The sequence below is a fragment of the Agrilus planipennis genome, unplaced genomic scaffold (genome assembly GCF_000699045.2).
Source record: "Agrilus planipennis isolate EAB-ADULT unplaced genomic scaffold, Apla_2.0 scaffold43, whole genome shotgun sequence".
NCBI classification, from domain to species: Eukaryota; Metazoa; Arthropoda; class Insecta; order Coleoptera; family Buprestidae; genus Agrilus; species Agrilus planipennis.
Window position 1 is genome coordinate 1,549,791 of NW_020438914.1, and position 51,122 is coordinate 1,600,912.

General features: G+C 38.2%; 2 protein-coding genes across 2 annotated transcripts; both read left to right on the top strand.

Annotated features, from left to right (window-relative positions):
• Positions 1-10,523: 10,523 nt before the first annotated feature.
• On the top strand, positions 10,524-36,592 carry LOC112904172. Its single transcript, XM_025973581.1, has 3 exons — positions 10,524-10,661; positions 35,771-35,853; positions 36,060-36,592. Exons 1-3 carry the CDS (start codon positions 10,524-10,526, stop codon positions 36,451-36,453), a joined length of 615 nt encoding a protein of 204 aa, XP_025829366.1. The 3' UTR covers positions 36,454-36,592.
• A 10,273-nt stretch (positions 36,593-46,865) lies between these two features.
• LOC112904173 lies at positions 46,866-48,652 on the top strand. The gene is made up of 2 exons (XM_025973582.1): positions 46,866-48,440; positions 48,609-48,652. The coding sequence occupies exons 1-2, from the start codon at positions 46,985-46,987 to the stop codon at positions 48,650-48,652; spliced, it is 1,500 nt and encodes a 499-aa protein (XP_025829367.1). The 5' UTR covers positions 46,866-46,984.
• The last annotated feature ends 2,470 nt before the right edge of the window (positions 48,653-51,122 follow it).

Sequence of the window (51,122 nt, forward strand, 5' to 3'; positions counted from 1 at the left end):
GGCGCCTTTCTTCATGTGCGCCGTATTTGTAAATGTGTGTCGTACCTGCGTTCCGGGAAAGCAGTTAAACAGTTCAAAGAAAAAATAATCTATCCGGATGTTTCCAGAAAGTAAAGAAAACAGTATTTAAAGGAAGAAAAGAAATAAATTGACAGTGATAGCAGTGAAATAAATAGCGCGGTGAATAGTGATATATCAACAGTACTGTAAATGAGTGTAAATAAATATTTTTTTGTCGTTATCAGTCTAAGAAGTTAGTTTTGCTAAACCCACGAACATTACAATACTATTAGTGATTGTTAAAGTTTATAATATTCTAGTATTATTAATGTAACCCTACTTTTGTTCGAATTATTTTAAACAGTATTGATGACTATTATTTAGTGTTAAAAACATATAAAAGAAATAGATTTGAAAATAATTAAAAAATAGACAATTTATGATTATGTACGTAAATTGTTTTCCTTTCCATTTTATTGCGAGTTTTTCACACAAATATAACAAAAAATAGTATACGTATCTCTGTCTGAAAAGTAGATACTTCAGATTATGTGTTAAGGCAACTCACACGTAGTCTTAAATATCTGCTCTTCAGACCTCGATACGTAATGTGCTATTTCGAACTTCAAAAAAATTTCAATTTTTTCTGGAAAACTGTGAAGAGATAAAATTCGAAACATTATATATGTTGAATTTCGCATAAAATTTTATCATTTAGTGTGGGCCATTCCATTTGACAAAAAAATATTAGTCTTGTAGGATTGTCAAAAGTTGATTTCTCTTTCAAAGAGTTGAAATTGTCTCTCTGCGGCAGGTGTGCAAAAAACCTTTGCTCCTCGAGTTGTAAAAAAAGAGTAATATATTGAATAGCCCGGTAGACACTAGAGAGCAAACCTCTATCAAACCACGTAGAACAAAGAAAATGCGATTACGAGAAACGCCTAATATTACTTATACATAATCAACTAAGCAAAGGAAGCATTCAAAGAACTAATAAACCCTTTTCAAAACAACCGATTGACTTAGTTCTGAAACAAACGACTAACACAGATGCAGCCAGGAGACTGACAGGTATAATACATTTCACCAATTCTATCTCAGCACGTCAACGATGGGCTCTCAGCCACGATATAAGATCAACAATTATTAGTTATGTCGTTATCTGTGTAAATATTTAGTTGTACAAAAAGAACAAGATGTAACAGCTGAATTAACTAATCACAATATGAAAAATAATAGTCAGCAATTATAGACGTTTATTGATACCTTTGATCAATTTATCAATCCATTTGACGCTAAAGTACCTAAAGATCTGTTAATAAATATTTCATCTTGTAAAGCAGCCTCTGAAATGGTTAAAAAATTCCTTCTTGATGTTGAAAAAGATGGTGAGATGAAACGTAAAACATTTATCGCAGAATGTGAGCAAAATGATAGTAGGTTTGAGAAAAGTATTAAAAAAACACCGATGGACATCCTTTCTATTGAATATGACAAGAAAAAAAAAACGATAATCGGCGGTAAAGTGCAGAGGGATGTATTTGGGCGTATACTTGGTACATCTACAAAGTCGATATAGCCAAAATTTTTTCGTATCCCATAACTCCAGTTCCATTATCAATGTGCCATTTTGATGATGGCATTTGTAAGAATACATTTTAATGAAAACCTTGGAAAAAGGAGTCTCACATAGATATTGTAGTAATTGATGGATTCTTCCTACTTCAATAATATAAGTCTTGTCTAGTAAAGGGAGCGTTTTTTGAGACTGCGGTGTATGCAATTTTTTTCATTAAAAAGGTGTGTGTTGTGATAATATTTTTTCGAGGAGAACGATGGCTTCAAGAAAGTAAGTAAATTCAACGGTATTTATATTTTGTAGTTAAGTTAGTGTACTTATAAATTTAATTTCTGTTATGTTGATTTTATTGTTTACTTTTTAGTATTACTCAACGTAACCTTACTGTCCCTGTATTGGAACAATGAGCATGATAGGGTTCAAATTTTTTTTCATTTAGAAAATGTAACCAGTTTTTTTAGATGTAGTTGCAATGTAATTATCAATAAAGGATGTTTTGTGTTAAAACGTTAATTTTGTTAAATATATACGTTCATCATCATTTTTTTTCGCCGCGCTCCATGTATTACGCGCGCCCTGTAATTAATGCCCTCTAGATAAAACAACAGATACGATGACTAGCAGCTTTTGAGGATTGGAGAATAATACGTCAAGAGAAAAATCAGAGGCAGAATAACTAAGAAGGAGATACAGATTACATCAGTNAGAGTTTGAAAATGAGTCGTAGGAGTAGATATAGTGCTAGCAACAACTTTAAAGGTTTAGAAGAAGCCATCCATTCCATCATTGAAGATAGTGACGGTTTGGAGTATGATTTTGCTATTATTCCACCAGAACCCAGTGTTGTTACAGATGAATAAGAGGGTTTTGATGACGATTTACCACCTAATTTGCCGAACGATGTTCCTGGAAATGTTGAAGTATTTGTTCGCAATGTTGGTGTTCTTTTGGATTCAGAAAATAGCAGCGACGACGACCATTAGCTGCCAAAAAAGCCCGAATTAGATCCAATGTACCTCAAGCGAATAATCATCACTCAATTGGATCAAGTTCCTCCACATCCAATACTCCAGTTTGGCGTAAGTGTGCCCCAAATTATACAAACTCCTATACAGAAACTGACAGGCAAAAACAAAACGAGAGCCGCATAAAAGTAGAAGTGAAAGATCTTTCTTCTGTTCAAATATTTGAATTGTTTTTGACGATGAAGTATTTACTATGATTGTCGAGTATAGTAACTTATATGCTAATATCAAAATAATAGACACAATTTTACCGTTACTGCTGGAGAGCTAAAGATTTTCTTTGGAATACTTATATTATCTGGTTATCATAAATTGCCTAGAGAACGTATGTATTGGTCATCAGATGAGGATATTGGGGTCAATGCAGTGTCAAACTCCATGTCTAGTAACAGATTTCGAGAAATAAAAAGAAATTTACATCTTGTCGATAACAACGATGCTCCAAACACTAACGACAAAATGTTCAAGGTACGAAAACTCGGGGATATGCTTATGAAAAAGTTCAACCAGTGATCTGTGTTCTATCCTCTTCTCAGCTTTGTGGAAGGAGGGAGGGCCGCCCCGAAAAAGTTCCCTTGGTCTTAGCTTATTAGTTAATCTTAAAAGTGTCTTATACACTTTTCGCGAGTCTACTCTAGCGTTACTTCCTTTCAGACAGGGTACAGTGGGTTATCTGCAATAGGCGACTACCCAGCTTGCCTTGGCGAAGTATGTCCAATCTTTTCTAGCACAGCTATTGGTATTTATCGTTAGTCCTTGTAATTGCACTAACCGCTTTCAGGTCACCGAAGAAGACTGAAGACATCGTATAGTTTGCTTTTTATTGTATTTTCTGTGAAATTTCATTTATTGTCGTTTTTTACAAATATTATTGTTTTCTCTTATAGGTATTTTACTTATTTTCATGCCTTTCTTTTACAGGTATCTTGTTTATTACTTTATGAACTGTTATATTATCTAATTGTAACTTACAATGATAGTTAAAATGTTTCTAAATTGATCTTTTGGCATAATTGTTAAAATTAAATTAAATATTAGTTAAGGCTTTCACAATTGAAATTCCTTTGGGTGATAGTGTGGCTATAAGAGGAGATGCGGAGGCCACAGAGGGTTAGAGGGACCTGTTCTCCTTAATCTTGTGTTTGAATGGTAATATAACAGTTTGTAAGTAATATAAGATTTTTAATTGTATATAAATGTGGGAACCCATTTATTTTTGTACAATATTTTATCACTTTTTTGTTCAGTACTGTACATAAGTATTTAACTAATCGAAAGGCGGATACTTGAGTTAGGAAACGCGTGAGGACGTGAAGGCGGTCCGCATTTTGCGACGGGAATCAAATGTATTAAGACGCATAAGAAAAACCAAAGATGCGAATTACGAAAGAAGCCTAATAATTGACGTTAAGATAGCATAACATTAATTAATGCGTCGATGTGTCGTTAATATTGATTGTGTTCGTAAATCCATTATTGTATTCAAAATCTACATCTTCATAACATTTATACTTACTAATGGTTATTAATTCTGAAAATATATTCTTTTCCTTCGAAAATACCCGGTACGGCTTTTATTTCAATATCCTAGACAACAACCATTTATAAAAATCCTACATAAATGTGGTTCGTTTTCTTTCTCTTACAGGTATTTTTCCTTTGACTCTACAAACTGTTAATTAATTTCCTGGCTTTGTATTTGAATTATTACTGTGCATTATTACTCTATTATCTATATTATATCTTATATTTGAATTACTCCACAGTATGATCTAATTCCTTATTAAATGTATTTGAGTTATTACTATACGGTGTAATATCTACAATATTAAAATTGTAATGAAACTGGAATATTTTTAATCAATATTGTATCGTGCATTTTAATATCGATTTCCTTTAACAACATACTGTTCGTTTTCAATCACCAACGTTCCAAACATTTGACCTCCATTATATTATAAGTTGTTTAAATGTTAAAGACCTACCGTCGTATTAAGAATTTTCCATCAATTATACATTTTCAATCCGTAACGCCACTGTCCTATCTGTATTAATACAATAGTTTACGCCTACTGAAAACTTTGTGTATCGATTCTGAGTGATTTACCCAAATACGCCATAAATGGGTAAGTACCTGTGCGACCGCCTGCCAGTTTCGCTCGTCCGACTTGTACCTACTCCTGTGTGACAGAATCAGTTATCTTATGCTACTCAGGAATATAATAATATTAACAATAGGAACAGAAACACTAACTATAACCAGTAGCAGGCAACGAAAACCAAAATCGCAGCAGTAAACCTCTGCCAATCACAGAGGACCATCTGAAATGTGAATTAAAGGAGAGTAGGGAGAGAAGGAATAACAAAGTTATCAGAAATATTAACACACGAGAGACCATCGAAATGAAGGAATTTATCCACACAGTGGAAAATAGTTTACAGCTGGATCCGAATAAATAGAGATACGTTTGGAAGATACAACGTGGCGGTATGTGAAGTCGATAGCTTAGAGATGAAATTGGAAAAAAATAAAAATATTAAGATTTTCAGATATATACATAGACGATGACCATACAAAAAGAGAAGTAGATATCCAAAAGTGGATGAAAAGAATAACGTGGCAAGAAAAAAAGGAGTACATATGGTGAAAATTCGATATTTGAAATTAATAGTAGATGACAACGCGTTCAAATCAAAAGTTTCAGTTGTTTGTTCCGGAGTTGTAAACATTGTGTCGGATTTAGTGAGCTTATCAAAAATGATAATAATATTGTATCTAAAGAGAAACATTATTATATCGATGACAGGAATAAAGGTGTATGTTTAGAGCACGGCGTTGTATGGGACGTGAATGTGCAAAAACACCAGTAGCGACATTGTTGTATAACGACGAGATAAAAATGTTTACATATCTCATCGATAGTGGTGCTGATATATCGCTCCTTAGTAAATTTGCTGTAACTCGTCTTGGTGCTAAAATAGACCCTCAAAATCGCAGCGTTGATTGTATTAAGACAACAGGAATGGACGAGCAAAATATTGAAAGGGTGAAAAGAATTTTACTACAAGTGCAATCTAAAACCCCTAAGAGCATTACGACAGGGAAATTAACAATTAAATTAAAAAACGACATTCCTATAGCATATCAACTCAGACGACTGGCTTACTCCGAAAGAGTTCAATTACGTCAAATTATCAGGGAATTATTACAAGATGGAATAATCAGAGAAAGTAAATCGGCTTATGCCAGCCCCATTGTCCTTGTGCGAAAGAAAAACGGAAGTTTGCGACTTTGCGTTGACTACAGAGACCTTAACAAACTAGCTTTTAAGCAACGTTACCCGCTACCTCTTATTCAAGACCAAATTGATGCCTTGTGCCATGCACGTTACTTCACTACTCTGGACATGAAGTCTGGCATTTACCAGATGGAAATCGAGGAAAATTCTAAGCAGTACACACCATTCATAACTCCTGACGGGTTGGATGAGTACAACCGAATGCCATTTGGTTTTGTGAATTCACCAATAGTGTACCAACGAGCTATTAATAAGGCCCTTGGAGAATTAAAGGGAACTTAGGCCCATGTGTACATAGATGATGTATTAATTCCGTCGGAAAGTTTAGAAGAGGGTATGCAAAAATTGGAAAATGTGTTAAACGCATTATCAGTAGCCGGATTCCAGTTAAACTATGAGAAATGTACGGAAACTGAATATCTTGGAATCACCATTAGCAAACGGCAAATACGTCCTAGTGATCGTAAGATAAAAGCCTTAATAGAAGCTCCGCCGCCCACAGACGTAAAAAGTGTTAGACAGTTCATGGGATTAGCGAGTTACTTCAGACGGTTCATCAAAGGGTTTTCTTCACTAACCGCACCTCTAACTGCCTTACTAAAGAAGAACAACGTCTTCGAATGGTCTGACGAGTGTGAAAAAGTGAGACGATCTATCATAAAAAAATTAACCGAAAACCCAGCGCTAAAAATCTTCAATCCTAAATTAGAGTGCGAATTACATACAGACGCGAGTTCGGTAGGCATCGGCGCAACACTCTTACAAAGAGAAAATGGAGTGACTCACCCGATTGCTTATTACAGTAGAAGAACTACCGAAAGTGAAGCAAAGTATCATTCATATGATTTAGAAACATTGGCTATAGTGGATGCTGTTGAGTATTTCCGAGCATAGCTTGTACGGTGTACATTTTGTGATTTATACTGACTGCAATTCAGTACGAGCAACTGCGCTTAAGAAAAACTTACACCCACGAGTAGCGAGATGGTGGGTTAAGGTTCAGACTACGATTTTACCATAGAATATCGCCCGGCAAGCAGAATGGCTCATGTGGATTACCTTAGCCGAAATCCGATCAAAAATGTTTGCGTCCTGAGAGAAGAATACGACGAGTGTAAAACGTTGCGAGACTTTCAAAAACTAGATGAGTTTTGCAAAAAAATAATTGACTGTTGCGTGATGTGACGATGTAAAAAAATACTACAATCGTCGGTGTACTGCTGTACCACATAGAAAAACTTCTCGAAGGACCAGTGCACTCGATGGTAAACAAACACACACAAAAAATAAAAATAACTATTACAAATGCTTCAAGTGCACACTAAATTGAATGTTTATGAAGAACTCGCCTAAATATATGTTATGATGGTAAAATATGTTAAATAGATCTAAATGTTGGCGATGATTGCAATCGATTTGTGTCGATTGATTGATGTGTTCTCTGTGTTGAATAATGAAATTCTATCTCGATTTACTAAAATTCTTAATTTATAAATTGTCATCCCTACTACAAAATGAGCCAGCCGAAACTGGTTCAAGCTGTACAACTATTGTTAGGGTGGTGAACCTTACCAACCCTGGAAATACTGAATAGTAATGATTTCGGAACAGAAAATACATAATGCACGTTTCTTTGGTACCTGCACAACAATAGAGCAGGAATTGAACATAATTTGGAAATGTTGCTGAAGGCAGATTCTTGAAATTACAAATGATAATGTTAAACTGATATAATTGATAGAAATAACCCAAGAAATAAATGTGCAAATAACCAAATATACCTACAAATATACAAATAAACATATATACCTACAAATAAATAAATATACAATTATTACTAAGGTATAAAAAATATGTTTCAAACGCGTAAACATTGACCTTCCTAGTGATTACGGTGATTATCAAATACAAAACTAAGGACAATTCCCCCAAGTGTTTCGTTCCCGCGGCTGCCCGTCTAAAAACCGTGCAACTTTATCATCACAGCTCGTCACACATTGGTTGGGAAAAACGCATCGCAAAAATGCTTGAAGACCTCTTTTGGCCGAAAATGGGCAAATGTTTTAAAAAATACATCAGAAATTGTCAAGCTTGTATATTGAGGGAAACGTGCCGGATTGTGGCAAAAAGGAGAAAAGCCATCCGATATACTTGAAACTTGGCATATCGACCATGCAGGGCCATTAGTAAAATCAGGAGGTTGTACACAAATTTTGGTGGTAATGGATGCGTTTTCTAAATATTGCTGTTTGAGAGCTATTCCAAAAGAATCTACTGAAGATACAATTATAGCATTATACGATATTTTTTAAAGTTTGGGTACCTTGAAACGTATCATTACTGACAGGGCTGCAGCTTTTACATCAATAGTGTTCAAGAATTTTCTAAGTGAGAAAGGGGTATCACTTCATTGCATTGCCACGGGAATGCCAAGGGGAAATAGACAAGTGGAACGAATGATGCGCACCGTGTTCAATTTATTGCGTGCAACTTTGACCGCGGAAGACGAAAAATTCTTGGGTAAAAGCATTAAAGGAAATTGAAGATAATATTAATTCCACAACACATTCCACTCCTGGCTATGCCCCTACAGTACTGCACCTTGGCACTAACCCACGGCTATCAGCAACCAATCAGTTCTTAGGTGATTTAGCACAACGCGAGCACTATATTGACCACGAGAATGCTATTAAAGACGCTTTTAGACGAATCTCAGACAAGGAGGTTAAACAAGCTCAGAAATTCAACGGCGACTCGCTTTGCTGCCAAACTATTTGGAGAAGGCGACATAGTTGCTATAGAGAATTCCCAACTAGCCGAAGAAGAAAAATTAAAACAAAAATATCATGGCCCATATACAATTCTCAGATTACTACCCAATGAACGTTACGTTCTTGGTAAGAAAGGAAAACATCAGACGGTAGCGGCTCATGAGCAATGGCGACCATGGCCCTCTACGACTGATTGTGAGTAAATAGTACATTACTGTAAGTAATTTGAAATTCAAAAAAAAAAAACAAAACAAAAAAAAAACGTTTAATAACCTGTATTAATCTAATTGTTAACGATTTTCAAACATCACAATGAATCACAGAGCCGTATTAGAATATTTTTAATAATTGTGGGAGTACCACGATATCAAATAAATTTGCGGGAGGACCCTAGCAATTGCAGTAATTGTGGGAGTACTACAATATCAAACAGTACCGTAGCAACTGTAGTAATCATGGGAGTAACACAATATCAAACAGAACCGTAGCAACTGTAGTAATTGTGGGAGTACCACAATAATAATAATAAAAAAACCAGAACAAAATATTGTATTATGAAGGTGGGAGCACCGCACACACATCATATTGGCAAAATGGCAATCATCATTATTCAGTCTCATAAACATTTTCTATTTACATTTTAGGATATAACTAATAGGAGGTGCGAAGACGCAACCCTTGCAGAATGGCCGTGTTATCGCGATGCTGATCCGACGTCTCTCGCGCATAATTCTCTTGCCTCTAATTCCCCGAGTCGACGACATCCGAGGATTGCCGAAAGACCCGCCTTATTATTATGATTATTATGATGAATATAATTAGTACACTGTCCTAGTATAGATCGTTAAAAAGTGAAGTGAGGGTGTTTTCTTTAAATTCCGCCCCTTTAAAGAAAATTAGTTTACATATATACATAAATGAAGACTACACAAAAGAGAAAAGTGAAATTCAACAACACATTATATCAATGGCAGAAGAGAAGAGGAAGATTGAGAAGAAAGTCAGAATAGGATATAAAAAACTGTATGTAGAAGACGAGATATGGATCTGGGACAAAAAAAGCAACTCAATACAAAAAGAAGAGGATCGCTACAGAATGAGGAACCAAACATGCGACAACTCACAGGAAGCGTGACAAACAGAAGAATAGGAACGTGTAGAGAATGAGATACGGTTGTCAAGAAGAACACAATCACAACAGCAAACAAAGCAAGAGTCCCATACTAATGGACTTTTTCGACACCAATGCAACTAATATGACAGATGAGTCGAACGTCGAGGAACCAAGCATTCTTCTTTGGAAAATACACGGATGGGAAAGACTCTTTAATATAACAAATGTAGAATTTAACGATCTTAGGGAATGCAGTAACATAGCTGTCAGCGAAACAGAAAATAAGAAAACTTCCAGAAATTTTCAAACACATGAGCTAGGTAGAAAAAACAGCCACGCAGGAAAAAGATATGGGAAGCCAGCGGAGGACTAGGCATTTTGTGCGATCCCACAGTAATCACGGAGGTGCAGATATTACAACAATGTGACATATGAACTAGTCTTCCCTGTCGAATAAATGGAACAAAATTTATAATAGTCAGCGTATATATGTAGAATAAATTCTATGAAGACAGATTAAGTACGCTGGAAGACGGCCTGAATGAATGGACAAACAAAAACAGAAATACACCTATAATAATCGGTGGAGACTTCAACTCAAGGATAGGGACGAAAAACCAAATAGACATGGAAGTGTGCGAAGGCTATAATATAAATCCAAACAGGCAAGCAGAAGTTAAAACGCTCAACAGAAATGTAGTACAAATCCTCGAAACACTAGAACAGATAGGACTAATGGCGCTTAACGGAAGAACAGCTTCAGACGCTGTAAGGGCTCCAACGTTCGTGGAAACTCAGGGGCTAAGCACTATCGACTACGCATGGGTGAACCTACAGGGCTTAGAGTTTATAAACGATTTTAAATTTCTGAAGGTAGGCCTATCGGATCATCTATCTATCAATGTAACGCTCAGTATTGGAAACCCGCCTTCAAAGACAAGAAAAACACATACCATAAAATGGGAGAGGATCGTCAAGTGGATACCAGAGCAGAGAAATAATTACAGACGAAAACTAGAAACCGATGAAACACAGGACCTACACATGGACAACACCAACATCCTCAATAAGAATATTACGATAAAAATGCAAGAAGCAGATAGACAAACTGGAATGACCTCCAAAAGGCCACTGGACCTCGCAATCTGGAGCAAGAATCGCCCCTAGTTCAATAAAGAATGTAGGGAAGCCAAAAGACAGTAATCAAACTACAAAGAAAGTATCTAAAAGACAAGGACACCACCGAAAAAGAAGATATCGCCAACGCCAGAAGGAACTACTTAAAGATCGTAAAAAAGGTAAAGGAGGAATATAACAAAGATAGGGAGAATATGATAAGACAAGCCAAAGACAATGGAAAATTATTGGAAAACATAAAAAAAGATCAACAATGTAGTCTCCGACCTCGGTAGAAGACTGGTATACATTTTACACAACCAGAATGCCTGTAAAGTCGCAACAAAATCCAATACTGTACTACAAATACCCGACGCTGGATGTGAAGATAACAACGGATGAAATCACAAACGCAATTACTATTTGAAACCCAACAAAACCCTGGGTCCGGACGAGTTGTCGGCAGACTTCTGTAAAAACATGACACCAAGCTGGTTGAGTATATTAGCAAAATTATTCGACAGAGTGTTAACCACAGCTGAAGTTCCAGAGGATTGGAGCCGCTACGAGACAATCATGTTCTACTTAATTATAGAGGTATCGCACTAGCGAATGTAGTAGCAAAAATTTTCACGTCAATTCTTGCAAGAAGGCTGGCCGAATGGAAAACGAAAGAATCCTTCCGGAATGCCAAGCGGAATTCCGGATGGGAAGAGGGTGCGAGGATAACATTTTTATCCTAAATGCCAAGGTTACTATTGCGGTTACTAAAGAAAAAGGCAAATTGTATGCGGTTTTCGTGGACTTTCAAAGGGCATTTGACTCCGTGGTACATGAAGTGCTATGGAAAAAATTAAACGACTTAGGGGAAGTCCTCAAATCATCAGAGTGTTACAAGTATACTACTCCAAACCCTGGACAAAAATAAAAATAGCACCAGGATGTAAAACCTAAGAAACCACGATAATAGAGGGAGTATTACAAGGAGACTCGCTAAGTACGCTCCTATTCATACTACTATTAGCAGATATCACAGACTACTTCAAAGCAAAAGGACATATAAACATCGAAGGAAGAATTGAACTCCTGTTGTTTGCCGACGATCTGGTAATACTAGCAAACGACATCGTAGACCTTCAACAGAAACTAACTACCCTACAAGACTATACCGAAGGAAACGGACTCACGGTCAACACCACGAGATCGAAATGGTCAAAAATTTCACATACCTAGGAATACAGTTTACAACATCAGGATTATTCACAGAAGCGGTCCAATTCTCTAAAGCGAGAACCAGAATAGCCTGCTGCGTTGTTTGGAACTACGTGACAAAATCAAGAATAACAAAATGGGAACAAAAAATGACACTCTTTGACGCTATAGTATCATCAGCGCTACTATATGGTGCAGGGATATGGGGCCTAAACTTCATTGACGAATTAGACATAATACAAAGAAATTTCATAAGAAACATCCCAAGCATCCCGAGAACTACACCCTGCTACGCGATAAGATGCGAAACCGGGACCACATCCTTAGAGCAGAGAGTATCCAAACGGGCATTTAATTATTGGACAAAGATATTAACAATGCCAGAAGAAAGATATCCAAGAAGATGCTACGTTTGGCTACGCAACCTGGACAGAACATCCCTAAATATATAACGAAGGAACTGGTGCTCAGCAATAAGGAAACTACTATGTCGCGTTGAACGCAAAGATTTATGGGATCGGGATGGAACAAGCGCCAGCCATATATTGCAAGCTATGCCCAACATGTTAGACAAATTAACAGAAGACTTATACAAAAAAGACATTACACGCATACAAGAACCAGAACATGCCGATATACAAACACATCAAGGACATACAAAAACCTAACAGACAAAACTACCTCGACTGGAACATTCCAACTAAATTTAAACAACTAATAGCACAACTACTATTAGGAAACAATGAAACCCTCACAATACAAGTAAACAAAATGAAATATACAATCGACACGAAAAATATATGTAGATGTTGTGACAGACACAAAAATGAAACACTGGAACACATAATATACAATTGCCCGGCATATAAAGAGTTTAGAGAAAAGTATATCAAAGGAAACACAATTATTGAGATGCTAAGAATAAAAAATAATGATGAAGCTTGCAAATTGGTATATTTTGTACAAAACAGTGTAAAATTGAGGTCATTTATGTTAAGCGAATAGCAATGTTAGGTTAAGTTAGACTAAGATCATTAAAAATAAGTTAGCCAGTAAGTATCTTGTAATACGTCAATGACCTGCAACAAGTATGTACATAATAATAATAATATAATAAGCGGGTGACTAGTTAATCGTACTCATGTTTATTGAAGAATAATTAGCAAATTAAATTGGTTTGCAGAGGGAGAGGTGTCTGATTATATAAAAAATCTTTCGATCGAGAAGGATTCGGAAGGATTCTTTTTCGAACTTTCGTCCAAGACAGATGACGTTCCCCACATAAATACAGTAATACACAATAAATCATGACATTCAACACAACATAAACATTCACCATTCCATAGTATGGTAAACAAACTATGAAAAATACGAGAAAATGAAAGTAATTTTGAAAAAGAGGTAAGCATTAATTAAAAACAAATATCTAGCACACAACAATGGATACCAAACCAAAATAGTTGCTAATAAACAACGACAATAGATACTGATTTAGTTTATTCATATGTTTATCAAAACATTAGTATGCTTAGATTTGCAGATGATATAGCAGTAGTAGCATCTAGCAAGGAGGACCTAGAGATGGCTTTAAATAAAATGGAAGCGGTACTGACAGATCAGTACTGTATGAAAATAAATAAAAATAAAACTAAAGTACTGGCATGCAAGGGAAGAAAAAGTAGGGAAAGAGCGAATATAGAGATAGGAGACGAAAAATTAGAAAAAGTGGCTGATTTTAGATATCTAGAAAGTCAGATAAGTCAGGACGGAAGGAGTAGTAGGGATACAAAGCAGATGATAGCGCAGGGTCGTGTCGCCTTTAATAAAAACAAGTCACNTAAGCCGCTAAGGAAAAAATTACTCGGAACTAAGAAGAAAATCTTTGTAATTTTAATAAAAAGAGAAAGTCGATTAAATGTTATTCGTTGGGCGAGTAAGTAGCTATCAAAAGAACGCATTTCAGTGTTAGTTTGAAATTGCGTAGGAAAGTCGTAGGTCCTTGTAAAATAGGTAAGAGTCTGCGGAATGACCATGGTCGAAAGCCTGAGGACGCACAAGAAACATCTACTTCTGTTGATTATATGAGACCTTGGGTGGTTCATACGAAGAGGAAGGCCGTTGTTGTATTTTTATGAGTGATTTATAATGACTGTATTGACCCCAGCCTGCACCTTCGAATTCGATTTGCTTGAAAACGGCATACTTTTCTTGTTCCATGGTGTCTTAGCATTTACCGTTAACTTCGCATTTACTTCAGTTGTGCCCTATAAAATACACAGGTCAGAGCAAGACGGTCATAAAACATTGAATTTCAGAACTAGGAAAAGGAAATAACTATAAACAAAGAATCGGCTACAACAATTATATATTGTATCCACGAAAACCTTACCCGGATATTTCTACATTAAAAAGGCAATGGATAAAAACTAAGTTTAACGACTAAACACAAATATTTTCTTTTTGTCATGTTACCGCGGAAAGTTTGTTTTGCGTGCTATAAAATAGGGAAGATATAACCTTTTCAGCCATTTTACAATCGGGAGGCAATGACATTAGTCGTTGAGCGCATGCGCAGAAGTTTACGGACATGCGCTAAAATAAGTTATTTGACGATGATTTAGATACAACACTAAAATGTCTACAATCACGTTAAAAGCATGTATAAGCAAATTGACGCGCGTTAAGTGAAGCAGTTTATAAATAATCGAAATACACAAAGTGTTTAATAATGGATTTATCAGACGCTTCAAGTATTTTTAGTGACGAAAAATGAATATGATGCCCAGAAACATTGATGAAGAAACAAGAGAAATATTAAATAATTTACTATCCATAAAGTAATCTGAAAGATACAGACAATGCTTTAATAAATTCGAAGCATGGAGAACAAAAAATAATATAACCTCATACGAAAATAAGTTCCTTGTTTACTTTAATGAACTTTCGGAAAAACAAAAATCAAGTTCATTATCGAACAAATGGTCAATGAAAAAATCCGTACTGCAATCGAACTAGAATATAAATATGTCAGTGCCCGAATGCTAGAAGACCCTGTATATGGGACACACCCTATATGGAAGAAGGAATTTATTCCAGAGCCAATATACTGAATTTTTCGTTTATCATGTTCACGATACTGTTATATGCTTAAGTTAAATGTTACGTTTTCTTTATGTTAATAAAGGAGCCCTGGGGTTGGGACATTCAGGGTTATGTGATCTAGGTAAACAGCTGTTCACAGTTTGATAAAATTATATTTTAATAAAAGAGTTAAAAAGGTGTTACAAAATAACTGTCATCGTTTTTATCCTACCTCTCATATCTTATATACTTATAAATACCTATTAACAGTTAAAAACTTTGATGTATGTTTCATTAATTAATAATATACGTTAACCATGAATTATTTCTAATACTAAAAATCATCTTAATCCATTCCTCTTCAATTCAATCTAAATTATTTCAATATATTTCATCCATAAAAGAATTCATTACGGAACAAATTCTCGAATGTCTAAGGCCCCATCAGTTCCATAATACTTACTAAAGAATTCTAAAATCTACAATGACTTCCTAACCTCTAAAGAATTTACTCTTATTTCTCCTACCAACAATTTAATGACGAGTTTTGCGCACAAACATGACAAAAGATAGTATACGACCCTCAGGAAGAAACAGGGTTTTCTTTTTCCTCTGCATGCGAATTGCAACTGGCAAACATGCAGTCTGAGATAACCCTCATTCTTTCATCGATACGTAATGTACTTTTAGATACCGCCATTAACGTTATCTTCATGTTAACTTTTACCTACAGCCAATAAAGTGCTCAATCTATAAACAGCCATTCGTAGAGTAGTATTTTTTGTTGTAACCTTCGGAGATGACCTTTTGGCCGGAATAGATGTAAGAAATTCCTCATTAAATTCAGCTAAACCCTCACAAGTGGTTTTTTATTATTCCTTTTTCTTTTTATAAGTTCTAATGCTAAGGGGATGGATTACCGAAACCATCGCTGGTACATTTTAAACTCATCTTATAATAACGTAACTTCTTTGGAAGAAAGATATTACTTATAACAATGTTATTATTTTAAAAAATATTAATGAATAATAAATTTATATTAGAAATTGATTTAAAAAATAATAGATCTACTACAAAACTAAATATACTTACAATTGACCATTATCAAGAGTAGAAGCAAATGTTTTCTAGACAACATTTTCAAACGAATAAAATAAAAGGTTCTGTTATTCACTTACTAAGTGCTCCTCTTTTATATCAAAAATCGATTTGATAAACGACAACAGTTGAACAAGTACCTACTATTGCCTCTTTACTTTCAAGATAGACCAAATCAGAACAACTTTGAATGTGACATCATTAATGAGAACGTACGCAGCATGGTTTTCGTTAGTCCACCGGGAGGTGATGGTCCATGCTCGCATCAACCGAAATTTTTCAATCCTCATATTTCACTAGGCACTTATACAATGCAAACACCAATAGCGCACAATAGCAAAACGCTTACATCAACATTACATTAAAACGCAAAACAGACTCAAAGTACACAAATCTATCTAATTTTCTATCAAAAGCCACATATGTAACGGACTTGTCTTGCCTTTACTTAAAACTAATGGATCATATGTGGTTTTCGTAAACTCGGAAATATTTTAACTATGTGCTTCTTGGTTTCAGTGACATTTTGCAGAAGTTCATTTGATACAGCAATAAAATCTCATAAGAATAAGATAGATAGATATTTACTCAATATGAATAATTTGGAGTTATGATGTTTTTGCGAAACACGTCTCAATTAGATAAGTACTTTCCTATTATTCTGTATCCTCATTGTCTTCGAAACTTTAAGATATCTTTTATAGTACTTTTAGTTTTAAATAAGCCCTGTTTCAGTTTTCAGCAATCACGTGTACAATACGTGATCGTGTTTTTGTTCAAAATGAACATAGTTTACTAAATTTTACTGTGTTGATAAAATCAAAATCAAGCTAATAATAATAATATCTTACTGTTATCAGGTGCGACTACTTCATAGAGATTCTAGAGTGTTTTATTCTGTTCGTCATATTAATCTCAAAATAATCTACAAAATAATTTGACTCTAAGTAGAGCTGATTGTTGCCAGTCAATTACTCGCTGATAGGCAGCGAACGTCCACTCAGTTGCTGGCTGGAATAAAGGCTTTTGAGTATTTTCTAGGTATACATTTTTTAAAATCAGCGTTAACTTCTGTTCACGATGCAGTCAGTACTCAATTCAGTGTAATCCAATGCAAAATAAGTACAAAAGATATCATTTGCTTAGATTTTACATTGAATGGAAAGTTACCTCGATTTTCGTGAAATCGAATTATCCTACAATTAGTGCAAATTTACCTAGACAATTTTGCGTTCTTTATAATAAGATGACACAACCTTGAATTTGCTTCAATAAGGGTAAGCTGTACAGACTTTGCTTCTACAAGGAGCCAACACAATAAATTATTTTATTGCGCACGCTATTTCAAAGATAGCAATTATGTTATGCTAACTGTGGAGTTTAGAGGTTCGATATATTTACATGCGTGAATACAAATTCTAAAACACAACATGCAATTCTCTTACTAAACAAAGGGACAGTTATTGACCTATTAAAAAAGTTATTGGCACAGTGATTAATCATGACCAGACTTATTTTCAGAGATACCTTCATGTTTTAATGTAAAACTAATACCTTCTGCATAGCAATGAATCATCTACAAATAATATTGAAAAATTTGCAAATGTTTAATACGTTCAAAAAATTGGACGAATGTGTTGTACACAATTTTTTTTATATATTATAATCATACATAGTAATATTCAGGTCTATGTCCTTCATCCAGTTCTCGCACCGTCACATCTCTTCTGGCCTCCCATAGCCTAAGCTTGACGATCTATCAAGGTTAGGGTTATATACGGAATGACGTACTGGCGTTATATTTCTTACACTGGACCATCCTCAGGATTTGGAGAGTTGAAATCAGAAAAACTTGCTCATTTGAAAAACTAAAAGTTAGTGTCGTTTGTCTGTTGATGTCTCTATGTGAATCTCGTTTCATAAATAGAATCTGTTAATCTCGTTTCGAATAAGTCCTCAAGAATTGTCATTCGTTTGCTTCAATTCGTTTTTCATCTGAAAGGTTGTGGTACTTACAAATGAGATTTGTTAACTTACTATGTGTCATCTTGAAAACTGATCCACTTTTTGAGGTGATCCGATGTCACTATTGTTCGTTTAAATCGTATAGGGCACCTCTTAACAGTTATTGAAAATAACCTTGGTAATTCTAAACGGTCCCTTGTATTTGGGCAGTAGCTTCCGGCTAGAACCTGTTGGCGCTGCATACGTTATTTTGACTAGAACCACATCTTCCTTCGTGTAAGTCAGTGCTTCTCGTCGTGATTAGTCGCAATGCTTTCGTCGTTTAAAATGAATGATGAAAACTTAAAGTAACGTTCATATGTTATAATGTAAATGTAAACATGTTGGATAAATTAAGAAACTGTTTGTCATGTACCACGAAAATTAGACTGGGTAATCGATATTATGCTTATATCGTATTATCTACATTATGGAGCTTTTTTAGAACGTTCTTTAGACCGTTACGGGATTGAATCATTAAATGCAAAATAATTGGCTGAGGTACAATGTTGGTTATTGCAGATTTTAAATTAAGCACCAAACTATGGAAGGAGACCTATAAGACCATTTTCGTGGTCCGAAAGACAGACCCTCGACTAATCCATAAAATACCTGTACACGCACGTTAGTATATAAATTGTTATTGGAAAGTGTTCTTGCTGTGTGCAGCCATTCAGAATCAACCCTTCAAGAAAAAAAGTTGTAGGACATATTAGAAGTTTAGAATGTACCGTAAGTAAATATTTTCATATTTGGTATTTTTGATCTATCTCACGAATTTTAACGATTTGCCTTTAGTGTTTCTGTATTTTAATTAAAGATTTCGAAACATTATTGTTGTATCCCGCGACTATGTCGCGTTCTTAAATTGGGCTGTACACGCTCACTTCCAAGCAAGTAAACCAGTACACACTTTTTGAGAACAACTTTATTCCTTATTACTTACACTTAACTTGATTTATACTAATCACTTAACTTAAAATAAAAAATAGAAAAGACGTAGAAAATTTGGTATGTTGCAAGAACAGAATAAGAATTAGAACTCCTCGAAATTTGGTACCTGCTCCCTTTTATAGGGACGCTAGAGAAAGCGCCATTTAGGACACTTCTCAGAAAAGTTTCAAGTACGATGCTAGTTTTATAGCACCAAGTGCACAAAGTTTGGCTTCGTTTTACAACGGCAAAAAATACAATATTACATTTTCTAGTTAACTTTAAATCTTGATATTTGCTGTTAAATAATAATATGGGATATTTGATGATTACCTAAAGAGATATGAAACGCTCATTAAACTAATAATTAATATGTGGAATATAACATTATGTATAAGTTAGGTACGTATGTTTCGTAATCTAACCTATATCTTGACTTTCTTCAACAGGTGTGCTTGGGGCTAGATGTTCCTTTTTTCTGAGTCACGTTGTGATCTCGACACAACATGCTCCAATTCACTTATACCAACAATAGAATGTAAATATTATAATTTTCTTCTTATTTAGCATACGGACCGATACCTGAAAATCATATGTCGTACAGATTTTTCAAAAAGTTACGATCTACTACAAATATCTATTGGTTATAAAAAGGTATGATTGGCTTTTACGAAAAACCAAGAAGATAAGTTAGCAGAATATTTGTTGAAATATGCTTTAATGTTCTTCAGTTTTTTGCCAGAAGTCGAAAGGTTAGCGTACGAATGTGCACTGAAATTCAATGCTCCATCTTGACATTAAAATAGAAAAACTGGTCCAGACTGGCTGACTGGTTTTTTAAAAAGAAATCCTCACCTGTCAGTAAGAGCACAAGAGTCAACAACTTCCAGCAGGGCTATATTTTTTAACAAACACAATATTATGACAAAGTTGAGCAATGTTGGGTAAATATAAATTTCCACCTTCAAGAATATATTGTGGCGACCCTCGCCTAGTACACTATGTATTTTAGTCTTTTGTTTTGTAGATATACCATCATAATCATTGTAAATAATATGTAACACTCTGTATATATATAACTTCTGCTTTTCTTCAACTTGTAAATATTCTAACGAACTGTCTTTCTACTAACAGCATGTTAACAGTTTCTTTTCTGGATCTGACTTCCTGCCTTTTGAATGTATCTATACCTAACCCACATAAAGTATCCTATTTCATACTAACAAAAACCGATCGACAGAAAATTCTGAGAACGAAAGTCGACGGTTCCTTCTTTTCAAGAGCTGTACCCTAAAATAAAAACACATGTGCATATTCACTTTTCACTTCGTGACATAATTTCTGCACCCTCAAAGACCAGTCTCTCTCAGCCATTCTTCATATTAACATCTACCGACTTTCCGCTATTCTCTTTTACTCATCTTCATTTTCTGTAAAATAAATTCTCTACTTCTCTCTTCAACAAAGAGTTTTTCTTCATCGTCAATAATCCCCCACAATATAATTTAGATGAAACGGGCGTTACCACAATGATAAAGCCGAAGAAAATCTTAGTCAAGAAGGGAACTAAGCAAGTTGTAGTATCTGTTCAACGAGGGACATTAGTTGCAGTCGAACTGACAGTAATGGCATTAGGTTATGCAGTTCCTCCAATGTTTATTTTCCCAAGACTTAAATACTAGAATTTGTTTTTAAAAGGCGGGACACTGGAATCTACCAGCGCGAGAACAGTTTAGAATGGATGACAGCTACGGAGTTCCCGACATATATGGATTATCATCAAACAGTATACCATCGCCTTCAGATCTGTTTTTTTGTTGCTCGATAATCTCATATTGATATCAATGTAATGGAAAAAGAGAAATGTAATTCCGTTATAATGTTATCATTCCCGCCTGATTGCAGCCATTGAATATTGGAGTGAATGCACTTTTCAAACACCATTGTGCAAAGGCTAACGACAATTGGCATACTAATCTTGGCAAGACGATTCGATATATGAGATCCCAGAAATTATTAGATACGTGTTACCTCTTACGGTGACTTCCATAAAGGTAATGAGGGTTCTTAGAAAAGCTGGTATTCGGCCTTATGACCGAAATGTTTTTACAGAAGAGGACTATGCTCCATCGTATGTTACAGATCGGCTTTTAGCTTTAATAAACGCATCAAATGTGATTTTAGGCGTTTTAAATGACACCGTCACGAATAACTCAGAAGCAGTATCAGAGACTAAAATATTATCTGAAACTGTAAACTATGTTGTAAATATTCGCATGCTTTTGATATTCGGATAATACGGAACCGGATTAAAATGATATTCTGAATAATCATCCGAATACGTACATTATTACCAATATGACGTACTCTTATTTCGAATGGATACTTTGGAAGTACATGCACCTTGTTACGAATTAGAGACATGGAAACTGCAAAGGGAAACTAAAGAGCCCGGCTCACCTCGGTAATCGAACTGATTGCTACTAGAGATGTGCCGACTACGACTTTGGCCGACTAGCCGATTAGTCGCTTCTAAAGAGGCCGACTAGTCGGCCGATTAGTCGACTAAGCCGATCACAGTTCCTGTGATATTCGGCAATTTCCATGATGCTTCGTTTACAGCTTATTTGAGCGCAAGTTTTGCTTACTTCGCATTGTTTCTTGATTTTTGCTTTTGCACGGGTCACAATCGTAAGGAAGTAACCGTTGACATAGGCGTACCACAGGGAACAACATTAGGTCCTGTCATATTTCTCCTCTTCATAAATGATTTTGAAAATTGCCTAAATGGCAAAGCAACTGCAACACTGTATGCCGACGATACCTCTTTAATTGTGTCACACAAAGATGATATTATACTTGAACGTAGTGAGGTTCTTCAGGAGGTGAATGATTGGTTCAATTGCAATTACCTATACTTGAACAAATACAAGACAAATTACATGAGATTCCATACTGCCCAAAGCAGCAAACAAGTACTTTGTGTGTATTTTGCACAAGCACACTCTCATCTTTCTTACGGAATATGCTTCTGGGGCTCGTCGGTAATGGAACCACATCATCAAGGTCATCAGTCTTTAGACTGGTTGAACACGTACCTCCACTCTTTCCTATCCTGAGCTAAACTTCGCATTTCCCTAAAACTAGAACAGCCCACACTCTTAACTATTTGCGAAGAGTAATCTAATCTAGGTCTACCTCTACCCCTCCTAACTTCTGTTTCTGCCTCTAATATGTCTCTGACTAGACCTTCATGCCTGAGAAGGTGTCCTACCAACCTATCTCGCCTATTTTTTATTGACTTCCATAGAGTCCTCTGTTCTCCTATTCTTTCCAATACCTCTTCATTTCTAACCTTTTCTACCCACGATATCCTCATCATCCGCCTATAACACCACATTTCGAACGCTTCTAACCTTTTCTTTTCCGCCGCTCCCACTGTCCATGTTTCGCACCCGTACAACGCCGTGCTCCAAACATACACCTTTAACAACCTTTTTCGAATTTCTAAATTAACCGTTCGCGAGCATAGAAGTGACTTCTTTTTATTAAAGGCGACACGACCCTGCGCTATCCTCTGCTTTATATCCCTACTACTCCTTCCATCCTCACTTATCTGACTTCCTAGGTATCTAAAATCAGCCACTTCTTCTAATTTTTCGTCTCCTATCTTTATATTCGCTCTTTCCCTACTTTTTCTTCCCTTGCATATCAGTATTTTAGTTTTACTTTTATTTATTTTCATACAGTACTGATCTGTCAGTACCGCTTCCATTTTATTTAAAGCTATCTCTAGGTCCTCCTTGCTAGATGCTAATACTGCTATATCATCTGCAAATCTAAGCATACTAATCTTTTGCCCTTGCACATCTATCCCTACAGTTGTACTGTCTTTAATGATGTTGATGGCGTCTTCGATGTATAGATTAAAAAGTAGCGGTGACAGTGTGCATCCCTGCCTGACTCCCTTCCTAATATTTACTTCTCTACGTTGCATCCCCAGCTCTATAACTGCCTGTTGCTCTTTATACAAACTAAGTATCACTCTTCTATCTTTGTAATTCATCCCTACATTTTTAAGTATATTTAACATCTTGTCCCATTTAACATTGTCAAAAGCTTTCTCTAAATCTACAAATCCTATGTACGCACTCTTTCCTTTTTCTATCGTTTTCTCTATTGCTACCCGTAAAGCTAGAATGGCCTCCCGCGTTCCTCTATTTCTTCTAAACCCAAATTGATCTTCCCCTAATAGTTCTTCCGCCCTTTTTTCCATCCTCCTCTGTACAATTCTAGTTAAGATTTTTGACGCATGGGAAGTTAAGCTAATTGTTCGAAATTTCTCGCACCTATCCGCGCCCCTCTTCTTAGGTAATGTTACTACTACGTTCCGTTTATAATCCTCTGGGACTTTCCCCGTTTCGTAAATGTGACTAACTAACTTAAACATACGATCTCTAACCTCTTGTCCTGCATGTTTTAGAATTTCCCCCTGTATCCCATCTACACCTGGCGCCTTATTATTCTTTAAATTTTTTAATGCTACATCGAACTCTTCTCTCATTATGGGATAACCAAGCTCATCTATTTCCACACTATCTTCCTTCTCTAATATATCTCCTAACTCAGGGCCTGCGTAAAGGTTCTCTAAATATTCTTTCCACCTATCTGCCTTTTCCTCATTTTCTATCAACATGACCCCTGCCTCGTTTCTTATATTATTACTACTGTATCCTACATCTCTAAAATTCCTTTTAATTATATTATAAGCCTCATCGGTTTTACCTACTTCAAACTTTTCTTCTACTTCTTTACACATCCTATCAATCCACTGTCCCTTAGCTGCCCTACACTTCCCACTTTATAGCTTTATATCGTTTTTGGTCTTCTTCGTCTGTCCTGTTTTTGTATTTCCGCCTTTCGTCTATTAATCCTACAATCTCATTTGTTATCCAGGGTTTCCTACTTTCATTTTGTTTAAGACCTAGCATATCTGTAGCTGCTGACTTTAGACACGTTTTAATGCAGTTCCATTCTGTCTCTATGTCCCCGTCATTCGTTTCTCCAGCCGCCATTAGTATTCCGTCTGTCATTTTACCTAGCCTATCACGCGCTTCGTTACATTTTAGCTTTTCTACGTCGAGACGTCACCTACCTGCCCTCTTTTTCAGAATTTTGAATTTGAAATTGGTCTTCATAACTACTAAATTATGATCGCTATCTATATCTGCTCCTGGATAACTCCTACAAAATCTTTGCCTAACAACTATGTAATCTAATTGATATCTCCCTAAATCACCTGGCATCTTCCACGTATAGCGCCTCCTAACGTGATGGTTGAATAACGTATTCGCGACGGTTAAGTTATGTTTATCGCAAAATTCTATCAGCCTATCTCCCCTATCATTTCTATTGCCTAATCCAAAAGACCTGCACTAATACCGTTCTTACCGGCTTTGAGTTTAATTTAACCATTACTATCCTATCGCTTTTTTGTAAATAACTTTCTACACTCTGCCCTACTTTCCTACGCATTACAATTCCTACACCTGAATTACCTTCTACAGATCCTGTATGTATTACTCTAAAGTCCCCACTCCAGAAGTCTCCAGTTTCGGGCCAACGGACTTCACTTATACCTACTATATCTAATTCTAATCTATCCATCTCTATCCGACTCGTGAAACATTGCACCTATCCCTATTGCACTTATTGATGACATCCCCCGAGGTAGTCCCCGCCCGGACATCCGAATGGGGGACTAGTTTACGTCCGGAGTGCTTTACCCCAGGGGACGCCATCATTTAATTTCAGTAGTTGAACGTTTTACTTGGGATCATAACGTGGTGGATAGAAACGAAAGCAATATACCAAAAAACTGTGATATGCACGGATATAATACAAGGGGAAAGCATCACGTGCATACTAATTTCAAGAAATTGAACCTATCAAAAAGACAGTGATGGATATGGGAATAAACATCTACAACAAGCTACCAAAGACAGTCAAATCTCTGTGTGAAAATAAATTCAAGACATCTCTTAAACAGTGGCTGGTTGAGAAGAGCTTTTATAATTTAAATGAGTTCTTAGATTGTAACTACCATTGTCTGAATTAATACTAATAGGTCTATATTTTATACTTCGTATCTCTTTATATGTATCGTGCTTATCTTGACTCATATTTTGTATTCTTTCAATTTTATATATATCTCATACTTATATTCTTATAACCATATAGGTATCTCATATTTATTTTCTTTTATTCTTATATACACTTCTTTGATCTTATTTCTATCTCATTTGTATTCTTTAAGCATATATGTATCTTGACGCTTTTTACACATCAACGGCTATTATTATTATTCTCCTAGTCTTGTCAGTTTGCACTGGTAACTTTGAGCAAGTAAAGACGGGCTAATGCCAAAGAACCTCACTCACATCTTTTGGGATATAGAAACCAATACTCTGTTCTTAAAATTTAGAGAGCTAACGTATCTTCTTGCCCTGAAATATGATCAGTGAGTATTAAAAACTTCGCTTCTTATTTAACCTGTTGTGTTTTCTAAAAAGGAGGATATGTCAGTACTGTTAAGAAATCTGCGCACTATTCCGCATGTATCAAGGATTACAGATTTATGTAGACCTATGTACGTAAACTTATGCAGTTTCAACTCGGCTAGGCTAACGTGTAATGTTTTAGGTACAACGCCTATTGATGATATTATTACTGGAATAATTCGAACTGTGTTCTGATTCCACATGTCTTTTATTTCATCTGCTAAAGGAATATATTTTTGAATTTTCTCAATATGTTTTTGTTTAAGATTTTCAGTGTTTGGTACAGAAACATCTGTTAGGTAGGTCGTTTTAGTGTCTTTGATGGTCAGTGTGATATCAGGTCTGTTATGATTAACTGTTTTATCTGTAATTACGTCTCTATCCCAATAAAGCATGGCTAAATGGTTTTCTAATACATTTTGTGGTTTGTATTTGTAGTAGGACTCTATCTGTTCTATGAGTTTAAACGTTTTGGCTAACAGCGGGTGTATCTGTTTAGCAACATTATTATGCCTGTCGAGGTATTGTCGGCTAGCTAAAAATGAGCAATCCCCAGTGATGTGGTCAATTGTTTCGCGAGATGTGTTGCATGCTCGGCATGTGTATGATGAAATTGTGGGATTTTTAATAATATATTTTTCATAGTTTTTTGTTTTTATTATTTTGTCCTGAATTGCTATCATGAATCCCTCAATTTCTGAGAATATGTTTCCTTTTTTCAACCACATATTAGAAGCTTCTTTATCTATATGTTCCTGTTGTTGTTGGTTCGTTATATTATTATTACTATTATTATTAAAGACAGTCTCGCGTATGGACTTTTTTAACCAATTGGACAATGATTCTTGTAAAGTCAAGTGTAAGCAGTTCCAAATGATAATTCTCGTGATGGACAGGGAAAAACAACAAACACTACAAGTATAAACAACAATATCAAATACGGACATCCAACCTTAATACCTTAATTAGGTTCTATATTCAAATGCTCGACCACAGACTATTCCTTCCAGTCGAAAATCCAAGTCTGTTAATAACACAATTTCCTACTCTTTTATTTAAATAAGAAGAATATATGTGTCAATGTTTATTGATGAAGATAAGACGAAGATGTGTAAAATAATAATGTTAATTAACAATCAAAGTTTTTAGTTTGTGTAATTCCTCATATATACAATGATTGAGAAATACATACAAAGTAAGAAGCCGGATAGTCGTCGACTAGTCGCCGACTACGAAAGTGACCGAATAGTCGGAACATCACTAATTGCTACTTTGCTATTTACTACCATTTTGCGAATGTATTACTAAATGGAAATCATTTGAGTTAATTTATTATTCTTTTTGCAACGCTAATTTGCCCTAAAAACGCATAAGAGTAGAAGAAAAGGAAATTATAACTTCTTTACGTTTACACTAAAGTATAATGCGCAAGTAAGTACTATCCCTAATTCCTGCAGTTCTCTGGCTTTCACGGCCGGCGTATATTGATGCGGTGTTTTCTTCCGGGCTTTTTGGCCGTGGTCCGTGGAATTTAACTTACTTTTCCAAATTCAAACAATTATTATCCTAGATTTTAGTTAAACTAAGATATATGATAAAGTTAGCGAAGTAAGTTATTCTTCTAAAACGTTGCCTTTGTAAGGAGCAAGCTGGTCAAGATGGACGATCTTCATTTTTTCCCGAAATCCCTTCTGAATTCGATAAATGTTGAGAAGAATTAACTTCACACTAGTTCCTTTTTGTTTAGTTTTATATTTCATTAAATTTAAGTTGGCATCGAAAATTGTAACTAGGCGAATTCATTAATATGTAAATTAGGTTGGTGGCATAATTAGCAAGAAAAAAGGAAGAAAGTCATTGTGAGAAATTGAATGTGTGCTTGATGAAAGATTTGATTATTGTAAAACAACTGTTGTCAATCGACTGTAAATTTCCATGTGATTTTGCTGTGCAAAATCAAAAGGATTTGAAAGCATGAAATGGTATGCCAACAATGTCAAACTTCTATTGTATTTTTGCTCAAATTTACACATGCTCACATGCTATTTTGTAACCGACTTTAATTACAACTTTTCGCCTAATTTGTAAACAAACAATTGTCACTCGCTTACTTGAACATGTTTATTTTTCACCCAGTATATTAAAACAAATTGATTAATTCAAATGACGATTTGCCAGATACCTTTTCGATACACTGTGTTAAATAAATTTCCACTGCCTATTCGGACTTTTATTTATAAAAACCTTCTGGGGATCACGACTGATCAACAATAAACAACGTCGTTAATGCGTCATGTAACAGTGTACGGGCGATCCCAAGCCTATTATAGCTTAGGGAAACGTCTCTTCTGCATTGATGGACTAAATAGCCAAACTTTATCGCCTTCATTAAAATCAGCAGAGTTGGTTCGTCGATAGCATCATGCGGTCACTTTCGAATCGCTTCTAATCGTTCTCGTACGTTCGTCCACGTATTCGATAATAGGTACTAGAGCAGTGATTCCGAACCTGGAGGTAATTACCCCCGCGGGGGTAAATCAATTATTCTATGCATTTTAAACCTAAAATACCTAGCTAGATATTAAAAATATAAAATTATAGATGTTTCGATGTTTATACGGCTGTATGCACAATTGGTAAATATTGAACCAAGCAAGATCACATTTGAATATTCTTTGGTTCGGCGTTTATCTGCAGCAATAAACTGAATCAATATTTTCCGGATATGGATAATCGTCAGTCCAGTTCTTGGACATTAAGACCATTTACTACGGATGATAACATTATTAAAGATGAAGACCTGGCGGTCAGAGTGGAATATCTTGGACTACGCCAGAATACTAGGGGAGACCGGAGTGCGACTTAACAAAATTTATATTTTCAGTTATAGCTTCAAAACGCCTAAACATTTTGAAATGATTTTTGTGTCAAATGATGTCCAAACTATTCAATAACCATATCGTTGGTTTTAATTTGACAAGAAATTGGTACCTTTTTTAAAAAGTCGATTTTACTCAGAAAAGTCAGAAATTAATACTTACCCCGCGATCGGGGCTACAATTAACGGTTCCGAGGTAAGTATTAACAAAAGGGGCAACAATTAACATTGTAAGTATTTTCCTCTATAAATAAAGAAAACGCAAAATTACAATGACATTTTAATCAGACTTATGTGTGTTATCAAATAACAATTTAATCACCTTAAATGAGGTAGTAAACTGTTATTCTTAAACATAGCAGTCTTTATATAACCTACCTATATAGTCTAAAGCAGTCTCATTAAAGCTTAGTTTCACAATAAAATAAACATCTTAACAATACAATCTACTAGGAATCATTTTCATTTTTAATCATATTCATCGTCTGAATCACAATTTTGGCAAATGTATGAAACAGTGTTGCCTCTGATACATCCGGACTGAGCCCACTGCTTGCACAAAATGCATTGCACCCAGTCTGCATCAGATGTGTCTTCATTGGATGAGACACCATAAATTATACAAAAATATTCATCTTCTGCACTGTCGCTGCTTTCTTCCAATATCCTTTTCTTTGCCTTTTCCACTTGTGATGTTTCCTTTTGTTTCCTCTTTTTAGCTATTTTTCCTTTACCTTTACCTTTACCCTTTCCATTATCGTTCTCTTTACCTTGCTTTTTTTCTTTTCATCGTCTTTATTCTGCGATTTTTTTCTTTTTAAATTTCTGTTACTCTTCTAGTGCTTGTTTTTTCCGGTGTGTTGGTGAATATGGCAGATTTTCTGGTGCGATTACGATTCAATTGAACCCGTGGCTGAGCTTTTGGGAGAGGTCGTACGGATTCGATTATAAAACAGTTATCTATTTCAGCACGTGAAGGACCAGCAACCGCTTCCTTAGGTATTATAGGTGTTTGCGATCGTACTTCAGACAAATTTACATTTGTATTAGATGAATATACAGCTCCTTAAAGTTAGGACAGATGGACGGACAGCGTAGACTTAGTAATAAGATCCTGTTGGGCACCCTTCGGGTATAGAATCAAAAATAGAATCCAAAGGTGTATACTGTTAATACTAACCCCACATTCGGGGTAAGAATTAACATGTTAATATTAGCCCCGTATGTTTTGTTAATTTTAGCCCCATGGATACCTTTTCAATAAAAAAAAAATGTAATTACGAAATAGTGTACATTAGCGTTAGTAAAGTTATGTATTATTATTAAGAATAAAACAAGCTACTGCGAAAAAAAAAATATTACGGCGAAATCAAATATTGAACACGTAAATCAAAAAATCGTAAAATGAAAAAAGTTCGTTACTTGGCCAAAATAGACGCACATCCCATAACTCACTCCCACGGCGCACTAAGCTGGAATGAAGTCTCAACCTGTAGACCGCTGTTACAGGTGTTGTATTTGCAGGGTTTTGAAGGTGTTCGGCAATAACGATTCGCTATTGTACTAAAAATATATTGCGGTTTATTACGTGCTTGTTACAATCCGACCATCTTGTCTCCCTCTTCCCATGCTACTGACCTGACCGAGCTAAACTCCCTACTTAACAGGTTGGCAACGTAACCAGGTAAAAGTCACCAATATAACAATAGGGACAAATTTTAGGAAAAACTAGTGACGTGCTTTCGATAGTTTCTTAGAAATTCACTTGTTAATACTTACCTCTGTTAATTGAAGCCCCGGCCTCCCCTACTTGCAGAGTAGAATTTCAAAATTATGATTATGACAAAAAGCTGGTGCCGAATATCCTGCTCTAGCTAACAGACCTTTAAAAATGTGAATACCCTTTGCCACCACCTATAAATGTGAGAGTGGTTTTTCATACACTGAAAACAAAGACGAAAATCCTTCTAGATGTGGAACATGACTTAGGATGCGCTTTAAGCGAAATTAAAGCTAACATAAAAAACTTGAAAAATGCAAAATAATACCAACCATCACACCAACTATCTTTACCTAATTTATCGTTTAGATATATAAAATTGTAAGACTGATGTGCAATTTCTGATTATTAAAGATATTTGTATTTGCTTGTGTTGTTTGTATTGATAACATTTTAAGGTCGGGGTAAAATCAGTTTTCCTAATAGGACACAGGGGTAACAATATTTAAAAGGCTAGGAACCACTGTACTATAGAGTCTTCAGGGCGATCAAACAGCATGTCCGTTGGCAACCTGAGTTATTTCCGAATAAAACGTTTGCCGATGTTCTTCCAGTTGTCTGATAAATGACGGACCTACGAAAGCCAGGAAGAATAGTGGTATGTGTAGCAAATGGAAACTTCCAGAAAGTTCGAAGAAATTCTTCAGTTCTTTCTTCTCTGTTCGAGAGCTCTCCAACGATGTATCATTTGTTAGGATTTCTCGCAGCAAATGGAAACTTCCAACGATAAAATTCTTCAATGACGTCAGATTCTCTCTTTTCTCTTAGAAAGCTTTTCAACAATGTATCACTTGTTAGGATTTCTCATAGCCAATGAAAAATTTCAGAAATTTCCATGATATTATTTAATGACGTCAGATTATTTGCTTCTCTCTCCAAGAGCTTTCCAACAGTATATCACTTGCTAGGGTTTCTTGCAGCCGATGGAAACTTCCAGAAAATTGGCCGATGAACGCTCTGGAATCTTCAATGGAAATTCTCCTTATTCTAGTACTAATTGATTCCACGACCTCGCGACAACAATTTTTTATGTGCATATTATGTTGGGTATTACTGAAGTAGATCAAGGCGGATTCTAGTGCATCACATAGTCTAGAACAGGATGTTTGGTGACACATACAAGCACGTAACGTTTGAGGAAGCGAGAGTGATAGCGAACCCAGTCGCCGGTACTTTAGCCGCCGATCAGCGTTGCCAACCTGTACGATAATTATGGGAACATACGATAATCTGATTTCAGATACGATGTACGATATCGTCAAACGTACGATAATTCTTGCTTGTAAAATAAATATATATTGTAATAGTAAAATTTTGTGGGACCATGACATTCGCTCCTGCCATTAAATTATTAAACGAGACGAATGCGCATGCATGAGCTAAGCACTGTAGGGTGAGAATTTCAATTTCTAGAATGAAATGCGTTGTTCTTCCACCTTCATAAAATTTATTATGAATAGAACAAATGGCTATTATAACAGTTTATGTTTTTTCCCACTCCGTAAATATGGAACTAATCAACAAAGTCTGTTTGTCGAATATATTTAATTTCTCGCTCATTCACAGACTAATATGAACCATGAATGTTTACATTGAAGAATAAAAAAATTTCTTTTAACTTGTACTTAATTAAAAGTCCAGTAGTTAATTGATCAATTTAAGAAAATAAAATACATTTGTCGTCATTGTCTTAAAAGTAATAGAAAACGATATTTATAGGGTATATACCACGTCACATTAACCCATGAAATGCTCAGAGAACAGATTTCCATTTGAACTCTTGCCACGTAATGAGTGCGACGAAAAAATATTCGATAACAAGTGTTTCGGTGTTTTTAACGATACTCTTTTCGATCGTGTTGGTTAAAAATACCTCCGACAATATTAAAGCATGGAAAGATCGAAAATAAACAAAAAAAACGTGATTTTTGAATTGACTTTTTTCTTAAAAAGTAATTTTTTGTGTCCTTACGATTTTTTTATATGCTTAAAGCCTATATAGACCATGACCTTGATGTCTAAACATGAAATAATCACCGTTGGTCAAGTCGAAATGCCTTTACGAACTGTTTGATCAAACCAAGTTCAATGTAAAGTGGTGGAAGCAATACTTTCTTCTTTCAAACTCGTATTGATAACAGTTTTCACTCCGACTTCCAATTGCATTCTAATTTGGACATAGACATACCGAATAACAATGACTTTGATTTACCATAAGTAGACTGTCTTAACACTTCAACACATAACCGGAATATTTTATCGTAACCCAGTGTTTATCTTAGTAACACAACTTCATTCTGAAGTAAGCTTAATAAGCATTTTTTACAAAGTCTGTTATATTCAATCTTTGCTTAACTATTGTATAACGTCCGTAAATGTAAAAAAATACATTTGAATTGTTCTCCTCCGAGAAGCTGCAGTTAAAGATAAATGAAACACAATCTTTTATTACACATTAATATTATATCTCTCTCAATAGGTAATGGCGCGCTATAAACAATTTTTTTTCAGGCGGTGTAAACGACTATAGTTACTTTCAGACTATCTAAATTAATATACTAGTAGTAGGTAAATTAAAATTTACTTACAAAATAATTTGCATGTTGGTCAAGGTGGTAGGACTATTAATGATAGAATTAAAGAGCACCTGAAGAATATATCGCTAAAGAAACACTATATCGGGCTTTTTAGAACAGAATAGGTATCAGTTGTAAGTATGCAGTTTATATTTTCTCTGACCTTTGATAAGAGTGGCGTGATCGAAACTTGTCAAGATTCTTAGTAAATTTGGTGAAACTCTCTACCTCGTTTTATTGTTACATTTTGGCTTTCTATACTGAATAAAAGAGATACTTTATTTATGTCAACACAGCGATTGGTATCTGTCAGCTTTTCCCTTACAATTCAAAAACGATATACAGACAAGGCGAAANTTATAAATATAACAATTTTGTTGATGTGGGTGTCAGGTACTCATCGAATGGTTCCTTCACCACTCACATTGACGAAATTCTGCTGAGGACTTGCAGGATTTTCAAGAAACTCTAAATACTTCAGTCACAGTGAAGACGCTTTACACCTCGCTAGTCAGGCCTGGGCTCGAATATGCGACAGTGGTATGGTCGCCATTTACAGACGATGCCATATCTTCCATCGAATCCGTCCAGCACAAATTCCTGAGACTATTTATGTACAAAAACCACCTTTCTATGTCTCCTTTAGATCACGACTACTCTGTTGCACTAATTCTCTCGAATTTCGATACTCTTCAAAAACGTCGTCAAGTTAATGATCTGTTATTTTTACATTCGATACTCAATAACCGAATGCTCTGTATTGATTTATATAACTTGTTTGATTTTAATGTACCATTCGAGCTGTTCGGCGTCCACTACCTTTTCGCGTTGATTACTGTAGAACTTCATTTGCTTATTCCAGTACCATTCTGCGTTTAACAAGATCAGCTAATTCTGTAGTTCATTCGAGACATGAATTAAGGTGTAACCTCATGCTGACGCTTGACGTTAGCTTTGAGCGTCAAGTCACATCACGTGATCAATTTAGGCTGTGCTGCCACCTAGAAAAAACTCTTGCAACGTCAAATCGTAAAAAGCTAAACACAAATTAGCTTTTTATTTTAAAGATCAACAATTAATTCAGAATGTATATAATCGAACTCGATAGTGATCGATATTGAAAAAATTAGGAACACTGTTATTGTTTATTTTAAAAGTAAATCTCAACTAAACCTTCGATTCTATTTATTCTTTATTTTATAAAAATGTCACTTTTTGAAGATTATGAAGATCTAGAAATTCTGGAAGATGTACGAATTACATTACCTAAAACCTAAACAATAATCATAACAGAAATATTTTTACATTTTGTATAACTAATTCATTGCATAACAAAGCACTAATAATTCTTTTCCGCCTGATTCTTTTCCTTCAGCTTCACGAATTATTTTTTGGCACTGATAAATCCACAATTGATAATCATAATCTCCTGCCATCGAAATTTCGATTAGTCAGTTATGTTTGATGTAATATTTTAATAATTTTCTATAATGTTTAATATTTTTTGTAGTTTTTTGTTTACAACTGTCACGTGCTTTTATAAAAATTAGGTTAGAGGTAAGTAAATATCGAGATATCGACTTGCGATTTTTTCTCTGGTTATTTTTTTAGATTGACGCTGACGTTTGACGCCAGACATGATTCTACTAATCTNTTTTTTGTTTACAACTGTCACGTGCTTTTATAAAAATTAGGTTAGAGGTAAGTAAATATCGAGATATCGACTTGCGATTTTTTCTCTGGTTATTTTTTTAGATTGACGCTGACGTTTGACGCCATACATGATTCTACTAATCTCAACTAGGTGGAGCCATAATTAACACTAGCGTCAAGCGTCATCATGAGGTTACAACTTTATACTTATAATTTTCAATGTAATATTGAATAAACATATCATTGTAGTTTCATGATTAAAATTGAGAAAATAGTAATAATTTTTTGAATCTTATAGAATTTGGAGTGATACATTATTTATAAAATAATGGAAGGAGTGATGAAGTCATCAAATGCACCAAAACGGAAACGGAGAAATTCAAACACTCCTGAAAAGACGAAGAAAGGAAGAGGAGAAAGTACAATCCAAGAAACCCACCGAAAACAAAATTACCGAATGGAATGGGAAGGAATTCCTGTATATTCAGGTTGGCTCTCATCTGTCAAAGGAGATAATATGCAACAGTAATATGACTGCAAAATTGACGGTTATTAAAAACCATACAAAAAGCGCGAAACATAAATCGTCTGTTAACTTGTCAATTGAAAATTTTAATCATGGCTGAATAGCCCCCAGTATTGTAGACCATGGTTTTACGTAAAAATATATAGGTGGAGCTCTATCTCAACAGTAGTTAGTTTTCTTAGTATTTTTACTGTGCAATAGGTTATTACTTGAATAAAGAAAGAAGTTTTTTTTCTCAGTTTTTACTCATTAAAGAGCTCTAATGTTAAGTTCGTCTAATAATCAATTGGTTTACGTTCCGGCCAAATGACATTGTATCAATGTAACATCATTAATGAAAATCCAGAGAAAAAAAAATTGAAAACAAAGTGAAAGAAGCGGAAATCCGTACTTGCGGATTTTCAGCCGAGCATGATATTGCTTTCCGTACAGTCGACCGTCTTATTGCAAAAGTCAAAGTTTGTTACCCGGATTCGAAAATTGCTCATAGTATTCATGAAAGACGAAAGCTTCAAATATTGTCAAAAACGTAATTGGTCAAGCCCGTTTCGAATTTTTATCACAGATTTTGACAACCCAAAAATTTAATATCATAGTGGATGAATCAACTGATATTTCAGCAGTGAAGTCTCTGTGTATTTGTGTTAGATTTTATTGAGAAAAAATCAAAGTATTGTGACTCGATTCTGGAACTTAGTACAATTTTTTTCTGGTGATAAGGTTGATGAAGCAAATTAAGGGGTCACAGCGAGACGCATATTCGGAGCTATTCAAGAGAGTTTTACTAAAGCTAATGTGCCAATGACTAATATAATAGGGTTTGCGAGTGATAGTTGTAATGTGATGTTTGGCAGTAATAACTCTGTAGCACAAAAGTTTGAAGAATCGTTGCCTGGCATAACATTACAAAAATGTATCTGTCACAGTTTACATCTCGTCGCGAGTGAAGCTTGCGAAAAAATCCCGCGCTACATTGAAGATTTTGCTCGTAAAGTCCACTCATTTTTCAAGAATTCATCGAAAAGGATTGCTCAATATCAAGAATTTCAGGAACTTTGTGATGCTAAAATTCACAAAATTTTACGACCTCAAATTATAAATCCTGACGATTTTCAGACTTATCAATTGATTTATGACCAGTGGCGAAAATTACCGATGATGAAATTGCCTGATCATCTCAAGAATACAGAATCTGACAAATTTTGGGCAGAGTTGTCATTATCGAGAGACATTGATAATACAAACTAATTTCAAAAATTGTGTAAATTTGCACTTACTGTACTGTCACTTCCACATTCAAGTGCAGCATGCGAAAGAATTTTTTCAAACACAAATTCTATTAAAACAAAAACGCGAAATAAATTGGTTTCAGCAACCGTCAACGGGCTTCTACTTACAAGCCAATGTGTTGAAATGAATGGAGGATGCTATAAATTTGAGATAACTGATGACGTGTTGTCTCGTTTCAATTCAAATAATAATAATAACAATGATAGCGATGACGATATAATAATAAAACTAAATTAGGAATTTTACTGTTATAGTTGTGTAACATTTCATGATATTACAATATTTTTTAAATATATTGAACAGTNCAGACGACCCAGCCATAATCCAAACTAGCAGGAACCTCGAAGACGCAAAAAACAAAATGGAGATAAACCTAACAGAAATTTCTAAATACGCGAAAAGATGGAAAATCAAAATAAACGAAAACAAAACAGAAGTCATATGCTTCCACAACAAAAATCCGCTTAGAAACTACGTAAAGTTCAACAACAAATCAATCAAAATCAAAAACCAAGTGACTTACCCAGGAGTAACGTTGGATTGGAAACTAAACTTCCTAAGACATATAAATAGAAGAGCACCACAAACGTTTAAACGGAGCAAAGCACTCTACGCCATTACCAAGCATGACAGCCAACTCAACAACAGAAACCGAAAAAGAATACTACAGACAGTGCTACTTCCAATGGCATTATACGGTCAAGAAATCTGGATCCAAAGATCCGGAAAAACTAAATCACGGGCAGTGACAGTCTTCAACGAATTGGTGAGGAAGGCGATCGACGCGTCATGGTACTGTCGAAACATAGATATTCAGAAGGAAACGAAACTGAAGAATACACTGGAGGTAGCGGAAAAAAGAAGACACGAAATGATTAAAAGACTCAAGAACACGAATAACAATGTTTTAGAGAAAAAAACTGAAATCCTGATATAACACAGAAGGAAAACAACCCAACCAAAGACGAAATCCATCAAATGAGAGACGTGCAGAACATATTTGTATATCTCCCAGAGCTCAAAAATATTAAAGTTGGGAAGAAAAAAAAAAAGGAAAAGGAAATCTATCGTTGGTCACTCCCGGTCTGAACAAGAACAGGAAGACAGCATTATCAACTACAGCAGCGGTCGACAGCAACCACTTGATACTCAAAATAGTCTTTCTTAAGACTTATCAACACCATGGAAATAGACGAGGGTTTTGAAATCACGAAGAAGACGAGAAAACTGACCTACGACCAAAGAACAGCTACGAAGATAACAACCTCTAATAGTATCGAAGTTCTACAAAGCGAATCAACGGACGGACCTAGAATTCCACCAGTAATCATACATTATAACTGTTTGTATCCAAGTTAGCTAGGGTAGTTTTAATTTGTTATTTTCAACGCATTGTTAGAAGATGTCAATACTTGCACTTCCAAATTTACTTTTCTTGGAATATTACAACAGTAAGTTATGGTTATTACCCTAAATGTTTGTGCCGACCAGAGCAGGTACTGCGGTACATGACCGTTTGTTCACCCCAAGACGATGTTTTTACCTTGTACCCACGTCCCACCAACCCCACAGTTGTAAATAGTTATAAATATCGAATATATTGAAGACAAGTCAACACTCTGCCCTCGACCTTCGTTGTACGAACATATCCTGCACCGCACCGATTGACATCACCTGCACCGCACCGATTGACATCACCGAACCAGGCGTTCAACAAAACTGTCCGTTACTGGACAATCAACTACTCAAGGCCACCATTATATTCAGCCCCGCTGTAATAGGTAAGAGCTTTTCTGTGTATTTGTGTTAGATTTTATTGAGAAAAAATCAAAGTATTGTGACTCGATTCTGGAACTTCGTACAATTTTTTTCTGGTGATAAGGTTGATGAAGCAAATTAAGGGGTCACAGCGAGACGCATATTCGGAGCTATTCAAGAGAGTTTTACTAAAGCTAATGTGCCAATGACTAATATAATAGGGTTTGCGAGTGATAGTTGTAATGTGATGTTTGGCAGTAATAACTCTGTAGCACAAAAGTTTGAAGAATCGTTGCCTGGCATAACATTACAAAAATGTATCTGTCACAGTTTACATCTCGTCGCGAGTGAAGCTTGCGAAAAAATCCCGCGCTACATTGAAGATTTTGCTCGTAAAGTCCACTCATTTTTCAAGAATTCATCGAAAAGGATTGCTCAATATCAAGAATTTCAGGAACTTTGTGATGCTAAAATTCACAAAATTTTACGACCTCAAATTATAAATCCTGACGATTTTCAGACTTATCAATTGATTTATGACCAGTGGCGAAAATTACCGATGATGAAATTGCCTGATCATCTCAAGAATACAGAACCTGACAAATTTTGGGCAGAGTTGTCATTATCGAGAGACATTGATAATACAAANTCCACCGAACCAGGCGTTCAACAAAACTGTCCGTTACTGGACAATCAACTACTCAAGGCCACCATTATATTCAGCCCCGCTGTAATAGGTAAGAGCTTTTTTTTATTATATTTCAATTAACCTACAGTTCTCTGGGACGGAGTACGCAATGTCCCTTTGAACTACAACGTACCCTACTCACTAACGCAACAAACCTTTTTTAAGACAATATATATTTTCCTCTATTTTATACCTATTTTCCTGATCGTGCGAAGACCCATACCATCAAATTAGCTAGCCATTTTCAACATGGCTACCCCCAAGAGCTCCGCACTTTTGGAGGGATTTTCCCTTGCGGACGCCCTTGCCCTGGCCAGAGACCTTCAGGCCAAACTCGCCACAGTAAACGAATTCATTCGTTTACACTCCACCGCTGCAGCCCCTACGACAATGACCGAAGACATGGAGTCTTCACCCGTACCTCCGCATAACGACGCCAAGCAATCCGAACCAACACCAGCCCCTAGCGCGACCAAGGTCATTTCCGACAGTGTGTTACCGCCGCCGCCCTTCCGCCTTCCGAGACGAGAGCGATGTTCACCCGTCGACCGCCAGCCGCCGAAACCGAGCCTACTCCACCACCACCAGTATGTATAGTAGCAGCGCGTCGATCGTGCGAGCCAATGACAGCGCGCGACCGCTGCTCGGTGGAGGGAGTAGGCGGAGCCAATTCGCCGCGCTGGTGGATATAAGCGGCGCCTTAGCTACCGGTACCCCTAGTCGGCTACGCCTTAGCCACTATTCCTCGACGGCTACTCTCTTAGCCACGAGGGTTTGCTACGACAACTTTCGGCTACCCTTTTAGCCAGGGCCACGACGCATCGCTCGACCAGCTATCACCGGGTGTAGACAGGTATATCTACAATTATTACCAGGACACACTGTACGAATGCCACGCCATCGTCGAGGAGCATCTACCCGCCGCTGGAGACAACGGAGAGACCGTCACCAAGGACGCATCCAGGGACCGCCCCACGCATTGTCGCCCCAACAACTGGCCCAGGTTTTCCAGGAGCTCCGGGATACTTACGCCCCGCTTCCCGAACCCCGTCAGCCATCCAGGGTGCCCGAGGATCCCCGGAAGCCGCCGTCACCGCGACTTCCTCCGTTGCCTGCGGTCTCGCCGCTGCCCGCTCCGCTGTCACCGCTCCCAGCCACGCCGAAACGCGCACGACCACCGTCAGGGCAGCGCTACACTCCGGTGCCGCAACTCGTGGCTCATTGCCTGGATTTGGTTCCTAAAGAACTGGCCGCCTACATTGAAACCGCCGCACCCGTAACCTTCGCCGCTTTCCTCAACTTACGCCTGGAGAACAGGTTAGGATCGACCGTCCCGGCGCACCCGATCCCCAGGAGTTCCAGTGCCAATCCGCCGACGACCACCATCAAACCCTTGCCGCCCTGCCATTTCTGTCCCGGGAGACACCACAACCGGGACTGTCCGGAACGACCAGTGGTGCAGGAGGTGCGGCGCTTGGAAAGAGACACCCCGAGAGCGGCCGCCCCCAGACGTGCACCGAATCCAGGAACACGAGCAGCCGCAGTGAACCGACTATCTACGGGACCTTCGGGAAACGAGGTTGGAGCCGGGGTTATTTCCCGGCCCGTTCAGAATACAACCGTCCTCACATCAACTCCATCGGGGGCTTCACGGAACTACCCCGGATCGACGCCATCATCGACGGAGCTCGAGTGTACGCCCTGATTGATAGCGGGTCCTCCCTCAACCTCGTGCGGCAACCCCAACGCTCCGAACACAAACAGGCCAAGCCTATCACCCTCGCCACCAACACGAACGAAGCGGCACACGTGTACGGACCATCACGCCTCGAAGTGACCATCGCTCAAGAACAAGCGGTGGAAACGTTCTTCGTAAGCCCGGACTTACACGAGGCCGCTATTCTAGGCCTTCCCTGGCTCCAGACGAACCAGGTCACCCTGGACTTCCAACGCCGTTGCCTACACTTCGGACAGAAACAACGGAAGACGGTATATTGGAAGGCTCCGCCACCCTCACCAACGGCCGCCCCGGTCGAGGTAGAAATGAACGCCATCCCGACGGGAGCCCAGGCCGTCTACAAGGACCTGCTCGAGGAATTCCGGGACGTCTTCGACACCTCTGCGCCAACCACTACGCCCACCACCAAACACCATATCCGCCTGAAGGAACACCGCCCTTTCCGGATCGCCCCATACCGACAATCGGCCCAGAAACAGCAGGCGATCCAGCAGCAGATACAAGAGATGCTGAGAAAAGGCATCATCGAACCCAGTAGTTCCGAGTACGCCAGCCTAATTGTGGTCGTCAAGAAGAAAGACGGTACGCCCCGGTTCTGCATCGATTTCCGGCGGTTAAACTCCCAGAACGTTAGTGAAGCCACCCCGCTCCCAAACATTCAACAGACGCTTAAGCATCTGGGCCAAGCCCGGATCTTCAGCACCCTGGACCTCAAGTCTGGCTACTGGCAGATTCCCCTGACGGACGAGAGTCGGCCCCTCACGGCATTCTCCACGACCGACGGTGCCAGCTACCAGTTCAGAGTCATGCCGTTCGGACTCAAGAATGCCCCATCCATGTTCCAGAAGCTGATCGCCCAAGAGGTGCTCACGGGACACCTTCACAATTTCACCCTGGCTTATCTGGACGACATCGTGGTCTACTCGAACTCCCACCAGGAGCACGTTAGGCACTTGCGGCTGGTCTTAGAGAAACTCCGCACCCATGGGCTTCGCGTCGGTCCAGGGAAATGCCAGCTAGCACGTCCAGAAATTGAGTACCTGGGACATCGCGTCACAGCGGACGGAAACCTACCGACGGAACACCACCTCCGCCAGATCCAAAGTTTGCCAACCCCTAACACCCGCAAACAGCTGCGCCATGTGCTGGGTGTGAGCAACTGGCTACGGGAATACGTTCCGCGCTTCGCGGAAATCACCGCTCCGTTGACTGACCTGCTCTCAGCCAAGGAAAAGTGGAGATGGGACCCGAAGGCTAACCAGGCGTTCCTCCAGCTGAAGGACGCACTCTCGCAGCCCCTCCGCCTATCCCGACCCAATCCGGAACTGATCTACGTGATCCAGACCGACGCCAGCTATACGGGGCTCGCGGCCGTCTTATACCAGGAGGACCAGGATGGCCAACGACATGTGGTCTCGTTCGCCAGCACTCGACTCAGCCCTGCCGAACGTCGGTACCATAGCAACGAGCTAGAGTGTTTGGCCGTGGTCTGGGCCACCAAGAAGTATCGGCCGTATCTCGAGGAGAAGCCATTTATCCTCCGGACGGAAAATCGCGGGTTGCTCTGGCTCCAGAAAGCACGGGACGAGAAGGCCAAGTTCACCCGATGGTCCCTGGCGAAAGAGGCTTCCGTGAGTACTACATAGTAAGGAACGGCCTCCTTAACCGGCGAAAGGACAACCGGGACCTACACGTAGTACCAGAGGCCCTACAACAACACGTCCTCCACTTCTTCCACGACCACCCCGACGCTGGCCACCCAGGAAGCGACGAGACGTTCCGCGCCATCCAGTACCACTGGCCGACGCTGCCCAAGGACGTCCGCCGGTATGTGAAGGGATGCCTCATCTGCGCCTGCACTAAGTCAGGCATCCGCCAGAAAACTGCAACGCTACGGCCAAGGACACCCCGACGGCCCTGGGAAACTGTAGCGGTGGACATAATGGGACCGTACCCTACCTCCACGCCCAACAACAGATACGTCATCGTTGCAACGGACTTATTCTCTCGATGGGTAGAAGCCAAAGCGGTCCCAAACACTCCAACGAAGGCAATCTTGGAATACCTGGAGGAAGAGGTGTTCAGCCGCTATGGCTAGCCGGCCGTTACTACGCCACACACCGCACGTGTGCCCGGTAACAATTGCCGCTACCCGTCTACCGCACACGGACCGCCGAGAAAACGACGACTTCGTAAAAGCCGGCAAACGCGCTAACAAGCGCCGCCGACAACAGCCTTTTCTGTCTTCGTCCGAGTCATCTTCCTCTTCCTCCGACAACGAATCGAACTTAGAACCAAGTCCAAGCCAAAAGTCTCCACCACCAATCGTCATACGACAGAAGTCCCTTTGGCTGTCACGGCATCACCGCCCGTAGGTCCGTAAACACCAAAGACTCAATTCGAGTCTACCCGAACTCTATCGACGATTTTCGTCGTCTATCCTTTTTCTTGGACGAATCCAAAGTCCAATTTTCTACTAACCAGCTACAGCAGGACCGTGACCTCCATGTAGTTATCCGCGGTGTCTGCGAAGACATCCCAACAGAGGACATCGAGTCCGAACTAAGCCACAAAGGCTTTATTATCAAAGGCACACACCGTATGTCCAAAGGTAATAAAATCTGGCCCCTTGTCTCCGTCTGTCTTGACAAGACCGCCTCAAACTCCAAGGCAATTTTCGACCTTGGTAAACTCTGCGGCCTCAACATCAAAGTTGAGCCGAAAAAGGCAACTAAGGATGTTCCCCAATGCCGCCGCTGTATGAAGTTTTTCCATACAGCCAACTACTGTCACGCAGCCTGGGTCTGCGCATTCTGCGGCCGTAACCACATCCAACCAAATTGACTGAACTCGAACACTTCCTCGAGGATAAGTCAATCGGTGTTGCCTGCATCACCTGTCCGAAAAAATCAAACTGTTCGTCCCGAACTTCTCTTCCTACATAAGTAACCGTGAAAACCGCAGTGCCGGCGGTGTCGCCATACTAGTTAGGAACTCATTAAAATACAGGCCTATCTCTTTGGCCACAAACTCTTTAGAAACAGTAGGCATCGGAGTTTCACCAACCTCCGGTCCTCTTAGGGTTATTTCTCTCTACTCCTCCCTTCGGACAGAGACCTTTCTGAACTCCCCCTTCTACTCCCCCCAGGCGCTCCGACCATCGTTGCAGGCGACTTCAACGCTAAACACGTCTCTTAGGGCTGTCGACAAACAAACAATAAAGGCAACTCCCTTCTAGCCAAAATTCTTCAGTTCAACCTCACAGTTGAAGCACGATCTGACCCCACATTCCTCCCTACCCCCCACCATCAATCCCCTGATATTCTTGACATTTTCGTCACGAAAAATGTCACACTTTCCGCCGATCCTATCGTCTTAGACGCATTGAGCTCGGATCATCTCCCAGCCCTTATTGAAGTCGGCCGCCCAATCCTCAACCCCCCTAACCCAACCACGTCACTAGACTGGTTGCACCTTCGTTACACCCTGGAAAAATCATCATTCAAGTGCACTCCAATTCGCACAATAGCGGAACTCGACGAAGCTATGAATCTCCTGTCAAACGAGATTACCAGCGCAGTCGAGCTCTCCACTACCTCCCGCCCAACGCCCACCAAAGACAGAACCCTCCCAGCAGACATCCTTGACCTCCTTAAGAGGAAAAACAAGGCCCGACGTCTGTGGAATAAATACCGCGTCCCCGCCCAACGTGCAGAGGTAAACGCCCTTCAACGAGAACTGAAAACTCGTCTAACCGAATTCCGCAGCGCATCCTTCGACGACTATATCGCTCAGGCAGAAAAACATCCACGAAGCACCTGGAAAGTGATCCGTTCCCTTCGTAACAGAGCTCCCCATCTTCCGCCCCTTAAACAGAACGGCTCCACCTATTCCTCAGACGAAGAAAAAGCTGCAATCTTCGCAGACTCTTTGTGTCTCCAGTGCTCCCCACTACCAAGCCCAGTGGATCTTGCCGACTTTCACGAGCGTACCAAAGCCGTCTCCCAGAACTTCGTTCCCCTAAATTCCGACTTCAAACACACGTCCCCACGAGAAATCTTTCTCATTATCCGCTCTCTAAAAAAGAGAAAAGCCCCTGGCGCTGACGGAATTGCTAACGGAGTCCTTAAAGTCCTGCCACCAAAGCACATAACCGCACTGTGCAACATCACAAACGCCATCATGCGGCTCCACCACTTTCCTTTGGTCTGGAAAGAAGCCACTGTCATCTGTCTCCCCAAAAAAGGGAAGCCGCTCAGCTCTCCCTCAAGCTACAGGCCCATCAGCCTGCTCAGTTCGCTGAGCAAAGTAGTAGAATCCGTCCTTCTCGCTCGGCTCTTAGACCACGTGGAGCAAAACAACCTTCTCCCTGATTTTCAACACGGTTTCCGCAGGCAACACGGCACCGGACACCAACTTCTTCGTGTTACTGAACACATCTCCGACAACCTCAACAAGCGGCGTCACACTTCCATGCTTCTTCTTGACGTCCAACAAGCCTTCGACCGAGTCTGGCACGAAGGTCTCATTTCCAAACTCATCGCCCTTAACATCCCACACTTTCTAGTTGGGGTTATCAGGTCCTTCGGGTCCGCGTTGGCTCTGCTCTTTCTACCAGTAAACCAGTCACAGCCGGTGTCCCATAAGGCTCCAAACTATCCCCTATTCTGTTCAACCTGTTTTGCGCGGACATCCCCTCCCACACTTCAATTCTGACTGCCCTGTACGCCGATGACATTGCTATCATAAACTCTTCAAGTACCATTCTCCAATGCACGGCAAGAATCAATAGGTTTCTACCCCAGCTCCTAAACTGGTATCGGAAATGGAAACTTTCCATTAACGAGACCAAATCGGAGGCAATTTTCTTTTCCCGTAGACTCCGAAAACCTCCCTCCATTATTGTCAACAACCGCCCCATCAAATGGAGCACCTCTGTCACGTACCTTGGCGTCGTTTTAAACAGATGCCTAAACTGGCGGCCCCACATCAAAGCGACACGCAATAAGGCTCTGGGTGCATTCATCGCACTTAAACCTTTCTTTCAAAACAACACCATCTCCCAACAGGCCAAAATCCGTGCGTTTAACGCAATTATCAGGAACATTTGCTCCTATGCCATTCCCGTCTGGGGCTGCGCCCTTCCCCATCGCCTAAAACCCTTACAAGGTACATACATGCGGATTCTTCGCTCCGAACTTAACTACCCGTGGTTCGTCAAGAACACCCAAATTCTGATTGAAACCGGTCTAACTTCTCTCCCCGAGGCTGCAATCACATTCGCGGCAAATCTTCGGGCCTCAGTGTCAGGCCACCCAAACCCCACCATCTCGGCACTCTCCAACTTCGCACCGAAACCCAACGACCGTTTCAGAAGGCGCTGTCACCTTCTACAATGAGCCGCCCTCTCCCGCTCAATTTAATTGCTAGTTTCGCTTTTTAGCGCGAGTGTCCACCCACCACATCAGAGGTAGACCACCTACTCCCGTTTCCTCCCCAATACTCCCGTCCACCAACACTTTTAGCCGATTTCCCATCCCAACCCTATCCCTAATCCCCAGCTTTCCACTTGTCTCCCTGGGATGAAAAACCCACAGGGTTTATCTCCCCGCTCGAGGAGGGGTTTTAGTCGGTAAAAATCCGACACTACCCCCCATTCAGGGGGTGTCTTTTGAAGATTTCCCCTCCTCGAGCATAATCTAAACAAAAAAAAAAAGACAAGTCAAGTCACTTTTGAGATTCTGTATAACACAACTTGCTTTGTTCTCGTTAGTTTAAGTTTTTGTACATAAATTCGTTTATTCGTTACTGCAGCATTTTTATTTCAACATCATATTTGAACTAGTCACACAAAATTAATTTTGCCACTGTTTTACAAAAATTGGTTCACGCCTAAACATATGGTCCTTCGAGCCGGATAGTTTTGAACATTCGTCGGTCGCGAGTTTTAGTTCAAGGGCATTGTGTTTCGCGAACCGAATTAAACAAAAAGCAAGGATTGTGCATCAAAAATCCAAATTCAACATTGCACCAGCATGTGTACGAAAATTTGGTACAGAATTCGAGTATCTTCAGAAGGAATTCACGACGCATCCGTAACCGGAACAGTGAATTACATCATATACACTATACAACAATCATCGCATCGGTGGATTTTGGAATTCAAACAACAATCATAGAATCAGAAGATCAGGGGCGTTCGCATACATATTGTGGAAAGCAGAGGGTGAGTTTTTGAATCGTCTTTCCTTTATTAAATTATCATTATACTTCCCAAACGTTGCTTCAATTTCAAATTATTCAAAATGGCTGATCAGTTAAAACAGCTTAAAAAACAACGTAGCATACTTAAAGCACAACTAACTAGACTCAATAACTTTTTACTAGAGTTTAATGGTGTTGATCTTAATCCAATTCATGTCCGAAAGGCCAATTTGGATAGAATTTTTAACAGTTTCCAAAACGTTCAATTAGAAATCGAATTGGCGGAAGATACAGATGTAGATGATAGTATCGAAACAATAGAGTTTGAGGAAAGATATTATGAGTGCGCTGAAAAAATCAGGAGATTACTAAGTAGTTCCTCTAGGTCATCATGTTCATTGTCAGACACAAATATAGCATCAAGTTCATTTCAGGATCGCAAAGATACTTCATTAATGTTACCCAAAATTCAATTGCCTACATTTGACGGTGATCTTACTCAATGGCGAAGTTTTAGCGATACATTTAGATCACTTGTCCATGAAAACGAGAATATCATTAATGTTCAAAAATTTCATTATTTGAAGGCTTCATTACAAGGCGAAGCTGCGACGGTAATCAATACTTTAAACGCGTCGGCAGAAAATTATTTAGTCGCATGGTCAATGTTGGAAAAACGATGTAATCAACCACGTAAAATTATTCAAAGTCATTTACGAGCATTTTTAGAATTATCGCCAATAATTAAAGAATCACCTTCAGCAATACGAACTTTAATTTTATCAGCTGAAATGCACGTAAATGCGTTAAAATCGCTAAAGGTACCTGTCGAACATTGGAACGAAATTCTTGTTTACATCTTATCAACAAAGTTAGACAAAAACACGCGTCGTAGTTGGGATCGTTCACTAGAAGATAGTTCTTTGCCTACTTTTGAGGAATTATTGCAATTTCTAAATAAATTCTCCCGCGAAGATGATCTTTCTAACGAACCTGTTCAATCTCGAAGCAAATGTAATGAAATTCGCGAAAAAATAGGCACAAAACATAAGCACGCTTACGTCGGCACACAATCAGGTAAATCATGTTCGGTATGTAAAGGTGATCACAACATATATCAATGTAACAAATTTAAAGGGCTTTCAGTTATCGAAAGGTCAGAAGCAGTAAAACGGGCAAATTTGTGTTATAATTGTTTGCGAACAGGACACGTAGTAAATCGTTGTTTATCTCGTGGTTGCCAAATCTGCAATAGGCGACACAATACTCTTTTGCATCAGCAAAGTTCATCAGACAAATTAAATCAGGTTGTTGAAGGTTCAAAAAACGGTTCCTCTACAGAAGTGGCTCCAGTAACGCTAAACACGAGCACTTCATCTGAAGTTTTGTTATCTACCGCTCGTATCTACATTTTTGATCAACATAGCAATAGGCGCGAATGTAGGGTTTTGCTTGACTCAGCATCTCAGTCTAATTTTATTACCGAAAGGTTGGCGAATATGTTACAATTACAAAAACGTGTAATTAATATGCCAGTTCTAGGGCTGAATCAACAAAGTACAAACATTAACTTTTCTGTTCAGGCTACCATTCAATCGAAAGCTACTAGCTTTTCAACAAAAACAGCGTTCTTGGTGATACCAAAAATTACGGATTACCTTCCATCAAGTCAGATCAATCCCACTACTTTATTGATACCAGCAAATGCTACACTCGTTGATTCAGATTTCTACAAGCCATCGGAAATAGATGCCCTAATCGGAGCTTAATTGTTCTATAAATTACTTAGTAAAGGTCAAATTAAACTTGCGAATAATTCTGCTATTCTTCAAAAAGCAGTGTTCGGTTGGGTAATTTCGGGTTCAGTAAGGAGTAACGTTGAGAACCCCAAACAGACATTGTGTTGCGTTTCCAATACGTCTTTAGACGATCAGCTGAAAAGATTTTGGGAAATCGAAGAGGTTGGACCTTCAGTACATTGGTCGCAAGAAGAAAAAGCTTGTAAACAACACTATCGCAAATACCATATGCGAACCAACGGGACGTTACGTTGTAAGATTGTCATTCAACGAACAAAAGCAAGTTTTAGGGGAATCTTATAATACAGCTCTAAACAGATTTAGAAATATAGAACTTAAGGCACAGTATGCGGTGTTTCTCCACGAGTATTTAGCATTAGGTCATATATCAGAGGTCACAAATGATTCTAAATATACAGAAGGCTATTTCTTACTGTAGCCACTCTCTGTAGTCGTATATGATGAGAGATGTGACTATCAAAGTTGTGGTTCTGAGAAGAACCGATTTAGTAATACCGTTGGACACATTATCTGCATCTTTGATGATCCCAAGGGTTGACACTTTATCAGCATCAGAATAAGAGTGAGCCTGGTGTTAGACTAATTTTATTGAATATTTACAGGCTATTTATACTAAATTATTTACATGGTTTTATATGGTGAGGAACATTTCAGCACAATACGTTTGTGTGTGTATTTGCTGTTGACCCAGTTAGTCGCAGTGTGTCGCGACCTAACTAAGTCAGCACAAATGTAGACGCTTGATTGATACACACAATAAATATTTTTCGCTATACCGAGTGTTCCCACATTACCATACCACGCAGTTATTAAGGAGTCTAGTTTAACTACAGAGGTAAGAATAGTATTTGACGGATCAGCGAAAACGAGTAGTGGCATCTCACTAAACAATACGCTAATGGTAGGAGCTACAATACAAGACAATCTATTTTCTATATTAATTCGCTTTAGGTTACACAAATACATTTTAACAGCTGATATTGAGAAAATGTATCGGCAGATACGCGTGCATCCCGATGATGCAAGTTATCAAAAAATTCTTTGGCGCAGTTCGCAAAATGAACCTATTAAAGTATAAACTTGATACGGTAACGTACGGGACATCATCAGCGCCATTCCTCGCAATTCGTTGCTTACATCAACTGGCGAATGATAAAGGAACACGGTTTCCTTTAGCGGCGGCGGCCCTTACACATGACTTTTATGTAGACGATCTTCTTACAGGCGCTCAGACTCTTAAAGAAGCCAGTCAACTCCGTGATCAATTATTAAATTTAACGAGTTTAGGTAAATTTAATTTATAAAAATGATCATCAAACGAACCTAGTCTTATAAAAAGTATTAAGGGATCCGCAAACGATATTGTTTCTTTAAATGTATCTACTGTGGAGACTTTAGGGATAAATTGGTAACCAATACTCGATTCGATATCAAGGACAGAACCTTATGTTCTAAAAACATTTGTAGCTAATCGCGTTTCAAAAATTAGAGATTCCAAACTACCTGAAGATTGGGCTCATGTAACGTCGGGTGATAACCCTGCGGACTTCATTTCCCGAGGGCAAATTGCGGATTTCATAAAAAACGAAGTTTGGCTGACCGGTCCAACATGGTTATCACTGAATAAAGAATTTTGGCCAGCAACACCCTTTCTACAGTCTTACAACTAAAGGTCTAGATCTTGGTATTTTCAGCCGCTATCATCATTAATAAAATTGCAGCGTATTATAGCATACTGTTTTCGATTCATTACCAATTCGTTACATAAGGAAAGGTAATACGGTGAACTAACATGTCATGAACTTCAACAGACTATGAATAAAATAGTGTTATTAGTTCAATTAGAACAATTTTCTAACGACATGAATTGCTTAAAGCAGAGTAGGGAAATAAATAGTCGTAGTAGACTTCCGTTACTTAACCCATTCCTAGATTCTGATGGCATTCTAAGAGTCGGCCGTAGATTAAAGCACGCTCCTATTTCTTACGAACAAAAATACCCTATAATAGTTCCTCGTTCTCATCGTGTTATCAAATTAATTACACAGGTCTGCGAAATTTTCTTTTTGAAAAGTTTTTTTCTTAAATTGTTAATATTTTTCGTAATTGTCTTAAAAGTAATAGAAAACGATATTCATATGGTTTATACCACGTCACATTAACCCATAAATGCTCAGAGAACACATTTCCATTTGAACCCTTGTCATGTAATGAGTGCGACGAAAAAATATTCGATAACCAGTGTTTCTATGTTTTTAACGATGCTTTTCGATGGTGTTGGTTAAAAATACCTCCGAAAATATTAAAGCATAGAAAAATCGAAAATAAACAAAAAAAACGTGATTTTTGAATTGACTTTTTTCTTAAAAAGTAATTTTTTGTGTCCTTACGATTTTTTTATATGCTTAAAACCTATATA

Coding starts and splice junctions, on each gene's coding strand:
- LOC112904172 (XM_025973581.1), top strand. CDS start 10,524: ATGGCGCTTAACGGAAGAACAGCTTCAGACGCTGTAAGGGCTCCAACG. Junction 10,662..35,770: donor ACGATTTTAAATTTCTGAAG/GTAGGCCTATCG, acceptor TTTTTATCACAG/ATTTTGACAACCCAAAAATT. Junction 35,854..36,059: donor TCTCTGTGTATTTGTGTTAG/ATTTTATTGAGA, acceptor GATGTTTGGCAG/TAATAACTCTGTAGCACAAA.
- LOC112904173 (XM_025973582.1), top strand. CDS start 46,985: ATGGCTGATCAGTTAAAACAGCTTAAAAAACAACGTAGCATACTTAAA. Junction 48,441..48,608: donor TCTAGGGCTGAATCAACAAA/GTACAAACATTA, acceptor TCGTTGATTCAG/ATTTCTACAAGCCATCGGAA.